General features: G+C 42.8%; 6 protein-coding genes and 1 non-coding gene across 8 annotated transcripts; 6 read left to right on the top strand and 1 right to left on the bottom strand.

Moving 5' to 3' along the window:
• The first annotated feature begins 2,420 nt into the window (after positions 1-2,420).
• On the top strand, positions 2,421-5,656 carry LOC102715388 (cytochrome P450 87A3-like). 2 transcript variants are annotated; one of them, XM_006653628.2, is made up of 9 exons: positions 2,421-2,719; positions 2,812-3,136; positions 3,233-3,379; positions 3,477-3,749; positions 3,912-4,007; positions 4,141-4,219; positions 4,623-4,729; positions 5,023-5,153; positions 5,284-5,656. In XM_006653628.2, the coding sequence occupies exons 1-9, from the start codon at positions 2,511-2,513 to the stop codon at positions 5,372-5,374; spliced, it is 1,458 nt and encodes a 485-aa protein (XP_006653691.1). In that variant the 5' UTR covers positions 2,421-2,510; the 3' UTR covers positions 5,375-5,656. The 2 variants fall into 2 exon arrangements, with proteins under 2 accessions (XP_006653691.1, XP_015691671.1); XM_015836185.1 differs by lacking the exon at positions 5,284-5,656 and having other exon boundaries at positions 5,006-5,124.
• Positions 5,657-12,116: 6,460 nt separating this feature from the next.
• On the top strand, positions 12,117-15,963 carry LOC102715109 (cytochrome P450 87A3-like). The gene is made up of 9 exons (XM_006653627.2): positions 12,117-12,396; positions 13,305-13,629; positions 13,841-13,987; positions 14,196-14,447; positions 14,554-14,643; positions 14,739-14,817; positions 15,165-15,271; positions 15,405-15,532; positions 15,652-15,963. Exons 1-9 carry the CDS (start codon positions 12,167-12,169, stop codon positions 15,740-15,742), a joined length of 1,449 nt encoding a protein of 482 aa, XP_006653690.1. The 5' UTR covers positions 12,117-12,166; the 3' UTR covers positions 15,743-15,963.
• Positions 15,964-16,350: 387 nt separating this feature from the next.
• Positions 16,351-16,423, top strand: TRNAV-UAC. Its single transcript has one exon. It is a non-coding gene; the product is annotated as a tRNA-Val (tRNA).
• An 18,725-nt stretch (positions 16,424-35,148) lies between these two features.
• LOC102704329 (cytochrome P450 87A3) lies at positions 35,149-39,749 on the top strand. Its single transcript, XM_006652598.2, has 9 exons — positions 35,149-35,462; positions 35,593-35,917; positions 36,013-36,165; positions 36,670-36,921; positions 37,058-37,147; positions 37,559-37,637; positions 37,739-37,845; positions 38,809-38,939; positions 39,033-39,749. The coding sequence occupies exons 1-9, from the start codon at positions 35,149-35,151 to the stop codon at positions 39,121-39,123; spliced, it is 1,542 nt and encodes a 513-aa protein (XP_006652661.1). The 3' UTR covers positions 39,124-39,749.
• A 4,160-nt stretch (positions 39,750-43,909) lies between these two features.
• On the top strand, positions 43,910-46,387 carry LOC102714828 (protein IQ-DOMAIN 1). Its single transcript, XM_040523160.1, has 4 exons — positions 43,910-44,471; positions 44,978-45,154; positions 45,257-45,334; positions 45,420-46,387. Exons 1-4 carry the CDS (start codon positions 44,070-44,072, stop codon positions 46,143-46,145), a joined length of 1,383 nt encoding a protein of 460 aa, XP_040379094.1. The 5' UTR covers positions 43,910-44,069; the 3' UTR covers positions 46,146-46,387.
• Positions 46,388-56,985: 10,598 nt separating this feature from the next.
• LOC102704050 (probable pectin methyltransferase QUA3) lies at positions 56,986-61,373 on the top strand. Its single transcript, XM_006652597.3, has 7 exons — positions 56,986-57,541; positions 58,187-58,390; positions 58,471-58,681; positions 58,753-59,014; positions 59,148-59,519; positions 60,021-60,116; positions 60,762-61,373. Exons 1-7 carry the CDS (start codon positions 57,161-57,163, stop codon positions 60,982-60,984), a joined length of 1,749 nt encoding a protein of 582 aa, XP_006652660.3. The 5' UTR covers positions 56,986-57,160; the 3' UTR covers positions 60,985-61,373.
• A 98-nt stretch (positions 61,374-61,471) lies between these two features.
• Positions 61,472-63,342, bottom strand: LOC102703770 (RHOMBOID-like protein 2). The gene is made up of 5 exons (XM_006652596.3): positions 62,822-63,342; positions 62,573-62,736; positions 62,286-62,452; positions 61,966-62,201; positions 61,472-61,851 (listed from the first exon to the last, which is right to left on the bottom strand). Exons 1-5 carry the CDS (start codon positions 63,337-63,339, stop codon positions 61,740-61,742), a joined length of 1,197 nt encoding a protein of 398 aa, XP_006652659.2. The 5' UTR covers positions 63,340-63,342; the 3' UTR covers positions 61,472-61,739.
• Between the last annotated feature and the right edge of the window lie 6,904 nt (positions 63,343-70,246).

The following is a 70,246-nucleotide window of genomic DNA, read 5'->3' as shown; positions in this document are numbered from 1 at the left end:
CCTAATAGCTTGGGGAGTCTCATCACCATCGATATCAATTGGTTCTTTTTCCACTAAACCGACAACATTAGCATCCATTGAAATATTTTCAGTTGGTGAGACTGCATGTTCAGTACTTGTAGCACCAACAAAATGAGAGTTTTCTGGCAATTGGCTAGCACCCTGATTATTCAAAAATGAATTGTGCTGCAGAAAGTTCGTGAACCCACCAGGAGGATACATACTGTTGATTCAAAAAAGGGCAACACAGAATAAGATATGGTACAAAAAATTGGATGCTTTTGTACTATCTACTAAAATTTTCAGAGGAACCTTATCTACTAGTGTACTTCAGTATGGCACAAAAATTTCCCCAGGAACCATATCTACTTGTGTACTATAGTTTGGTACAAAAATTTTCCAAGAAACCATATCTAAAGATTCAAAGAAAAATCTACTGAGATGATTTTAAAGAAGGACCGTACCTATCTCTTGAGCCAGGAGGCAAACCATGAAAGAGTGGAGCACTGACACCTGCAGCAACTAGCTGAGAATCTCTGGTGGCTTCAAAAATAAGGTTACGAGCAAAAAGAGATTGACGAGCAGGGGCATTAGCACTGGTAGCTTGAGCAGCAGATCCACGAGTTGCCTTTGGCCTCCGCAATCCACTCATACTGTGACAGACTGGGTTAGGGTCAGATTCATGGGGAAATCAGATTGGGGCTAGGGCTCAGGAGGCAAACCTGATCTTCAACGTTGAGGTGGAAGGGGATTGAAATATTTGCTCGTTGCCACAGAAGGATTGCCAGCAGCAAGAGCCTTCAATCCTGCTGGTTTTTGTAAAGCAGTAGGAGCAGCTAGCAGCAGCGCGCGCGGTGTGGGGCAAGGAGCTTGGCGCGCGCGGGAAGAAAATTGGCGCGCGTGGGGAGACGAGCGGACGAGCGTGGCGGCGGCGTCGATGGAGTGGTGTATATACGCATGGGATCCAGACGTCGTTGGGGGAAGAGCCGAGAAAACGATTGAGGAAGGCCCAACGCAAAATATATCGTTTCTATCAGCCTTGGTCGACGAGAGCATATCGTTTCTGAGATGGGAAACGATTTCTACTATTTCTCTTCTCTCTCTTTCTTAACTCATGTGCCACATCAGTATTTTCTGTGAGCTGGCATGGTATTTAATGCTATAGAAACTACATATAGTTTCAGGTTAGGACTGCCCTAAGACTCCTTGTAGTCTTTTTATAACCCACTCATATAATGGTTAGCTATTCATCTTTAATACAGACCCACATGTCTCTCTCACATGGTGTCTTGGTTCTTGTGCCTGAGCTAGCTATAAGTTTATAGTCAGCTTCTCCTCTCTCTCCTCCCTTCTCTCTTTCACATCAGCACTTAGCTGGCTTATAAGCTGCTATTATACTTGCTCTTAGTCTGTACCAGTATTTGCAACTCTAAACCAAGGTGTATTGGCAACTCTGGGACTTGGCAACTTTTGGTCCTATCAAATTTAGTATTAGTGTAGAACTTATACTAGTATAGGCAAAAGTTGGTAACAACCTAAACACACACACACACACACACACACACACATATATATATATATATATATATATATATATATATATATATATATATATATATATATATATATATATATATATACACATACATACATACATATATGTGGTGCTACTAAAGTTTCCAAAATTTTGGTAGGACAAAACATTAGCTCCAATCTAAACAAGTTCTCTCGACCAAGGTGGTCTTGATGTAAGTACCTGAGTCCTGACTACGCGACGCGGGTGATCCTTTCGGCTTCCACAATCGGCAGGCGAGCGAGGCAGCGCGGTCCATGCTGGGCATGGCGCTGCGTCCACCACCCGGAGCCTGCGCAGAGTACACAGACGCCGGGAGCGGGTTTGCCATCCCAGTTGCCACGCGCGGCGCGGCGGAACACATGGGCTGACCACGGAAAACCAGGAGCGCGCAAGGATTTCGTCGGCGCTGCCGCGTGAGGGAAGACATCCTCTATCTTACGATCATCTGATTTTGAGCGACTAACATATAAACTCCACATCTCATAAATCCATATATCACAATGAGCCGGAGAAAACTCATCCGCCGTGTGATGGTGCGCATGAATTGCACCAGTGCACCACGCACGGGTTTGGTATGTCTCTAATCGTTTTAGCCTGATTTGGGAAGCCCAACTGTCGGGCCCACTCTGTAGATGGCCTATCTCGAAGAACAAATAGGTATCAGGGCGGCCCATCCGTCAAGTAGGAGCAGTCATGGAACATTCGAACCTACCAACTGCACCAGGCTGAGCAACCACAGTTTTTCACAACCTTTACGTTGATGGCTTCACCAAACAACGGTCAAAGCCGCCGGCCGCTTCTCCTTACATACAGGCACGGTAGTCCTAAATCGGCGTTCGCTTTCGATCACGTCACGTGTAGATTAGCAAGATCCGAGAGACAGAAGCAGCGCTCACGTGTGCAGGTCCGGCCGCCGCTTGCACGTCGCGTGCCGATGTACGCCTACGTCGGCGCTGCAGCTGCGCTCGTGCTGCTGCTGCTGCTGCAACACCAGGTGCGCAGGTGGAGGAACCCTCGCCCACGCGACGGCGGCCGCCTCCCGCCGGGCTCCATGGGTCTCCCGCTCGTCGGCGAGACGCTCCAGTTCTTCTCCCCCGACGCCTCCTTCGACATCCCACCCTTCATCCGGCACAGATTGGCCAGGTACGCGTTGGGCCTGGGCTGGTCTACATTCAACTTGAGCACGATTTTGTTGCTGTGTGTTCACTGATTTGATTTTGGGCTGCAAATTCCAGGTACGGGCCGATATTCAAGACCAGCCTGGTGGGGCACCCGGTGGTGGTGTCCGCGGACGAGGAGCTCAACCACATGGTGTTCCAGCAGGAGGGGCAGCTGTTCCAGAGCTGGTACCCGGACTCGTTCGTGGAGATCCTGGGGAGGGACAACGTCGGGGAGCAGCAGGGCGCCATGTTCAGGTACCTCAAGAACATGGTGCTCAGGTACTTCGGCCCCGAAAGCCTCAAGGAGGGCATCATCCGCGACGTCGAGCGCGCCGTGTGCAGCTCCCTCTGCACCTGGTCCACCTTGCCGGCTGTCGAGCTGAAAGAAGCCGTCTCGACCGTATGTTGCGTCGTGTGTGTGGTCTCGATCTAGACGCGCAATATGTAGACGTTTTGTTGTCTCAGTGTTCCTCTGTCTGTTCGAGTGCGCATGCAGATGGTGTTTGATCTTGCTGCAAACAAGCTGCTTGGCCTGGAGCCATCGAGGTCAAAGATTTTGCGGCGGAGCTTCTTCGACTTCGTTCGAGGGCTCATCTCCTTCCCGTTGTATCTTCCAGGAACAGCGTACTACTCATGCATGCAGGTAAAGCTTATCTCTTCAAGGATGCCGTGAGAGTATCAGCAAGAGTTCTTCGAAAAAGTATCAGGCATGGTTCTTGGCTTTGAGTCTGATCTGTCAGGGGCGGAGGCGCGCGATGGTGGTGCTAGAGCAAGTTCTGGAGGAGCGGAAGCGGTCAACAGAACTGCAACATGGAGGACAAGCGAAGCACCATGGCGACTTCCTGGACTATGTAATCCAGGAGATCACGAAGGAAAAGCCGGTCATGACGGAGAAAATGGCGCTCGACCTGATGTTCGTGCTCCTCTTCGCGAGCTTCCACACGACGTCGCTGGCGCTCACCCTGGCCGTCAAGCTGCTCGCCGACTACCCTCTCGTGCTGGAGGAGCTCACGGTGAGTACGTACGCCCGCCTACCATCTCGCATGCACGTACGCGGTCAAAACTGCACAAAAACTGCTGTACGTGATATATTCTCGTAATCGGGCATGAACGTACTGATGACATACACGTTTGTGCGTGCTACTCGGTTTGGATGTCTGTCTATACGTACGTAGGAGGAGCATGACACGATTCTGATGGGCCGTGAGGGAGGCAGCGAGCCAGATGGGATCACATGGAAGGAGTACAAATCCATGGCATTCACATCTCAGGTTGCTGACTAGATAAAATATCGATTATATAGTGTTCAGAATTAATTTGCGGTGTGCATGCTTTTTTTCTTTTTGGGTATGAAAACGTGCATCACTGCACCAATCATACACGCACATGCCTCCTATTTTGTAGGTCATAAATGAGACGGTCCGTTTGGCCAACATCGCGCCTGTTATATTCAGAAAGGCACTAAAAGACATACAGTTCAAAGGTGAGCCACACGCCACTCTCAATCTGTTGGTCATGGTTCCAAAGCCGCAATATATCTCTATATATGTTGCTATCTGAAGATTTGCTATGATTAATGAGCAAGATTTCCACATATAGCCGGTTGCCAAATACAGCTCCAAGCTGTTTCGCCAATAACCACGATTATCAGTGAAAAACCGGAGACATTCAAAAAATGTTTGCCAAAAATTTGTTACTAGGTTGGTTTATTGAGCGAATCCTGAATACATGTAAGTTTGATAAGGCAACCATGATAGCCAAGCGGTTATTGTCGTATTTTAATATCCTGCTAATGAATCAGTATGCCATGCATGCTGTCAAAAATAAGCGCAATAAATGAGTACCATTCTCCTTTTTTCCCCCCAAATGACCAACATTGGTGGCAGGATACACAATTCCAGCAGGATGGGGGGTGATGGTCTGTCCACCAGCAGTACATTTAAATCCAGATATTTATCCAGATCCTCTCACATTCAGCCCAGCAAGGTTCAAGGTTGGTAGATCCTAATTTTCCACCCCTCCCCCCCCGCCCCCCCCCCCCCCCCCTTTTTTTTGTGAAACATAGATCGACTATACATGTTAGAAAAGCAAAAACTAAGAAAAATTTTATGGTCCTTCAGATACACCAACAGTTCACCTCTCGATATCTACTAGCCCAAAAATTATTAAATTTTACACCTTAAAAATATAGTTTACTTGATAACTTTTCTCTTCCTATAAACTATAAAATCACAGATAAATTTTAGGCATATTTAGTTACCTTGAGTAGTTGAGTGTGACATGCAGGATAAACAGGATGTAAGCCGTGGATCAAAACACTTCATGGCATTCGGTGGAGGCCTACGGTTCTGTGTGGGAGCAGATTTCAGCAAGCTACAACTTGCAGTTTTCCTCCATTTCCTTGTCACCAAATACAGGTACTGTTTTTCTCTTTGGCGGTCCAACAATTTGAAGCAAAAAAGAAGAAGAAAAGAAACTGTTCACACAGTGACGGCCAAAAGAGACGGGTCTTTCAAAGATAAAAGAACCATACCTTTTATTTTTCAGGTGGATACCGCTGGGGACAAGCAAGGTAGTCCGGAGTCCAGGACTAGAATTTCCTGATGGTTACCGGATCCAAATCATCCAGAGAGATTAAACAAGGCCTACCTCTACTGATAGTAGAAAAATACGTGTATCAACAATATAAAGAAACATTCTCAAATTATTCTAAACATCGGTCTAGAGTTTAGACTAACTCACAAGATTTAAGTAACTCAAACAACTATCGTCGTCTTCATTTGCACTACTCCCAAAAGACTAATCTTTTTGTTTGTGATAGGGGCATCAATTATTTGGAAATAACAAAACTGGAGAAAACATGAAAATAACACATAGAAGCTAGGCCCTATTCGTTTGGGAGGAGATAAGATAACTTACTCTGGCACAAAAAAAATGTAGTAATAGATTAGTACATGATTAATTAATTATTAATTATTAAAAAATATAAAATAGATTAATATGATTTTTTAAAATAACTTTTCTATAGAAAATTTTTGCAAAAAATACACTGTTTAGTAGTTCGGAAAACATGCGCGTGTAAAACGAGAGGAGTTAGATATCTTATGTAGGGTGATGAACGCAGCCCTAGTCTAAGGGCCTGTTTGTTCTCAGGAATTTTTTTTTAAGTCTCTGTCACATCGAATGTTTGGACACTAATTAGAAGTATTAAATATAGATTATTAATAAAATCCACCCATACTCTGGACTATTTCGCGAGACAAATCTATTGAGCCTAATTAGTCCATGATTAGTGAATGTGGTGCTACAGTAAACATTTACTAATCGTGGCTTAATTAGGCTTAAAAATTTTGCCTAATGAAATAACCTTTATTTATGCAATTAGTTTTGTTATCAATCTATATTTAATACTCTTAATTAACATCCAAACATCCGATACGACAAGGGACAAAAAAGTCCCTAGATCCAAACAACCACTAAATCAACTTTCATTTAGCAGTATATTCTATTAGTGTAAATTTGCATGTCTTTCTTTACCATAGTTGAGAAGTATACCTCAGGTACCAAAAATTGTAATACAAAATTTTAGTATCTTAAGATACTAAATTTTTACACTAAAAAGTGTGATACCTTAAGGTATTTTTTTAAAAATGATAAAAAAACTCAAATCTGCAAGATATTATAATTCGGAAACCTGTTTTATTAAAAATGCAATAGCTAAAGTAATACTACTCTAGCTACATGTATTCATAAACTATAAAAGTACATGCTATTAACTGTAAACGACCCCCCAAAAAAGTACTTTAGAAATGTTTCCTTTTTACTAAATCCACCTTTATTTATTTTTTAAATATAAATCATTAAAAAATTACTTATAAAATATACACCATTTAACCACGTCATCCCACATGGCATGGCAATATAACACTTTCACACCATAATCTGTTAGCGTGGCAAAACCCTTACACATCAGTGGTCCTAGCATGGCAATGCTATTTTGCCATGCCAACGATAGTGATGTCGTAAAACAATGTGTAATTGGAAAATAAGTTTTAGATGAGTTTGTTTACAAAAACAAATATTAATAAGGTGGCAACGCTATGTTGTTAAGATATACTATCGCATGCCAATATTGATTTGCCTTTGCATTACCAATGGATTAGAAGAAAAAACCTTACAATTGACTTATACTTTTTCCACATTTTTGTTAAATTTTCCCTATTTTTTCACTGCCACATGAGAAAAGGCATGTCTCTGCGATAGTCGCATATGTCGCGGGGATATTACTGCCCCACCGCGCTATTGTCGTGAGCCAAACCGTGATTATTCCAAACTTCAAAGTCACTATAATAATCACACCAAACCTTCAATTATCGTGAACCAAACCGAAACTATGGTGAAACTCAATATCGTTATGATCAAACTAGATGATTATTGCGCCCTACTGCATGGTTTCACCTTTAGAACCATAGTGATATCATTTAAAAATTTCAAACTCTAATTCATACGGTTTTTATGTGATTATCGTTAATAACCGTGCTACCATGGGGGCACGGTTTTGGTGTCCTCCAAAATAAATGAAACCCTCTATTTGATTGGTGCCCGCGGTTTCACCTAGGGGCATAGCCTCGAGCTAGATGACTATGGAATGTTATGCTCAAGGTGGTTTACAACTTGAGGAGTCTGAGGCAACACTTATCGTGGGCTTGAAAACCTTTTTAGGGAGAGATCAGTGGTGAATTAGGTTCCAACTGCCCCATCTGGTGTATTTAATGCATTTGGCAAGGCACAACCAGAGAGAAACACCGTAGTCCTACTTTGTCAGAAGCATAGGGTGGAGGGACACCGTTTTAACTAAGAAGACCTTGATAAGACAAGTAACTCTTTCCATGGGCGCTTGGCAGGTTAAGCCATGAGTGGCTAATCCAGCAGGTCACTCCCATTTTTTCCTTCGTTTCCGATAGGGTGACTGATGGTCCTAAATCAGGAAGCACCTTGTCGCAACAGACAAGACTTGGCACACCAAACCCTCTTCAGAGGGGCACGTATGATCTCTCCCAACGTTACGTAATCATCTACTTATAAAGTGTACCTTTGGTTAGAACATGGATACCCATAAACATATATAAGGAAAGTCTGAACCAAGTAAGAAATTGACCATCTTGAAAAGTTGAGAACAAAACGCACAGGAGTACGCTCGGTTACGGTCCAAACCTATCTAAATTCAAATTTTGCAATCATAGTCTTGATATTGACATAGGAAACTTCTGGCGTGTGATTTGTAAGTACAAGCTTATCCCCTAGGCTGAACATAAAAGGAGACCAGTTTGGACTCCCATTCTCAGCGCCCATCTGTCTACAAACCGTTTGTGTCAAAATATAATAGCAAAAAACTCCTATAGCATGTACTATAATATTACTGTGCATATGTATACTATAGCAAATTTAAACCGTGAAAGCCTTTTATCATTACTGTGCATGTGAAGACATATGCCCCTTGTTTTCTTTACTGTAAGATACCATTATGATGATAGTTCTAACAATACTTTTTAATTTTAGTGATATTTTAATAACGATTTATACCTATGATAAATTGTAATCACCCCTTTATTCAATGACAGCAGAGGGTGATGACCGCCAAGCAAAGAATCCTTATCCCGTTATCCGATTCAAAGGGTTGTCAAGTGCATGCATCGTGCCAAACAGTATGCTACTGTTTCATATCTATATATTTTCTAAACACTGCCCCATTATCCAAACAAAGTTATGGCAGAACGTTGAAAAGTTAAATCAAATTTAATGATTGTCCCATAACTCAATTAGAATGCACAAACTGAAAAAAAAAAATGATAACTGGTCACTTCAAATACCGGCTTGAATATACCAGATTGGGGGATAACGAGTTGCCGATGTTTGATTGAAGTATCGGTTGCTATCATTCCCAATTGGGACAATTTCGTTCTTGCTCCTGTTTTGAATTCAAATACTAATTTTACCTTTTCTTTTTAGGGTTTCGTATTTGTCCCTGCTTTTTTTAATTGAACGAACTGATAGCCCTTCCTTTGGATGAAAGGACTAACGATGTTAAATCACATGTTAAATGATTATTTTACCCTTTCTTGAGAATTTTATTTTTATCCCTGTTTTTTAGTCATTTGTATGGTTTACCCTCCATTCTAAATCATAGCAATATTATTGTTAATTCATATTCAGTTTAAAAACTTTTAATTTTTTCCTAAAAAATTGACAGAGCTCTTGTATTCTTTATTTACCAGCAGTATTTGCTTCTGTTGTAATTGTAGCATAAGCTAAAATCAACCTTAGCAGAAAATTGAGAAATGGCATCATAACCACAGCTAAAATCAACCTTAGCAGAAAATGTCTCTATCCAACAGTCACTACTAAATTACCGTGCATTGCGCATATAAATCACAGTATTTCAAAGGCTGAATCATGCGGTAAATCTTTAGAGGTAATAGTAATGCCTTCAAGAATTATTGCCCGACCCCGATCAGTCAAGTCAGCTAATCAGATACTATGCATAAAAATTACCTAGAACAGCGCTTATTAGCCTATTGGGTGATTCAAGATGATAACCAGTGCTTAAGCTTGAGACTCGTGAAAAAAAAACAACAATGTGATCAAGAAATGCATCTTTTTATACACCTGCTCAATTGCCCCAATCGCATCGAATTGCAATTCAATCAACGAACGCACAAACGCTGCATCCTCGATCTAAGGGCATAATAATAATAGAAAAAAAACAAACCCTTTCCACCGCTCGGGATCGCTCGAGCGCGACGGCCGCGCCGGCGGCCCTGAGCTTGGCCACGAGCGCCTCGGCCTCCTCCTTGGGAAGCCCGGTGCACACCACGACCGTCGCCTGAATCAACCGCCGCCGCCGAGACCCCTCCCAGCCGCTGCCACCGCGCGCCCCTCCCTGCTGCCACCGGCGCCGCCGAGCCCCACGAGCCTCTCCTTGCCGCCGGCGCCGTAAGGCCCGCCGCTGACGCCGCGCTCGCCTCCCAGCCGCCGCCGACCCGACGCAGCGCCCTTCCAAGTGCTCACATTCAGAAATTGCCACTCCAGACTATTCCCACCCCCCCCCCCTCTCTGGGGTAGTAACAGGGGCAAAATTGTCCTTTACAATTTTGGACATTATGTTTTTTATTGTTTGAACAGAATATATTTGACGACTAACGGTCTTTATAACTTTCATCTAAAAAAAGGCACTTAAGTTCAAAAGAAGTATAGGCAAATACGAAAACCCTAAAAAACAGGAGTAAAATTAGTATTAGACTCTGAAACAAGGGCAATAACGAAATTGTCCCATCCCAATTAATACTCACAACAATAAAATGTATTGGGAATTTTTTTAAATTTTAAAAGTATTGGGAAATAAAATATACAAATGGAAACATCAAGAAACGTTGCAATTATTGCCAGTGAGTTCTTCCAAATGCATGATAGCTCATACAAGTTGTTGCACACCTGCACCCATGCGGCCATGCCATGCGTGTGGAATTTGGAAATTGAACGTTGAAAGATGAAACACAACTCTATCTATCTTTTTTTTTTTCATTGGTACCTATCCATAATATATGGAGTGCTACGTAGGAACTTTGAGAAAATTCACAAGTTTAGCGAAGGAATAGCACAACAATAGCGGCTTTAACTAATAAAAGAGACTATAATCCGTTGTTTCATAAACACGTACACAAAGTTGTTGCTACCCTAATGATAATCCATATAGCACAAATAAACATTAACCTCCCATAGTTTTTAAACCTGTTCGCCAATTCGCTTGCCCTGCGGGGTTGCTGCCCTTTTGTTTTTTATCCAATTTGTCCCCTTTGCTTCGAAACCTCCTCCACCTTCCCTTTTCTAAGATTTCTTGATTTTTTATGTGAAAATTGTTTTTTTTTCTTTTATCCACAATCTACGCAGAAGGAAGTGGGCTAGGATGGGCTTACTTAGACTGAAAACATATTTCTTGTCTTTGATACACTACTTTCCTCATTCTTCTTATTATGTGTTCAGGTTTGTAAGTTAATCTACATAGTTATATGAGTGAAACAATATTACTTAATAATTTATTGTAAAAAGAAAACAAAAACTTACATATAAGAAAAAATGGCAGTAAATGCCTATCCAGAAACAAATCATTTCATGATTCATAAGACTGTAAAAATGAGACTTCTAGTTTTTTTCTATGGAAGAGAAAAACAATTGATCTATACCATCTAACACCCTGAAATGGGCACCTCCGTGGTGTGCAGGGGCGGAATCAGTCAGGGGCACCCTAGGCTTAAGCCCTATGCCTGGTTGGAGGAGTGCATTAGAAAAATTCTAAATTTTAGTTAAACTTTGTTCAAAAATATATATTCAATTGTTGAGAGCCCTACGCTTAGGAATTTTGTGGTTTTTCACTCTTGGTTGTGTGCACTCATACTTCTTTAAAAATTGTTGGCTGCAACCAAAAAATCACTCCATGACCCATATTCTTGAAAGTCAACCCATATTTGCTAAAGGCCGCCCCTTTGCCAAAGCACTTTGTGCTTAACAAAATTACACATATACCTATAACTTCCACCCTTAGATCATGGGTAGGGCTGTGTTCTGCGTAGGGGTTCCCAGTCATCCAGTCTAGAATTTTATTTACGTAGAGTCATCTATTTTCATCATATATATGTCTCTCTGATACGAGCTCAGCCACCCATAACGTTCTAAAGGCATTAAAAAGCAAGTGAGTAACACCCCTCTGTTTTGTTCTAACTCCACCCCCGCCTCCAATATATGTTCTTCCGGTGTTCCCAAACATTGTTACACACACCCAAACACATATTTTCGTAAAAGACAAGGTTAGAATAAATGAGCCAACAACTCACAGTCTTACACACGGTATAAAACACGAGAAATTCTCATGGCTTTTACACCATAGGTTATCCTTAGCAAGCATGTCAAGCATGCTTTTCCTAAGCACGAGCCATATTGATATCGTGACTTTTCACATTACAACTAAAATCGACACCCTAGACTTCTATGTTGTAAGAGACTACAGAAAGATTTCATAATTTTTAGAAGGATCTGTAGTTGTGCCAACTACTTGCCAACCATTTAATGTCTATAAGGATATTTTTCGCCTTTTGGAAAAAAATTCGGTCTAATGAAATGGAGTAGTAGAAGCCACAAAAAAAACTGCAATATATTATGGATAGAGAAAACTTAATGACAAAACGTTATAAATGAGAGCGCTCACGGCAAGGAATACATTTTCTCCACGCAATCCTGCATGAAATAAAATTAAGGCCAACTGATACCACACATGGCATTTGCCCTGCTATATAAGCATCTAGATACCTCCCCTGAGTGGGCAGCAATGCAAGCTAGAAGGCTTACTCTCTCCATACTAGCTCACTAGTTAGCTTGCATGGATAAGTCTGAGATGTTGCTAGGATCGTATTCATACGCAGCTCTATGCGGTGTCACACTGATCATAGGATGGTTAGCTCACTGGGCATACAAATGGATGAATCCTTCATGCAATGGGAGGCTTCCTCCTGGCTCCATGGGCTTCCCTATTGTTGGTGAGACCTTCGATTTCTTCAGAGCAAGCCCATCAATAGACATGCCAGGCTACTACAAGAAAAGAATGAAGAGGTTAGGGATCAAATAGTTTGTACTTAACTTCTTATAGTATTCATATTCGATCTACTCAAATTGTGCAAGAAAGATTTGCGTACTGTTGCTACGAATAATAGAATTTCTATATATATATATGAACAACACAATAAATCTAGGACAATATTACGGTACCTTTTAGCAACAGTGGTAGTAGAGTAGTAAAATTTATATCTAACTATATATTTTTTATAAGTATATTAAATATTTTATTCAAAATTTTAGTGAGATATATTTATCAATTCATCTATTTTAACATGATATATGACACATAAATTTATTGTAAAGTTATACGTTTTAGTTCTAATGACTCTTTTAGAAATTTCCACTATACATACTACCGGTATAGTATAATAAAATCATATTCGTTGAATTCAAAGTAATAAACGGCTCACAATCATTCGAGTGTACCTTTAAAAAATCCTAATCTAAGGTCTAGGCTATGCTAGGGATGCTCTTGAGTTTGATGTAATGACCCATCAGGTATGTAATTTTTATTATTTTTTGAAACCTTTTATTTTAGAACTAAACTCCAATATAAATTTTATTTTCATCTATGAATATTTTGGCCTTACCTGCCACCATGGGTGACATGGCTAAAAAACACTGCACTCATGGGTGTAGCGGTGTTCTTCTAACACACCAATCTAACTAGCATGATAGAACCATTGTCATGATAGTCTTAACAAACAACGCTGACACCTGAACCCCTCATGACACAAACAACGCTGACACCTGAACCCCTCATGACGTAGCACCATTATTTTGGCACACTAGACATGATGACGTGGTCAAATGATTTAGACATGGAAATAAAATTTGTCGGAGTGTAATTTTAAAATTAATAAATTATAAAAGGTTCACAAAATAAATAAAAAAAATCTCAGGTACGAAACTCTGTTCAAGACTAGCCTGGTAGGCCGACCCGTGGTCGTTTCCCTTGATCCCGAGGTGAACCGGTTCATATTTCAACAAGAGGGCAAGTTGTTCCAGAGTTGGTATCCAGATACTACAATGAACATCTTTGGCAAGAAGAGCATCACCACATATGATAGAACCGTTCACAAGTTTATTCGAAGCCTCACGGCCAAGCTCTTAGGCCCTGAAAACCTGAAGGAATCACTCCTTCCAGAGCTAGAACTGTCCATGAGGGAGAGCTTTGTGTCATGGATTGGAAAACCTAGCATCGAGGTGAAGGATGGCGTTTCTAACGTAAGTTAATAATTGCTTCTCTTCTTTTTTTTTTTGCATAACTATGTGATACTAGTTTGATATATCTTCCAACAAAGGCATCACCACTATTGCTAGATTTCAATTGTCTAATAAGTGTGATTTATAAGAATGGATTATGGCGAACTATGAGTAGGCCATCTGGCTCACAAAATGGCCGTGATGTTTTACTACGAGTTGTACTTATTTGCAGATGGTCTTTGACCTACTTTCCAAGAAGTTGATCAGCCTTGACACCACCAATTCAAGAGAACTGAGAAACAACTTTCAGGAATTCTTCATGGGGATGGTTTCCTTCCCAATATATTTTCCTGGGACATTGTTCTACCGATGCATGAAGGTATTCATTTTTGTAGATTAAGGAAGCTTTTATTGACCTTAAATGATTACATCAAGGTGATATATACATGCATGTATTTATATTGTCCAAATAGTTTGATCAGGGTATATTCATTTACTTTATGAGTGATACATGTTTTTTTAATATTAACCTTGCTTCCAGAATTTGTGATTTAGTTATCCTGATTTTTTTAAATTCACAAATGAAGGGCAGGAGAAATGTACACAGTGCACTAACCAATGTAATGAAAGTGAGGCTAAGTGCACCTGAAAAAAAATTTGGCGACCTCCTTGACCTGATTATTGACGAGCTGCGAAGTGAAAAGCCGATGATTGATGAAAACTTTGCTATAGATGTACTTGTTATACTCTTGTTTACGAGCATTGCAACACTATCGCCAACCTTGACGGTAGCCATTAAGTTCCTCACCGACAATCCTAAGATTGTTGAAGAGCTCAAGGTGTGTGTTTTTAATGTGTGAATAGTTTTTTTATTTGGGAACCATAGGATCAAATATTGAAAATTTGGACTAATCCTAAATAAAAAATAAAATTACATTATTCCAGGAGGAGCATGAAACGATAATGAAGAAACGAGAGGGTGTGAACTCCGGGTTCACATGGGAGGAGTACAAGTCCTTGAAATTCACTATTCAGGTGATTTTGCATTAATTAATGTATATATTTGAAGCATCATTGGCGCCACAACGATGCTCTTGTAATTGCTTTTGTTTACTCAATTGAGCTCGTAGGTTATGAATGAAATTGGTCGAATCAGTAACGTTGCACCAGGAATTTTTAGGAAGACATTAACAGATGTGCAAGTGAATGGTAAGTTTCTTGCACAAACAAGAAGAAAAAAAAATAATGTAGTTTATTACTACCTCCGATTCATAACGTAAGATGTTTAACTTTTTTGGTTATAACGTTTGACCATTCGTCTTATTCAAAAATTTAGTACAAATATAAAAAATAACAAGTCGTGCTTAAAATTCTTTTGATAATAAAGTAAGTCACAACCAAAATAAATGATATTTCTATATTTTTAATAAGACAAATGATCAAACATCACAAGCAAAAAAGTCAAACATCTTACATTATAAATCGGAGAGTACTATTTATTATTCATGGGATCATGCCACTCAATTTGTTACTATGGTATTTGATTTTTTACGCAGGATATACAATTCCGTCTGGGTGGTTAGTCATGATTAGCCCCGCGGCAGTTCATCTAAACCCAGAACTATTCGAGGATCCGCTCAAATTTGATCCGTGGAGGTGGAAGGTATAGTGGAAAACATTAAAAATAATTCCATTCTTTAGTACTAAATCATGAATAACCATTAATTGAACTCACTTTCACTTGGAATTTACGATAATGTTTCTATCCAACTAACTAAAGCCAATGGCACCTGCAGGAGGAGAAGAGAAGCTCTCTGCTGAGGAACTACATACCATTCGGAGGGGGCATCCGGCAATGTCTCGCGGCGGACTTCAGCAAGCTTTTTATTGCACTCTTCCTCCACATCTTGGTGACCGAGTATAGGTACATACATACATACACGTCCTAGCATTCTTTGTTTGCTCGTTATGCTCACAGAAATACTATACATTGCTGACTTAATTTGTTGTTTTTTCTTTGTACCGGCTAAACTCTTTGTTTAGATGGAAGGAGATTGGAGGAGGGAAAATAATGCGTGTCTCAGAGATTTTATCCCCTGAAGACTACCACATTCAACTAGTTCCTCGGGCTTAATATGCCTATTGGATATTCTATTAATGCAACAAAGAATGTCTGAACCCAACACTTTGTTGCTCATATTGCTGTAATTGTGTAATCACACGACATGGATGATGTCAGTTTCCATATACCAAAAAATATTATTGGAATAAATAGTCAGGGACAAACTAGGGCATGTGGAGCTGGAGCACTACTTACTTCATCCAGCCTTAGCACTAAATGTATTTTTATATGTTCATCATGCTCATCTTCTATTTATATATGTGAATTTATATGTCAAGATATTGTTCCATTCAAACTTTGGATGCCTTTCTTCGTATTAGAGAAGGCATTCTAAGACACTATGTCTTCTTCAAAGAGCTCTTTTACCGTTCTTAAAAAAAATATCTCAAAATACCACAATGTTTCAGCGTAAAAACTTAGTATCTTGTGATACAATAAAAAATGGAGGAGGTGTACTTTCTTAATCCTATGTTCGGTTCTATAAATGATTAATTTTAGGATAGAGGAATTACATATTTAGCTCGTAGCTAAAAGTTTTAATATTTATATTAAACCAGGTATATAAAGTCATTGAACGGGTTCATGAGCAATATATCTATGAATTTGAAATTAACAAATTGGTTGCTGTGGTGTAGTTGTTATCACGTCAGTCTTACACACTGAAGGTCTCCAGTTCGATCCTGGGCAGCAACAATTTTTTTTCTTTTTTTTCTTTTATATTTCACCACGCCCATTGAACCCCTTTTTGTGGCCATTTATCTCCAGGCCTATTGAACCTTCTTTTTCTCCCCAGGCCTATTGGGCCCTATTCTCTTCTATCCATCCCTTGCAACTCGTGAGTCTCGGCCCAGGTCTTTTTCTTCTTTTGTTTATCTCCAGCCCTATTTTTTTCTATTCAGGCCCTATTCTCTTCTATCCATCCCTTGCAACTCGTGAGTCTCGACCCATGTCTTTTTCTTCATTTGTTTATCTTCAGCCCTATTTTCTTCTATTCATCCCTTGCGACTTGCAAGCTTTGGGCTAGGTCGGACACACTACACTGTACCCACAGTGGGAGGGTCGTGGAAGCACGGGGGTATTACTCTTGAACAGAAAAGATCCGCTCTACATCCATCGACAATGGATTGATCTTTCACCTTTTTTTCACTGTAAAACCGTGTATATAACATCCTAGCTATCAAAACTAAATAAATCAAGTTTCTCTTTAGTTTAGGCTATAGGCTCATCTAATCCAGTGCCTATATGGCCGCAAAGGACGGGGAAATGTAACTTGCACCCAACATTGCAGTACCATGGCTGACCAAACAACAAAAATAAATTTAAACGAGTGAGATCTATCTATCTGTTTGGAGAGAAAAAAATAAAACTGCGATCCACATGTCCCCTACCCCTCAATTCCTTGATCCCTCCTCACTCTCTCGCTCTCAACGGACATAGACAAGAGGAGCAGCGTTGGTAGCGGCCAGCTAGCGATGAGTGGCTCAGTATGATATATCAGGTATGGTTCAAGGAGGTGGCGACAAACCTTAGCTCACCGTTATTGCAATCGAGCCAACTTTGTCGCCATCTCAGCTTCCTCAACAATCTAGGTGGCTAAGGCTTAATGAAGATGACAAGTGGTAAGATCTCGATGTAGAGGAAGCCATAGATCCGACAATATTAGCATGGAGGCCAGCGGGACTGAGGTGGACTCGGCAGTGGTGATGATGAAGGGGCCTAGGGACAACGACGAGGGCTCAAGGTACAAAGTAACTGAAGTTACTAAATTTAACACTATAAAATGTGGTATTTATTTTCTGAAGGGTAATAAAAATTGCACAAAGAGGTGGTGTCATCTAGCGCTTAAGCTCCTCGTCGCAATCGAGGTGTTGACGGATCAGCCCACGGGTGCAACGATGACCTCCATCTGCTTAGGCCTCTGTCGCTGCCAGCCTGGTAACGCTGCCTTCCCTATCAATATCGATGGCTACTCGTCGTGCCGGCTCAAGCTCATCTGCCATGAAGAAGAGAAGGGAAGGTTAGGAAAAAGGAAGAGAAGAGAATAGCTGCAGCTAGTTCCTTCCTTTCGCAATGCTCAAGTGACTGTTGTTCATACCACTATCTTCCTTCGCATGTGCAAGTAGCCAAGCTAGAGCTCGCATAAGGCTCGCCAGACGCACAAACACGCTGGCGAGCTCGAACTCTTGGGGATCACCGTTCGCAACTGTTGTCGCCTTCCTTCCTGCAAGTGTGAGGGCGAGATCGACCTTGTGCCACCGTACCATCCGCTGCTTCCCTTCTCGTGTCACTGGTTCCTCTACTGTTGCAATGAGAGAAGGGCATAGATGGAGAAAGGAGTCGGATAATAGGATAGAATCACAGGTGGATCCAGGGTGGGCTCGGGACTACCAAAAAAATTATCATCTAAGGTGTATATATATGTGGGTGAAAAAATGAAAAATAACTCGTATAAAAAGAGAAGATGGGAATAGTCCCTTAATAATATATGATAGTGATTTTTTACTAATTTTAAACTTGCATTGTATATTTGGTATGATATATTTATGGTATTTAAACAAATTTATATAAGTTATACCAGACTTAGAATCCTATATATGTCACCGGATAGAGGAGTGTTGGCCTTAACATGCATATTGGTCCCACATGAAGTTTTTTTATAACACCACATAAGCTCCATGCGATCCAAATCATGGGGTAATTGTTTGACCAAACAACATATTTGTAAGCAAAAATTAATTTATAAATAATTTTATATATGTATTCAATGAAAAATAATATTTGTGAATAATTTTTTATATATGTATTCCTAGCGATCTAAAAGATAGGCTGAAAATAAACTTTTGTGAAAGAACTACAAAATCAACTTTAATTTAAGACCAAAAATTTAAACTTTAGCATATAAGTATAAACAGAAGTGAAAAGATGTAGCCACGTGGGTGTATTTGTGTGAACACGAAAGGAACAAGCGGTCGAGCATGCCGCCTTTTTTTTCCCTACTGCTTAAAAACCAGCGGTTTGCATATATATACCCCCACGAGGCTCGCAACAAGGTGCCCACAGATTGCATTTGTTTTCCGCGTTAGTTAGTACATCAGCTCTATGTATATATGCATCCGAGGTTTACTTTAACGAATCTCGCAGCAAATCAAAGCAAGCATCCAGGCCGTTCGGGATCCCGGGGGGGGGGGGGGGGGGGGGGGGGGATATGCATGTGTACGTACGTACTGTGTGGCATGGGAGCTTGATCGCGCGCTGATCATCTCATCCCTCCTCCTTAAACGAGCTAGCGTACAAAGTCTTGAGTATAGCCGGGGGTAAAGGTACAGTGAAATAGAGAATGTGCCGGATATCTGAATTTGGATCGAATAAATAAATATAGGTGAAAATTTATAAATTTTAGTTAAAATACTTTTTGAAGGGGTTCCGAGCTTCAAGCGGCTTGGTCACTGAGTATAGCAACTGACGCTACTATGAGAGTAGTACGCACTAACTCAAGCTAGATAGGTGAATGTCAAACAGAGAATAGTAGTAGTATATATATATATGCCACGACTAGTGCAACTTGTCGCGTGTTCTGATAGAGCGATAGGTGGACACGACCTGGCTGGAATAACGCCTTTCGAATGCCAGACATAAGGATCTTGTTGTATATAGACAGTCTCTGCTGGCATATGTCCCGTTTCCCCGAGAAAAAGGATAAATCTTGTCTGCCCAACACACAGTTATGCCTGCATATTGACACTAGCTGCTGCAAGCCCCTGCAACTTCACAGTGATATGATGCAACGCCTAGGCTGGCAGCTTCGTCGCATTCGGCAGCAAATTAACATACAACCTCGTTCCAAAATAAACGAATTTCTGTGTTTTTATAGAATTTTTGACTCTTCATCTTATTTAAATTTTTTTTATGATTAATACTTTTATTGTTACTACATGATAAGACATAAATAATACTTTACATGTGACTAATTTTTTTAATTTTTTAATAATTCTTTTAAATAAAACGGATGATCAAACATTCGACCTAGAAAACGAGTAGTACTCCTATGCATAAAGATCGATGCCCATGCACCGTGTGTCGCGTCTGGGGTGGTACGTAGGGATTATTGGTAATCCCTCAGGAGAGCAGTTGCATGCTGCCTACAGTCTACTTGTCCATGTCGTGAGTTGCAACGCCTGCAGCCTGCAGGTCTGCAGATATGCTGTTCTATGTCTTACCTGTCGCCGTAAGTTCCAAAACTTGACAACTCAGTATGTCAGGTGCTGCGCTTGTTGAATTAGCCCAATAGCCCAGCCTGGCTTAACGACAATCGTGTTGCTTTTAGGTGGTCGATGCCGTTGAGCAGCACGTACTACTGGACATAGGGATCTTGCTTGAGTTCAGGGAACTAAGGCTGCGTTTTGATTCATCATGTTGAGATAGATTACTTCTCGATTTCCATTAGCACGTTTTTTAAACTGCTAAAAGGTGTATTTCGTGTAAAAATAGAAATTGTTATAAAAGATCAAATAACTTCACTTTTCAAATTTTTAATAAGTAATACTTAATTAATCATGTGTTAATTACGTTTATTGTTTTCCATGCTGCAAATCAGCTTTTGCAGCATCCTACTTCGAACGCGGCCTAAAAGGGACCTCTAAAAGGGACCTTATTGCTTGTCCACGAGGAAGATAAGGGTGAAAAGTCTACCCTCTTTTCATGGCGTGTTTTTCAAATTGTTAAATAATGTATATTCTTTAAAAAGATATATATCTAAAAGATACTTCTAAAAGTATATCAAGTATACAATAACTAATTTAATATTAAATAATAAGATATCTTCTTTACTTATCTTTTTTTCCTTCTTCCCTCGCCTTTGAACTCAACAAAAGAAAAAGGATATAGGCAGTTCTAGTCCTACTGGTCAAAGAAGTATCCATATCATATCACTATTGCCTCCTCCTACCATGTGATTACAAACACCCACAGTAGCTAGCTAGGTCAATCTGAACTTTACAGTCAAAACTTATCATCCACTCGAAGAATTCGATCGGAAAAAAAAAACTCCGTTGACGTCGAAAATACGATCCGACGTGTCACACACAAAAGCCTGGGAGTCAATCTTAGACAGCTCCAGTGCAGGACCTAAATTCCTAGAATGATGCGGGGGCGTGCCAGTCAGTTTGATCCTGCAACTGACAAGATAAATAATGAAACAATCCGATCGGCTATCGAGCCGATAGATAAATAAAGATCCAACTGATCAGATGTTGATGTTGTAACGGTTAGCCGATAGGATAAACAATCGGCTGTAAAAAGCTTGGATCGACTGGAAACTCAATAGGAGTATAGTTAAACAAAATATTAAACCAACGTAATCCGCCAAGTTACTTATTAATCTCAGACGATCGGACGAGCCCCTATAACTAGATCGAACCAGACGTACAGAGATTGGACTTAACCAAGACAGTATGCAGTCGAGTACGATATGATTATAGGAAACATAAAGATCGATAAGGCTAATAAACAAACCAACAAATTACTTGGAATAAACAATGAATCGTGTGTTACGATCGGTTAAATCCAATTTGCATGTAATTCTCATAAGCCGATGCAACGTAAATAGCTGCCGATCTAACTAAATCAAGCCGATTGGTATAAAAATAAAGCAGTAAGGCAATCGGCTACTCTATTCATGTAAATATGATAAGCATGTAGATCGGCAAAAATCATCGGCTATAGACGGCGGACAATCAACCAAGAGCTATAAAATACCTAGCCCAGATTGCTAAGAATAATCATAGAAGATCGGACACAACCGAGACAGTTCAAGATTAAACTTAGCAATATCAGGATAGACACTAAACAGATCTAGATTGCTATCAAGCCAATGAGCTGATGACTGGTAATTTATCGGCCGGTACTCCGATAAAACAATGAGCAAAATACATCGATCTGATATAAACCATCTAACAAACGCAATCTATTAGATCGGACCGAATCGAGACAGTACTAGATTGAATATGTCAAGCGACAAATATCAAACTTATGTAGATCGCTCAAAGTGGTCGACCAGATCAACTCAAAACACGAAAGTGATCTAAGTTGAAACTGATACGATAACTAGCAATCGCACAGCTAGATTAGAAGATCAAACCAAACCGAGATAGTTCTAATCTAGCCGAACGATTACCGTGGCCTGGCGGAACGTAGGACTTGCCCCTCCGTCGGAGATCGAGACGATGCAGTCTCACGTCAGGTGCCAAGTTCCGCTGGAGTTGAAACCTCGGTTAGGAGGGTGGCGATGCGCTGAGAGTAATTGATCTAATTGATTGGTAGATGATTTACGATGATCCTGGGCATGCATATTTATACCCTCGGGTGGACGCTATTTCGTGTTGGACACGACACGCGACTCCTAATAGATAAAAAGAAATAACAAACTCCTATGTAGATTCTCTCTAACACACAAGTCTCGATCGGACTCTAACAACCTTAGAGATAAAATAAAAATCCTAACTAACTCTAATTAATAGATAAATTTACGCCGTCAGGTCTTGGTCTTCACGATTCCTTCTTAAATTCGGTCTCTTTCAGATAAAATATCTATCGATAATTGTACATTTCTTTATCTGAATCCAATACAGAAATTTATCAAATTTTGGTATTAACCAACTCCCATGCTTGTTGAGTCTTCCTGTGTATTTACGCAGTTCATGGGATGCACCTTGCTCTTGGAGTTGAAGACGCCAACTTCAGTAAGCGAACAAAATTAAGGTGCTTCGTATAGAGTTAGCAATTTAGCATCTCCGTTTCACTTCCATTTCCAGCAAAATGACGGTTTTATTTTTAATGAAATTTGACGATGATATTAGCTGGTGCTGTTAATTGACGTAGGCCGTCTTAGCTGCTCCATCTAAGTTAACTTATCCCCTCGTTTTTCGCGCGCACGATTCCCGAACTACTAAATAACTTATCTCCTCGTTTTTCGCGCGCATGATTCCTGAACTGCTAAATAGTATGTTTTTTTAAAAAAATTATATAGAAAAGTTATTTTAAAAAATCATATTAATCTGTTTTACATTTTTTTAATAATTAATAATTAATTAATCATGTACTAATTTATTACTATGATTTTTCTGCGTTAGGTAAGTTAACCCTCCTCAAACGAACACGACCGTACTTGTAGAATGTGCCAGGAATGGCAAGTGGAAACGTTGCTGATCGATTCGATTCCGTTTCGTGTATCCTAATTGAACTGTCGAAAGTTTATTTCTGCATTAATCGTCGATATATACATGCATTGTACAACTCTTCGGCCCAAGGGCACATGGCACTGTTGGTTGTGTCGTGTAGGTGGCGTACAGAGAGTATATGTACGTTGAGTGCTAGTGCAATCTCTTTGACCAGTTGCATGCATGAGCGATACCGCTCATGCTTAGAGCAGGGATTCGACACCGTTTGACTGGAGACTACGGAGAAAATAGAACTTGGTTGCCTAGCAAATCATATCATGTTTGTTCGCCGTGTTTTACTGAATCTGCACATGCTTCTCAAGAAATACCAAGATGTTGGAGTAATATTTTACAGACCATGTTTGAGTTCTCTGGCACGTTGCTTGCGTTCGTATCTCCAGTAAGTTTGGGATGACTTGGGAGCTTTGCTGGCAAACTTAGAATCATCAGTAATTTAATCATCTGCTGTGTTTCAACCATTATTATTCATGCAAGTTGGGGAAGTGCTTTAATTAGAATATGAGCTTCATTTTTGCATGCTATTAAGATAGTATAAGAGAATTTGAAAAAAAACAACTTTTTGCCTAAAAAATGACAAATATTTTGTCTAATGCAACTTCACAAGCATGCATACAAGGGAGTTTGATCTGCAGATGAAAGTAAAAGGATTCAGTTGCATGGGAGGCCTATTTTGGAAGAATGGAGATATGTTTTGAAAAATTTTATGGCAACTGAATAAATTCTTGTAAAACCTTATAAAAATTCTACGCTCCAATGGAACATGAGATATGCAGACATATTCACAACCAGTTATTTTTAAAAAAAAAATTGGCATTACATGCTTTTGGAGTTATTCATTGATAATTTAATTTCTAATTACTATTGTCAATTTGAAGATATATTTTACTACTTGAGGCTACGCACAAAATATAATTCATCCCCACTCAACATTCTAAACCGCAGTGGTTTCACCAAACATATATACTTTTATTGACCCCAATATCCAACTCCAACATACGGTGCTCCCTGCCTCCGTGCGCCCCACAATCATGTAATTAAGATTATACCCTTTGAAATCTAGCAGTTAAACTGGAGATAATTTGGGATGCTGCCAATGTTCGAAGCAATTAATTGCAAAACAATACTTTAATATTTTTTCATAAAAGCGGCAAATGGTGGGTATTTACTTGGTAAAGTTTAGTGAAGTATATGGGCATATCCCCATACAACTGCATAGGCAATGCACCACCAGCATGCTCACTCTGGGATGTTGACATCCTTCTTAACTTGAAGGAGGGCTTATACTTCTATGAACTTGTCTTTCGTTCCCTCTCTGATGACCTCAGGGTAGATCCAGAAAAAAATCATAGTAGGGGTTGAACAAACCGGCTGCCCTGTGTGGGTGTGCCACTGTCGCTCTCCGCCATGTCGCGTGTGCCGGGCTCCTTACCATGCCACGCGTCGTTGCCGACCCTACCGCGTGCGTAGGCCACTCGCCGCTTGGCCCGCTCCTACGCGCTCGTCGTCGGCTGCCAGCTGACGACCACCTCCGCCGCTCTGTGCATCCATCGTCCACCACCAGCCGCCTGGGATTGGGTGGGTGTAAGTGAGGATTACGATATTGTGGTTGGGAGGTGTCACGCCCAGAAATTTACACCAAATTTCTGAACAATAGCATGTATTAAATCTCGGTCCAGGCATCAACCCGAGTACACACTATGATAAATCAATACACAGTTCCACGACTTAAAAACAAATAAAAACAATTATCTATCGAAATGCAGCGGAAAAGGAAAACAAACTAAACCATCTAATCTTCAGCTTCAGCTGGCGATGACAGCTACACACCACAGGCATTCTCGACGGCGGACTGAACCTCACTTCAACCTCTGGAACAACCTTCTGACTCAGGCTCTGGCACTTGCTCTGGTAGGAAAAAATTAAACAAGACTGAGTACAAACCACCGTACTCAACAAGTAACACCCAAGAGAGGAAGAATAATGAATGCAATAGGGTATCAAGGAACAGGCTAAGGTTAAATTGCACAAAGCTGCAGCAATTTAGCAAAACAGTAGATAAAATAGACTAAAATAAAAGTAAAGTAAACATTTAAAATAATCATCCACTGTTCAACGTTACACCACGTTGCAACAGGCCCATACCGTTGTCGAACATTACACCACGTAGCGACAGGGTCAACCCTCTGTCCAACGTTAAACCACGTTGCGACAGACCCAAACCACTGCCAACATTACACCACGTTGCGCAGGGTCAAACTGATTCCAAAATTAATCCAATTATAAAATTTTCAACTAATCCCAGTGAATCTGTCGGTTCACCCAATAACCGCGGGCACGGCTATTCGAATAGTTTTACTCTGCAGAGGTGTACAACTTTACCCACAAGACATGACTCCCAAGCATGTTACCATGCCCCAACGTATCACCACGATACCTCAGTACGGAAACCATGATAAGACCTTTCACCTAACCCTCCCTAGACAATCGCACCACACTTCAGGTTTCACCCCCTCCTTTACACCAAGTCGGACAGTCCCCTCATGTGCCTTGGTGAATCCGGAAGTAGCAGAGACTTTCATTACACCACAATTGCCCGTCCATACTCCATCACGCTCACCCTTGCCTTGGTACGTCAAATAGGGACAAGCTAGATTACGAGTCTCACCGTTGCCCATTCTGGCTTGTGGTTAGTATGTGTAAGACTTTCAAGGTTTCCCGAGAATAGGTCCTTAATTGCCATGGGTGCGACTCTTAAAACCATGCACCCACAGCCCACCATAAGCAATATTTTAGTTGTATTAATCAACATCGGGAAATTAATGATGATCACAACCATTAAAGATCTATCAAAGTCTAATCAACAATTAAATAAGTGATAACATGTGAGCTAGTTGGGCTAAGCATAGCGAAGCATTACCTAAGCCTATTTCTAGTCAGATTAACCCTGGGATAACAATAATAATAAGTGGGAATCAATGGATATAAAGATAATTGTCCAATAGATAAATACAATAAAAAGATTTGCATAAAACAATGCATGTTTGAATGTAAAGCGAGGAATTTTATAAACATAGGTTCAATATGATCAAAGAAGGGTGCCACTTGCCTTGCTTAGGCCCACGAGGAACTTCAGCGACGACTTCGAGAACGAACGGTGCTGCGACGGGGGAAAAACCTACGACAAACAAGGCAAAACAAGCAAAAACAGACTATAAAACTACTGAAACAGAGAAAGAAACTATTTTTAATGGATTCTTGGCATTTTTTTGGATTTAATGAAATTTGAATGGGCCTAAACGGAGACTAGATGAATTACTTATGAATTTTAGAAGTTTTCTGGGTTTTTAACTAAACAGAAAAGTCCTAAATCAATTATTGCGGAATTAATGGGGCTGCTGACGTCAGCAAGGAGAGATGGAGGGCGGCGCCGATAGGTGGGCCCCGCAGGTAGTGAGAGGGAGGGGTGAGGGGAGGATGACGTGCGGGCCCGGGGAAGAGAGAGAAGGAAGGGGGTGGTGGCCGGCGACTGACGGGTGGGACCCGCCGGTCAGCGTGAGAGGGAGCGAGAGGGGAGAGGCGGCCGGCGACTGGCGGGTGGGCCCCGTTCGTCAGCGACCCCGAACAGAGGAGGAGGGGAGAGCGTAGCCGAGAGAGGAAGACGGCGTCGACGGCGAGCGGGCGGTGACGGCGAGGACCGACGCCGCGAGGGCGACGACGGCGACGGCATCGGCCGCCGACTGGGGAGCAACGACGGCGAGCGACGCAAGGCGACGGGCGGCATCGCACGGTGCCGGGCCGATGGCGACGGCGCACGGGAGGTGGAGGTGGGCGCCGGCAGCGGCGGCACGGTGATCGTGCGGCGACGGCGAGGCGAAGGCGATGGCGATGGCGCCGGGGCGGTGCGTCGGTGGCAGCGAACGGCGCGCGCGTGCGACGGCGACACGCGTGCCGGCGGTAGCGACCAAAGAGGAAAAGGGGAAGGAGAAAGGAAGGGGGATACTCACCGACGACGATGGAGGTGGCGGCGAGTCGGCGAGGGGGAGGGACGGGTGACAGTGAACGGAGCGGAGGCGACGACGACCGAAGCGCGAATGGCGGCGCGCGGACGACAAGGTCGGGCGCGACGGCGGAGAGGGCGAGAAGGCGACGAGGGCACTCGAGTGCCCCACCGGCGACGGTGAAGATGGCGGAAAGTCGGCGAAGCCGAGGCGGAGGTGGTGACGCGGGTAGGCGGCGACGTCCGACGGTCGACGGCGAGATCGGTCGACGGCGGCGAGGAAGCGGCGGTGCACCGGTGAGGCAAAAAGTGGCGGCGGGGCGGAGAGCTAGGGGTTTTATAGGGTGGCGGCGCCGGCTAGGGCGGGGCGGCGGTTGCGGAGGATACCGAGTCGGCGACGAGCCGGATTCGGCGGCGGCGGTTGCGGCGGAGGAGTTGGAGTCGGTGGCGGCGCGGGCTCGGTCCGGCCGAGCGAGGGAGGCGAGGCGGACTTCGGCGGCGCGCGGGCGCTGGGTCGAGGCCGGGGGGGGAGCGAGCTGGGCCGGCGGCTGGCGGCCCAGGCGGAGGGAGGAGGGTGCGCGTGGGGGGGGAGGCCGGCTCGGCTGGGCCGGCCTGGAGGGAGAGGTGGGCCGGCTCGGCTGGGCTGGCCCAGGAAGGAGGAGAGGAAAAAGAAAAGGAAGGGGAGGCAAATTGGACTTCGGCCCAATTTGGGAAGGAATGAAAAAAAGAAAAATGAGGTAAAAAGGAAAACTCCACTTTTGTCGAATTTTAAATTAATTTGTTTGGCTAAATTTTATACTTCTTCAATTTGAGTTTAAATCCAATTAATCAATTTGGAATCTCGATTTAATTAAATTAAGTTCTTTTAGAGGGATTTTTCCTGAGTTAATTAAGCCAATTATTATTTACGGATTTCTTTTACAAATTTAGGCTTGGGATAAAACTCCGGGCGTGACAGTAGTGGTGTGGATTGGGATGAGAATGGACGGTTTGGATGGAAACAGATGAAAATGGATGGCTGAATGTTGATGGTTGTATTCTAAGTGGGCTGGGCCAAGGAAACAAATTTGCTAGGCTTCTTTTCATAACGGTCCAACTAACTTTATCTTCTATCTCCAACCACGAACTGATAAACTCCATCCCCCATCCCATGAAACCATAGAGAAAATTTGTAGGGGAGCTTAGGAGGGGGCTTAGGGGGGTCTCCATAGGATCAGCGTCGGTAGTAGGGGCTCAAGACCCCTAGCTCCCATGCCACCTCCGCTGCTGGATGACCCCATCTTCTCTAAAGCAAACTTGATGGCCCTCCTTATAAGAAATACGATGTGGTGCATGCATGCACGTGTAGGGAATTCATGAATGGGAATAAATGTAATGGTGTATGGGATCCATATTCCATAAATGCACGTAGAGGAGAGGAAAAAGAGAAAAATTGCACTATAGATATCATGTTTAGTACGTATAATAGGTACTAGATATGCTATCCAGTTTGGTACCCGTATATATTAGATCTAACTTAGTTACCTATAAGAGTATTTTTCCCATCCTTAAGAAGGTACCACGAGGTACCACTGTTTTTTACGTAAAATTTGGTACCTTCTAGTATCTAAGTTATCAAGAGATACCAAATTTTACATAGAAAACGGTGGTACCTCGTGATAGCTTCTCAAGGATGATAAATTGCTCTACCTATAAATATTAGACTTATGTCTATAAACACCATGAAGAGGTACTTTATCCATATGAATAGGTAGTCCATATTTATCCAGGTGGGGTTTCTCGCCCCACCCTCCTCCCCCCAAGTGACTATTAAAGAAAAAGACAGCTCATATGATCTATAGCTAGCGTACGACGCATGTGGACATGAGCCCGCACAGCAGGACACATGGTGACATGGCGTGTGACTGTACTAGTGACGTGTATGAGGACATACCGTTTTTGCTCTCGGGCCGGTATGTAGCTACCAGTAATTTCTAAAATGGTTGGAACATGACGGCCTACAATATACTAATAAGAACTTTCCATGATTTTAGACAATCCAAGAACAGCACAGGTGTGTATCTACTCCCTCTAGACATAATTAATTGATACTTAGAATAAGCAAATTACGAAGAAAACAAGCTAAAATATTTGTCCGAAACAACAAATAAACCTAACTGGAGGGAGTATTTGTTATGGCCATAATCCAGCAGTAGAGGGAAATGCTGCAGGTCTGCAACGCGACTGGACGCAGGATTCATCACGCGCGCGTCACCTTGACGCGGGAACCGTGCGTGTCCTACGAAATGAAACGCTAGGAAACGTGGTCGTTTCTGTTGAGCCATCGTAATCGCGAAGTGTGGTTACAGGTTGGAGCCTGGATGTGCAGAGCATCAGCAGGATTTGGGTATACGTCTATGTACCCCGGGATGATCGTTTGGATTTTTACAGAAAAAAAATCAAAACGATATATTTATAAATGAAAGATAATTTATTAATAATGGTTTATATTTATGTTTTTAGCGATCTAAAAAGCTAGTTTAAAAAATTAAAATTTAAATTAATTCTAAATTTAATGTTAATAATTTAAATTTTAACATATAACCATAAATAGAAACGAAAATATTATGTCAGACCAAATGATTCACGGTATAGTAAACACCGCACATGTGACCCCAAACCCCAACCATATCCAAAGGTGAGATCCCTTCTGCCTCTGACCAGAGGAACCGCGGGCGAGAGATGAAACAATGTCAAACGGCGAGTGATGGCGAATTGTTATAATTTTCTGCTTATCGTCAGATTATGCCATGCAATCTCAGGAAGATCAGGGAGGTACGTGCTGGCCATTTTTGTTTATCAGCTCTAGGCCTTTAGAGCATCCCAACAGCTCGTCTAAATTTAGTCATTTATATCTTTATTTGGATGATCATCTAAAACTTTTTCATCCTTTATATCCCTTTGTACTTCAGCAGATCATCTATTTGGAGGATTAGAGAGAACATCTAAATATAGAGTTTCTCTTCTAATATGGATGACATCCAAAAATAGATAATGAGATAGATGTTCTGCTGGAGCTTAACTTTTACTCTTTATCCTCAGTTTAAAGGATAGAGGATGAGATGTATGAGCTGTCGAGGATGCTCTTAATCTCCTTTGTCAAGTGCCACTAGTTTAACAACCTGCTTGTACTATATTTATCCACTTGCATGGGAGTAATTATGTACGAAGGGAATATTTGCAGGCTTTGGAGTTGTTCCACTCTGTTGGTAAAGACAAGAAATTTTTCTTTCACAATGGAAATTCATGGGTGTAATACTTTATTTAAGAGCAAGTATAATAGCAGGCTATAAACCGACTAAATACTGATGTGAATGAGAGAGGGAAGGAGAAAGAGGAGAGGTGGCTATAAGCTTATAGCTAGCTCAGACATAAGAACCAATAAAATTTGTGAGAGAAACTAGGTGGGTCTTGCTCGTATTTATGATAAAGAGCTAATAGACTAAGAGAACACTGCAAAGAGCTCTGACTATACTATTAGCCTTCCTCTAATTAGTTCGTGGTTTTGTTAGTGTAATTAGTAGGAGCAGCATTACGCTTTGGTGGAGTCACTGTCACTATTATGCATGCCTAGATCTGTCATCCAGTGGTTCACTACACCTACTCACCGTCACCGAGGATATGTTGATCTGAAAATGCTCATGGTTGGCATGCTCAGTTCCCAATAAAGATCTGTGTGAATTACTCGCGAGATCAAGAAAATGTACTTATTAATGTACTAGCCAAAACTTCTGGCTTCAAATTTCGCTGCTGATGAAATGCATTTTAATCCATTTTTTGGGGGAAAAAATATCAATATACTCATAGTCTAGTTCAGCAGGAACTAGCAGCTGCTGTTGAACCTCGGCTCTGGCGCAGCGGGTGCAGACGTGTTTCTCAGCGTTGCTGACAAGGACTGTATTCTTCTGTCGGTGGGGCTCCAACACTAACAGCTTACTCTCTGATCCATACGTATGGGAGAAAATGAATAATTCCACGTTCTCGTGGCTGGCTGGCAGTTGAAATCATCTCTTTCATCATTTGTTCAGAAGTTTTTTTCTCTCTCATCTGGGTTGTCCAAATGCATGCATACAGTTTACTCGCTTGAAATTCCTTAGCAGCTACACAGCTCAAGACTCAAGAGTACGAGTTGTTTGCATACCCGTACGCCCAGTTGCCAAGATGCAAAACCAGCCAATGGATTTGTGAACAAGACGTGCATGTGAATGAATCCAATAATAACATCTCCCATCGTCGAAAAATGAATCCAACAGTAGCTTGACAAAATCCAGTGATGAGGAAACGCCTACTGGGTTCCACTCGTGGTGCTGCTGCAGCCTACAACTCCCATCACACAAAGGCATATATGCTGCCCATGCATGCATTTTAAAACATGGAGGTCCTGGCATTGATTTGCTCCAAATATTCTGTCTCTGCATCTTTTCCTTGGTTCAGAAGGAGAGCTTCTCTTCTCTGCATCAGTCATGTCGTCAAGGCCTTTTTTCAGCTCGCGCGTTTTTTTTTTTTTTGTTTACAATCATTCGGTGGTTGAGATCGAGGTAGCAGATCAGGTCGTCGCCTCGCACGGATCTAAGCTCGGTTTATCTCTTTTTTTTTTTCAATCCTTTTGCGACTGAAGTTAGTTTACGCGCCACGCGAAGAGCGATCCGCTTAAACAAATTCAGACAGTGGAATTCACGAGGGCTCTGAAAGTCTACTGGCAGATTGCATCATGAAAAGGGGGAAGGTGTTTCAAGGCTTCGGTGCTGTATCAATGCTGTCCTCCACGGCTCATCGCTGAGCGAAGTGAACTGGAAATATTCGCCCAAAGACTGAATTTCATTATTGGCAACAGAAGCACAAGTAGCGGCATGGACGATGCGACACGCATCTCGGACGATCTGGCTCCCATTTCCTCGGTACGAAGTGGCTGCATGTTAGTAGGTGAGGTGACGCCGAGAAAAGCAAGGAGAAATGCAGTTTTGTTTGTTTATATATTCCACCTCGTTGTGAGCCACACAGTCTCGCTCGCCGTTGAACTTTTGGCTTTGAGTATGCGTTCATCATCTTCATTGTATAAATAAAAAAGTATGCGAAGCACACACTTTGTATCGATTTGGAAATTGGCTAAGTGGGATGCATAGGAATCTATCAGTCTAGTGATTAAATGTTTAAAAATTTTAGTTCCATCGATCAAATCTATTCTATCGTTGGAGGGTAATCTGAATGTATACACGCAAGCTAAAAAAATCCCATAGACGCCTCCCCCAGTTCCCCATGCATTACGTGCGTGTTTGACAGAAAAATAAAAAAATCAAACGTTTGATCAATAGCAAAAATAGAATCCGTTAGAATTGGTAGTTCACTTTAATTATTTTGGTTTTGTTTGTAACGGTAATGTGTTAAGAATTAATCCACAATTCGTCGTGTATCAGCTGACGAGGTCTTTAATGCTCCAACTTACCTCTCCAGAGGCAAGAGCTCAAATAAATCTTGGTCACTGATCATTTATTCATTTCTTTAAATTAAAGTATTTTATTTATCTCAATTAAATGATCGCGGTGCCAGAAGGAAAATAAACCATTCTAATGGTTCTTTCCACTTAGCAAGGGCCAAACTGGTAATTCATCCCCTATATCAGACTGTTAATTACACTTCACCGAACAGGTCTCCATGGCTCATGCCCTTACACTACTCCATGACGTTTCCAAGTATAAACAAATAAATAAGCACAATTGTAGATTTGCCATTTTTTTCAAATCATTGTTGCAAAAGTACTATTAGTGAGTTGCAAAAAAATGCGAAAAACTGTCATTCAAATACCTTCTTTGCAAAATAGAAAGAAAAAATCAGTAACAAATTGATAAATGCCTCAAAAAATGGTGGGATATTATTCTTGAGGATTTTTTTTGTTTATTGCCAGTGGGGAAACGCCGTTTCTTACGTTTCGCTGTTGATCATGTTACTCGCGCGGCATGGGCCACTTTGTGTGGTACGTGCGCGCCCCCGCTGTTCGTACTGCTTCCCATACGGAGCCAAATGAGATCTGCACCCATATGCATCCAGGAACACGTACGCATGTTGCGAGGTGCGTGCATTATGTTGGGATATGGGAGCAGCCAGTGGACCATCCGTTGCATAAAGAATTCGATTTGTGAGAGGCAGTAAAGGAAACACAGAGCCACGGCGAGCATTTTTCTCTGGCTGTTCCAGCTTGAGCTCCAGCAACTACCATGAAAAAGCTGTCTGAATTTCTGGCTGTCCTCGTTCATGAATCTTGACTAGCTGATCCAAAAAGTACAGACAGTGCTGTTGGGAAATGGCATGTTCTTTGTTTCTTGTTGTTGTTGTAGGTGTGCATAAAGTTGCTGAACTCCTGTATAAAATTCCTGAAATGGACAACTAGCCATGTCGAATCTATTTGACACGGAAATGCACCGTTCAGGACCGCTTCTTCTGATGTTTCCAGGAAGATTCGGAAATCGGATCGATCTGACGTATTTTGCTCCGGTGCCAATTTCTGGGCTGGATTCAGGCTAGCGATCTTGATATAATTGTTTAGGGGAAACAACTTAATCTATATACTGTCTAGCTAGCTGGTGGAATAGTATACTGTCACTGATTACCGAAAGGTAGAGCTTAGATTGTGACACATATTTGTACAGCTAAGAAGAAGAGAGAAAATTTTGTTTGGATCCTGAAAGCTATGCTTTTGACTCACATCCATGCAAGCACACTTCACAGTTTGGCGTGCCAGGCTAGTTTCAATCAGTTCATTTCTGTGATGAGCACGCAGGCCACGAATCACATAACAAAATGCTCAGCACGCCAAGTTCAGATACTTGACTATAAGCCCTGAAATGAGTGCAAGATGGTTGATTAGAGTACAATGTACTTTGCATGTACAATACATTCAAGATAGCCTGCATTTGTTAGGCATCTGAATCTTCTGAAGTTTTTTAATAGTGGATCTGAATATTCTGAAATTGGGGCACTATTTCGCCGGCTCCAGTAACTGGCATGTAATATTCTGCTCCAAACTGAGTTTTTTTTGTACACTGTACAATACATAGACTCACCTGAAGTTGAGGCTGAAATCTCACACTCCGATGAAATTCAGCATGGTGCACTTCGTGCCCATGCTTTTGCATAAACAAAGGCATCGTCTGGGGTTGGTAGGGACAGCAGAATAATCCATGGTCTGGAGACACACCGGGCAATAGTTTCGCTATTCTTTTTCCTTTCTATATATCCTAAACCAATCAGAGCCAGCTCTCAACAGCCAATAGGGTTGCCAGAGAAGTTGATCACTGGACTGGCGCAGCATTCTCAGTTCCCACTCTGTCTCGTAGTATTTCAAGCCCATCCTTCGAGATGTTCATATCATAGCTAAGTCCTTACGTTGCTTCTAATAGAACCAAGTTCCCATGGTTGTGCAAAGTAAACAAGGGACTAATCTGATTATTTTTAAATATTCATATGTCAATCATATATTTATTTTTGAAGAACGGAAAAACAATTTAAACCTCTTTAGAAATTGAAAACTAGTTGCAGAAAAACTAGAAAGGGAAAATTGTCAAATGATCAGGGATAGAATAGATGTGTGTAATATCCAACTCAAGTAAAAAATTTACAAAGTTAAGTATGAATGTTTTTGGTTTGCTACTATGATAAACCCTACAACAGGCGATATGCATGGGACAGACCACGCCTCCTCAAATCATATATGTAGTTAAATTGAGCTGCACAATATTACTTGTTGATATAACATTTTCAGATCCAACCCTTTCAAGCAAAGTGAGAATTACGCTAGTACCCATATAAGTGGCCCATAATACCATTTGAATGTCGAATTATTTATACTCATTGATGCATCAACACATATGTTACACTTATACGGCGCCTACCGGTAGTAAAAAGAAGTTTACGAAGTCTATTAGCAAAACAAGAAACAATATATACTAACTAAAATTAGAGTTAAGTCTTGGGCATGAATGCAACTTTCCCTCATTTTTTTAAGGCCATGCCATTCAGCTTGGTGGTTATATAAGGTGAGCTCCCTCCTTGCTCATACACACCCACAAACCCACACATAACCCCTCCACCTTGCTAGCACAACTAGCTAGCAAACCACCCTCTCCCTCCTCCCGCATCTCTCCCACACGCACATGCAGCCATATCTTCAGCTAGCTTCTCTCCGCCTCGCCACCATCATCCCGCTCGCCCCAAGAATATACGACGCGAAGCTTCTCGCCGCCTCCGGTCCGGCCATGGCTTCCATGGCCTATATAGCTCTCCTGGGTGCAGCATTGGCAGCCGTTGTCACACTTCTCCACTGGACGTACAGGTGGAGGCACCCGAGGTCGAACGGCAGGCTGCCCCCGGGCTCGCTCGGCCTCCCCCTCGTCGGCGAGACGCTGCAGTTCTTCGCACCCAACCCGACCTGCGACCTCTCCCCCTTCGTCAAGAAGAGGATCAAGAGGTACGCCGGCACAGGCAGGCCAGCTAGCAACCTCCGCCTCTGAACCAAGAATTAATGCAGCAATGGCGCGTGCAGAATTGGTGGCTCTTGATCGATCGAGTTGGTGACATTGGCGTTGTCGTTGACGCAGGTACGGGAGCATCTTCAAGACGAGCGTGGTGGGGCGGCCCGTGGTCGTGTCGGCCGACCCGGAGATGAACTACTACGTGTTCCAGCAGGAGGGGAAGCTGTTCGAGAGCTGGTACCCCGACACCTTCACCGAGATCTTCGGCCGCGACAACGTCGGCTCCCTGCACGGCTTCATGTACAAGTACCTCAAGACGCTCGTGCTCCGGCTCTACGGCCAGGAGAACCTCAAGTCGGTGCTCCTCGCCGAGACGGACGCCGCGTGCCGAGGCAGCCTCGCCTCCTGGGCCGCGCAGCCCAGCATCGAGCTCAAGGAAGGCATCTCCATGGTAAGGCACAGACCGGACGCCGCCATTAATCAACACTAGCTGCATTGCGCGAATGTGCAGGCCTAATTAACGCGGATTTTGTATATGTTTTTCAGATGATATTCGATCTCACCGCCAAGAAGCTGATCGGCTACGACCCGTCGAGGCCGTCCCAGAAGAATCTAAGGAAGAACTTCGCGTCTTTCATTCGCGGCTTGATATCCTTCCCCGTCAACATCCCTGGCACGGCCTATCACGAGTGCATGGAGGTACGGCGCCCACGCTCGCCGCCGCAACTGCCCATACGCTTGAGCACGATACAACTCGTACAGCTTCGAATTGCACCAGGTCTAGGAAGGCAGCTTGCACATGCGAAAGCCACTAAACTAATCAAGGACCACACGCACGCACAGATCCATCGACGTACTATCTCCGTCCCGAAATAAGTTTATTTTTCAGTTTTTAATATAATGTTTTCACTCTTTGTCTTATTTTTTTTTACGATTACTATTTTTATTGTTACTAGACGATAAAACATAAATAGTACTGTATGCGTGACTAATTTTTATAATTTTTTGTATAAATTTTCAAATAAGATAAATGGTTAAACTTTACAAAGAAATCAAAAAATAAGGTTATTATGGATTAGTACTTAGCCGCACACATGTATTCCATAAACCTCATCAACTCTCTGCTTAATTGCACAGCTAGCTGAATGCTGATGTACTTAAATTTGAAATTTAAAAGCCTGGTGTTCAAATTCTGAACTGCAGGGGAGGAAGAACGCGATGAGGGTGCTGAGGAGCATGATGAAGGAGAGGATGGCCGATCCGGAGCGGCCATGCGAGGACTTCTTCGACCACGTGATCCAGGAGCTCCGGAGGGAGAAGCCGCTCCTGACGGAGACCATCGCGCTGGACCTCATGTTCGTCCTCCTCTTCGCCAGCTTCGAGACCACGGCGCTGGCACTCACCATCGGCGTCAAGCTCCTCACCGAGAACCCCAAAGTCGTCGACGCACTAAGGGTTAGTGTGCTCTCAGTACTGTTGATCATACCTCACTCAACCGGACACTAATTCAGCTAGCTCGTCATTGATCAGATCAATCTCGACAAGTTATTGCTAAGAAAAGTTGATTTAACCTTGTGGCGTGGGCATGCAGGAGGAGCACGAGGCAATCATCAGGAACAGGAAGGACCCCGATTCCGGCGTCACGTGGGCCGAGTACAAATCGATGACGTTCACGTCTCAGGTGAGCCTAACCCGGACTAGTGCTCCCCTAGCTTAGCTAGAGCAATATGCTCTGCTACTTAATACCGCCGCTCTTAATCGCAAGCTAGTGCAAGAATCTTGGGAGCCCAAAGCTGCTGCCTGCAAGTGCAGAGTTTGTGTTCCCCTGTTGTTTAACCAAGGCCCAATCTTCGAGGATGATAGATAATCTTAGTTAACTATAACTGTAAGAACTTTCTTGAACAGGCTTGATTGATTCTTCCTTTAAAAAGAATTTTGTTTGCAATTGTAAAAAAAGCAAAGAGGGAAACAAATCAGAACTCGGCAACCTGAATTTTGCCAGTGTTTGTGTATAGTAGATGCTGTTTTCGTATGGTTTCTGAATCCATAAGTGATAAAACTGACGCTTGTACCCAATGTTCTTTTTATGAAGGTCATAATGGAGATTGTAAGACTCGCAAACATCGTGCCGGGAATTTTTCGCAAGGCGTTGCAGGATGTTGAGATCAAAGGTACACATCTTGAATAACATCTAGCACATGACATCAGCTGTTCGTTAGAAAGGTTCTCTTCAGCAAGTTGCAAAACAAACTGAACTCTGAATTTGGTACAGGCTACACAATTCCAGCAGGATGGGGTATCATGGTGTGCCCACCGGCAGTGCACTTGAACCCTGAGATATATGAAGATCCGTTGGCCTTCAATCCATGGAGGTGGCAGGTTAGTCTTCTTAATCTGATCTTTCAGTAACTAGCAATCTGCTACCCTGCATGTAGAAATCATTCGAGTACTAAGTTTACACGTAGGTTAGGGTTTCATCTTGCCAAGATAAACGGCAGTTGCAGTCCTGAGCTTTGGTCATTCAATTTATTTTAGGTTTCTCACTAAAAAAAATTTTTGAAAAAAAAAACTCTCTCCTCTAGGAAGTAGGAACTATGCTGATCTGATCTGCTCACTGAACTTGCATATATTCTCCTCTCAAGCCTCAACATTAAAACGGCAATCACGAAAGAAGAATGCTTTAATTAACTGCAACTTCCCAATTATTAGCAGTGTGATTAGTATAAGGTTGCAAAGGTTCTGATCTCAAGTACCAACTTGATCATCCAGAGGTTTTAATACCAGAACCAACACAGAAACTTCCTGCTTAGTAGTTTAACAAGAAGGTCAAATGCCCAGAGATGTACCATGAAGCCATTTCATCTGTCAAGTACTTAAGTGTACACAAAACTTGTAGGCTATCATTAGGGCTTGTGGTAATAAATTTATAATCGACAGTATCTCAATCCGGTAGGTGAACCATGTGATATTTCACCAGCCCTTGTAGACCAAAAGAATGATAAATGGCATAAAGAACAACACATTCTGCAAAAGGACAAGCTGTCTTGCATGTCTATGACATGGATCTGTGGATGCAGGAACAAGCTAATTTCAAGTTCAGTGAATTCTCCTAGATAATTGGGTGTAAAGGAATAAACAAAGTGAGAACCATGAGTTTTATAATAAACACAAGTGTGTAAATTACTAACAAGAGTTTGTTTGCATTGAAGTTGTGCAAAATGAGAAATGGATAGCATAACGGGGAACGAGAGTGAAAGGGGGCATCACATGCATTTTCCACATTAGTAAAGAATATCTGCATTGAAATAATATATTGTTCTAAACTGGCCCTTGTCTGAACAGGGAAAGCCTGAGATCACTGGAGGAACGAAGCATTTCATGGCCTTCGGTGGTGGTCTTCGGTTCTGTGTTGGAACTGATTTCAGCAAGGTTCTGATGGCAACATTCATCCATTGTTTGGTTACAAAATACAGGTACTATTGCTCGTTATAAATATTACCGTCTCACAGTAGCTCATCCTGTGGAGTGTGGATAGCATCTAAACAACTTTTTATTTCTGATGCCAGTTGGAGGACAGTAAAAGGAGGAAACATAGTCCGAACACCTGGTCTCAGCTTCCCAGATGGTTTTCATATCGAGCTCTTCCTTAGGAACTGATCAGTTTTTATCTCTCGGCAGTTCGGTTTTTGTCCACTAAACACAAAATTGTGTGTGCAAAGATGGTGGATTTTAGGCCGGGTTAGTGATCGATGATGGCGCACACAATTCAGAAGGTGGGACGGTCATCATCCATCAGAGTAGTTTTTTTTGGGTTGTGCAGACCCATAAAAGTGGTGGCTTTGATTGGACCTGAAAGCCTAGATCGAGATGTACCCATCAAAGATTTGATTGGGTAAAGAATGTTGGGCTATAACAAGTGATATCAGATCTAGGTATTGGAAACCTATGAAAATCTCTGATGAACCCTTCAGAAAAGTCGGGGCGGGTTTGGATTAGCCATCCGATATGTGATGGAAGAGATTGCTTTGGAGGTGCATAACTTAGGCTAGTTGTAGGATATTTAGGGATAAAAGCAAAGGATGGGAAACATATACTTAGTCTAGTAATAGGATAGACACATCTCAAAGATAGAAGTAATGCCATGTTACCGAGTGCTACCTCTGGTCCGTGCAAAAAGGGTTTTTTGTACCTTGGTTGTTCGTTTTTCATGTGGTTAGTCAACTATCCATGTGTTGTGATCCGTATGTAAATCAACCTATACATGTCTAATGAAGCAAGAATGTAGTCGCTATATACATAAAAGTGTTTGTGGAGCCATGCTTAGGGCTCCAATTAATCTCAAGCTTGTTCAGACAGACTTTCATGGCAGCAACAGGAGTAACTGTCACAATGCCGATATGTCTCATGGCAAGTTAACAGACGCGCTTAATAATGCAAACCCAGCATTTGTCTGAAGATTTAAAATTGATGTGTTTCGGACACCAGGAATCTCATGGAACTGCATAAGTTGGCAGTCCTTAGCTGTTCCCCTGGCAGCACAGTCTCGAATTGCGCCATCTTTGTGTGTCCCAAACCCCACAGGACAAGTTGCTCTCTGAACGAAATATTTTGCGACTCAAAATCTCTGAAACATTTGGGTGCCGAATGCACACTTTCTGGCCCTGTTTTTACTTTTTAACCTTGGCTTCCTGTGTTTGCAGCATAACGAAAGGTGTCGATAGCCCAAGTAGATTTAATACTGCTAATATGCAGACTTGATAAAGAACGATACACAAGTGGGGGTGTTTTCTTATACGATCAAGATGAACTTTCTGTAGACATCCCAACGACAAGATCTCCCTCGCAGGAACAAAATCAAGTGATAGAGATTTTGGTATCCAGCAGGTCAGCTCAAGGGGTTTGAATGGCATGACTGATTAAGCCGAGACGTGGATCTCGAGGTTTGTCTGAGGTCTGAACTTTCTGTTGGTAGATGACACCTTTGTGTGCAGAATATATAGTTTGCTTTGATGTAGAAGTTGTTCTTAAGTTTATGAAGAGTGAGTTGGTTCTTATTTCTTAAGCTTAGCAAATGCAGGGCGTCAAACGCCGTGAGATCTGCGGTTACTATATTTTATACGCTCAGATGACCAGTAGATGAGGATAGGTGATGACTTGATGATTGATGAAGGAATGATGGTCTCCATTTGCCCATTCCAGTGGCGACCAATACAGGCAGCAGGCTGCTAGTACTTGGGCCGTGAAATTCATTTCGTATTCATATCAGAAAACCCAATTCGATGTATGGTCGTACGATTATCGTGATATTCAAAAAATTTTTATTCACCAACTAAACACCCCTAAACAGTGCCTTAATCGTAGCCCCAATCGATCGTCTGCCACCATGATTGCGTCGTGTGACCTGTAGTCAACCCGATTCTCCTTTTTGCAGAATGATGATGGCTTGGGCTTTGAAAGTTCGTCCCCGCAAAAAAAAAAAAAGTTCGAACAAAAACAGGTTTCGCCTTTTCAGCGATGGCAAGTTGGCAACCGGGTGTACTGATGTGCTGTGACCAAAAGGAAGCGTCACCCAGCGTCCTTGAGTGGCCGTGTGGTTGTCTGAATAACTTAGGGCCAGTTTGGTATGCCAGTTCTGTTCTTTTGAACGTATTATTCTCAAGTTTTTAATCGGTTTAAAAGCACCTCTTTTTTAACGGTTAAACAATAGGTTTTTTATTGGTTTAAAAGCGTACACTTTTTAAACGGTTAAACAATATATTTTTTAAAAAGTTTTTATATGAAATTCTAATTTTATACCCCATCCGTTTCACAATGTAATACTTTTTAGTATGCTTAGATTTATATGGATATTAATGAATCTAGGAATATATATATATAATATAATATATATATATATATATTATATACATTCATCAATTGACAAATTTAGACGAAGCTAGAAAGTCTTATAATATAAAACATATGTAGTAGTAGTTAATTTTATTGTTTGTACTATTAAATAGTTATAAAAAAATAAAAAAAAACTTTCGTCTTTCGATTTTCATCTAAAAAGAGCGCAGCCATATGGGCTTTTTGCTATCCGTGTTGAAAGGAGTCAATGGTTGGACCACTATTTTTTTTTCAGCGTGATCCCTATAGAGCGCATCTTTATGCCATTTTGCGGTTTGTAGAAGAGATTAGCAAATCAGACGGCTGTTTCTTCATACGACGGATTTGGGGCTGCATATCAGCAGATCAGAAGCCCATCTAACAGGAGTACGCACGCAGCTCTGTTTCCCTGAATCTGGGCTGTCGCTTATGGCCGCCAACATAGAAGGCCCAGATGTTCGACGTCGAGGTAAGCAATGCAGCATCCTGGCAACCACCACAAGTCCAACTGGCGAATCCCCGTCCGGTCCCACCTCCTACAGTCCCACAGTCTAGGCTACCTAGCGCGCATGCCGCACTGCCGCAGCGCAAGCACCAATCCGTCGTCCCGGCGGAACGGTCCGGCCACGTGACCGTCCTGCGAATCTGGCGAGGCATTAGCCTTTCTTGTGCTCACGCCACCCCCTCCCTCCTCCTCCGTTGCCAGGCAAGCTACAGACTCCAGAACACAAAACAACAGGTCCTACGCTGCGAGGTGCGCTTTTGGCCCCGTCACGTCCCGCCCGGTAGTAGTACGAGCCAGCGAGTCCCACCCTTTCGTCAGCTTTGCAAAACAGAAAAACAGTGGGGCGGTAGGCAACCAGGCGCACACATGAGACAACTGCACAGCGCCGCGGCCAACGTACGTACAGGGGGGGCAGGGACGAGTTCTCCTGCGAGAGCGAGACGCGCGTCGCGCGGACCGTGGGGGAGGGTCGCGTCCGATCCAACGGCGCCGGGGGAGGATGATGCGCGTGGCTGTATCTGCGTATGCGCTGGGACGAACAAGGGGCGTCGTCGTGGAGGTGTCCGTGGCGGGTTGCTGCTGCTGCGGTGGTCCCCGCTGTCAGCGGGGCGCCGAAGAAATGTCTGACCCGGCGATCTGACTTCTCCCAGGAAAGAACAGTACTGCTCCGGTGCTCGGGAGGAGTAGTAACGTTGCAGGGATCTTATGAGAAGAGAATGGGCTCGTTCTACGGACACTACTGAGTTCAACTTTACTCTCTTTTTATACGCGCACGCTTTCTAAAATATTATTTTAATATTTTTACTAATCTAAAAGTAAATGGTTAAAACTAAACAATGATGAATAATCAAAATTAACTATAAATTTAAGTTTTAAAAATTAAATTTTGGTTTATAAGCATAAATATAAACGAAAATACAAGCGTGGATTTTTCACATGTTGATTCTCTACTTCCTTTATCACACGATGTAAGCACCTTTTGAGTAGGACATGAGTATTAAGGTAGTATGTAGAAATGATAGGAGAAATATTGTGATTAATTAAGAATACATAAGTAAAGAAATTAAATGAAAATAGTTGTGCTTGATTGAAATGAGCGGGACATTGGACACATATAGAGTGGTAGATATAGCTTCATCTTGGAACACAAAGAGAGTATGCTTTACCGGTACGGTTGTTGCATGTATGCCACTCCGAGCGTGTACAATAAGGTGACGTAGGCTGCGTTCTTTTCGCATATCAGATATAAAAGATTATCTAATTTTTAATATATATTTAACGGTATAAACGATAAAATTACTGTTACAGAGTAAAAGTATACTTTAGATGATGAACTTGTTATATATAAACCTTTTAAAATAATGTAATGTTTTATTAATATTTTAATATATAGTTCTTACCACGATCTCTAACTTATTTGTTTAACTTATTTGTTTTTCTTATATAGTTCTTACCCACTACCTATAAAACACGTATCCATAACATGTCATCAATCACTGGTAATCATATAAACATATTATATAAGCTCCACAGGCAAATAAGACATGTCATAACTAATTAGTAACTATTAATTTAAAATTCATATAATCCTGCTACATTATATATTATATATAATTTATTAGATTCTAAATATTAATATGCAGCAATATCAAATCATCATCCTCTTGACTATTTTCATAACATATCAAAGTATATTTATCCATCATTTCAACTTATTTAACATGCATCAATGTATACTAAATGAAGTTTATTCATGTATTATTTTAATATATTTAGTACATATTTCGCAAGGTATCATCTATATACCTTACACAATTTTCCTGTTTAATTTGCCGTAAGGCCGTGGAATATAAATAGTCAAACGGCAAGCGGCCGGCGGAGCAGAAGATCAACAACACCCACCACTTTCCCCGTACCTCCCTTAAAACAAGAACATTTTACAGTTTTACGATAGGTTCCGTGAAAAACTTTAGCATAAGAGACCCGAAAACGGATAAACTATTTGCACAAAGGGCCCCACCTCTCGTGCAGCTGTGATCCCTCTATAAGACAAGCTCCCTCTAATCTTCCGCTAGACTCTTCCGCTCCAAGCTGCCCTGCTTTTTCTTCTTTTCTCGGCGTTTCACTGTTTCGGTTTCATCTCCCGCTCTTCCATTTTGCCGCCCCGGCGAAGTGCTGGAAGCGGAACCGAGGTTAAGCCATGGGAGCGACCGAGCTGTAGGCCTAGGAGATGGGGTGGGCGTCCAGGTGGCTGCGCGGCCTGCTCGGCGGCGGCAAGAAGTCCAGCTCCGGCGAGCCGAAGCCGGCGAAGGAGAAGAAGCGCTGGGGGTTCGGGAAGTCCTTCCGGGAGAAGTCCCCGGCCCATCCACAGCCGCCGCCGCCGCCTCCGGTGCACAGGGCGGTGACTCCACTGCGGGCGTACCCGGCGTCGGATGAGGGGGACGACGAGCAGAGCAAGCGGGCCATTGCGGTGGCGGCGGCGACGGCGGCGGTGGCTGAGGCTGCCGTCGCCGCCGCCCAGGCAGCCGCGGCGGTGGTGCGGCTGACGAGCAGCGGACGGTGCGCGCCGGCCGTTGCCAAGCGGGAGGAGCTTGCGGCTGTTCGGATTCAGGCCGCTTTCCGCGGCTACCTGGTGAGCTTCTCGTCTCGATTCTTCAGTTCCTAATCTTTTCCGATAACTTCACTTTTTAGATTTATATAAGCTGGTGTAACTCCTTTTAAATTTTAAAGCCAACAAAGAGAACGCTTTGTTCCAAAAATCTCATCCTTTTTTGCTTCGTCGAAAGAAAATTTCGGGTCCCTGTACTCATGTGACGAAACAACCCGCCGGCCTCCAGCGAAGAGAAGCCTCCTTGTGCTTCTGCTCTGCCATTTCTACGTCTTTAGTGCACCTTAGTCCCTAGGCTTCTTTTATCCAAGCAGGGCATGGGTTCCGGCGCTTTAACTCCATTCTGCATAGCAAGAACTCTGAAGCCTTTTTATCCGTTTGCGTTTTGTTACGACTGAGTTACTGTTCTTGGAAGCAGCTCTAGTAATGGCGGTGGTGGTTGGCATGTCAACTTCCAGCCTACGGTGCATGCTCCCGTGGTTACTGGGGCCACTGCTGATTAACCTCTCTGATTGTCGTTGCGCGCGTAGGCGAGACGGGCCCTGAAGGCGCTGCGCGGGTTGGTGAAGCTGCAGGCACTAGTCCGCGGCAACATCGTGCGACGGCAGGCGGCGGAGACGCTCCGGTGCATGCACGCTCTCGTCCGCGTCCAGCGGCGCGCCCGCGCGTGCCGCGCTATCCGCTCCCAGCATGTCGCGGCGCATCCTGTAAGTAAAAAATCTTAACCGGCCGGCTTGCACGATGCTGCATTTTTCAAGTTTTGTGGCGTTTGACGTGTTTCTCATGATGGTTCTTGGTTGATATTGCAGGGGCCACCAACGCCGGAGAAGTACGACCAGGCGGCTCATGACAGCGTGCCCAGGCACGGCCGTTCTGGTTCTCTGAAGGTATTGCTCCGTTTCCCTGTCCAGATTTTTTATCTGTACATTGCGATAGCCACCTAGGAGATTAATGGCATGGCGATGTGTGCAGGGGAGCTCGTCGAAGACACCGGGGAGCGAGAGACTGAGCCGGGAGAGGTCGGAATCTTGCGGTAGGAACTGGCTTGACAAGTGGGTGGAGGAGCGGTATTTGGACGACGAGAAGAACGCCAAGATTCTCGAGGTGGACACCGGCAAGCCCGGGCGGCATGCCTCCAGGAGGCGCAGCGGCAGCCAGCACCACCACTCGTCTTGCTCGTCCATGACATCCGAACAGAAAAGCCGGAGCTACGCGACCATGCCGGAGTCGCCGTCCAAGGACTCCACGACCGCGCAGCAGTCCGTGCCCAGCCCGCCGTCCGTGGGCATGGCCGAGGCGCTCAGCCCGCTGCGCATGCCCATCGACATCGCCGAGCTCTGTGACAGCCCGCAATTCTTCTCGGCGACCTCGCGGCCGGGGAGCTCGCGGAGCCGCGCGTTCACGCCGACCAAGAGCGAGTGCTCCCGCAGTCTGTTCGGCGGCTACTCCGACTACCCGAACTACATGGCGAACACGGAGTCGTTCCGCGCCAAGGCACGTTCCCAGAGCGCGCCGAAGCAGAGGCCGCAGTACGAGAAGTCCAGCTCGCTCCGGAAGGCGTCGGCGCACGCGTTCGGGCCTGGGTCGTGCGCGCCGGCGGCGCAGAGGACGACGGCGTCCTTGCATACCAAGTTCACCAACAAGGCCTACCCTGGATCAGGCAGATTAGATCGGCTGGGCATGCCGGTCAAATACTGATCCTACACCGGATCCTCCAGATCAACCGGGACAAGTGGAAATGTTGGATGGGTGATAAAGTGTGTCAACTGTGTTTAGCAAGGATCCAGTAAATTTAGCAGTGGGTGGCTCTTAAGCGCTTTGAGGTTTTATTATGGGTGCTGTTACCGTCACAGAATTTTCTCTTGTTTTTAACTAGTTAAGTGTAAGTTGCTGGTAGCTGTTTAGTGAAAGTATCTATGCGTGCTTAACCTTCCTGACAATTCCAGTTTTATGCTTCTCCTAGTATGGTGTCAATCTTCCCTGCATGTTTCTCTGCTACGGAGTAATATGGTCACGACTTACGTCATAGAAAAATCAAATCAACAGCAAATTATCCACATCTTCCTCTAAACAGGACCTATGAAATGGTTTACTATTACTTCTCCCCACTATATGACTGTCGGTGCGCAAGTGCACACTGTTCTGCAGGCTGTAGCTACCGTCGTCTCTGGCTGTGGGTGCAATGTGATTGGCCAATTTGGTGCGTGGTAAGGAAAAAAAAAAGATGGTTAGTACTACGATCTGATCATCCTATTCACCATTTCGTCAGCTTATCAATATAGTCAATTACTAGCTCCAATTCATCTATAGTCAATCTAATAGCTAACTTATATAATAGTTATTAACAAAATATCAATATATGGTCTCACATATCATACATATATTTTGTCTTGGAGCTCATGTGCAACTGACTATAAATTAATAGATCATCTCTCTTCTCTCTTTAAAATATACTTATAACTGGCTTATAGCCTGCACCTGCTCTTAGCAAATGGTAGTCCGTTGGTGGTCCATTACTCCATTTCGCATGTTTGTCCCAGCCACGGGTCCTATCTGATGAGCTGTGAGACTTGTTTTAATGGCCTTAGCTGTCCTCTAGCCATTGGATCTGTTCACCCCTGTGATAGGCTGGGCAATCAGTTGCCTCCTTCGGCCCGTACTAACCACCGGGGTAATAGTAAACGAGAACCATAAACCATTGGTCCATTGCACCATTAGGAGATAAAGTTGGAGAATGGAGACACCGGCTGGGGGTTAAACTAGCAGCAGCCAACTCGAGTCATCGTTAACCGCGGCCAGGTAAGGGTGTATCAACTGCGTGTCGATGACGAAATGACACCGCCAAAATTCCAAACTGTCACCACCTGGAATTTAGCCGAGTAGAGTATGGTTTCGAAGCACCTTTGCAAGCGTTTTGGGATGAGAGCAGGGAGTGGTTTTTTTGTGCTTGGCGTTCAGAGAAGGGTGGTGGTGCACTGGTGTCGGTGGGCGTGTATGCCGCGCCGGTGAGGCGACGTTTCGTCGCTGTGCTGCTCCTTTCAAGGCCAATATCGCTTATTTTAGCGATCGATCGCCGTGTCGCCGTTCCGTCTGGAACGGCTGGACGCATGGGCATGGCCCCCGGGGGACGGCAAGGCACCAGCCACCAGCACGCAATTAATTTGCATTCCTCCTTCCTTGCGCCCGCAGTATACTCTTGGACCCTCTTGTTCCGGCTTTCGGCTCGGCTGATCATAGAAGCACAAATGGAGGCCAAACTGGCAGAAACAATCTAGCTTAATCAGGGCCTACTGCTGATGCCGATCCCGTGTCAAAGGATTGGTCCCTGACCAGGGTCGTCTATCCTTAACTTTACATGGCATGGCGATTAGTAGGAGTACGATCTGTAATAAAGATTAGCGGTTGATGTCTGGGTCAGCCACATGTTCTCGTGGAAACGGGAGATCGCGATTGGTAGGAAGAAAATGTCCGTGGTGTCTCCAAATGGGGTCAATGTGCACTCCGTACTGGTAGGATAATGATCCGTCCAGCCGGCGATTAATGTTACCGTAGCTTAAGAGAGAGAAAAAAATATTATGAAGCGCTGAAGCATCCAGTGGTTCAGGAGCTTGGTCTTATCCAAGGCGAAAGGAAGAGGTACAGCTCGAGCTCCTGGGTCATGTGAAACAAATGTACTGCGATAGCAAACAAAAATTTAAGGATTAGAGATGTTCTTGGTGCAAGTCGATCTGTCTACTACGGTCTAGCTCGTCCTGCGAAGTTGTTGGGGGTGGTCACAACTCCAGCATATGTGTTGCCATCTTCTACAGTAATATTAGCCATGCTCGTACTGTGTACACTAGCATAGTTGATGGTACATGGTACCATCCTCGAAGCTGTCTCTGGCGTTGGATGTGCTCGCCCTGTGTCCAGAAATAAATTTATGTACCTCCTAATTAAGCTGGATTTGGTGCTTTGTACTAATAATTCCAAGCCCCCATGCACGGTGGATAGAGATGAGACACAACGCACGAAGTGGTTTAGTACTACTCCAAGGCTTGTGCTTTTGTGCAACGCCAGACTGGGACCATAGATGCTCTGCCATGCATGGAAATGCTGTATGTTAACTTGACTCGATGTAGTGCCATGATGGAGGAGAAGAATAATGAAAGCTCCATGGCTCCAACCATCGCTCTCCCTTGACGTTCGAGGCCTTGGCGCCTTGCAATGAAGGCAAAGCCTGTTCAGTGATTCGTGACGCCCCTTTTCGTATATCGTCACCGTCTCTGGACCTGTTGTTTATTTGACACTGGAATCTTGATATATGATACCCTACTGGCTCGTAATGATGGTGTGATCAGCGATCACCTTTGTTGATTATTGCGTTGGTGTCATCCACTAGCCCATTCCTAATCTGGCTGTTGGCAATTCTTTTTTGAAGTAGCAGCAGTACCCGACAATTCCTAATTATGAATTCGGTCAAAGTTTATTACAGTTCGTTCACTCGCGGCCACGGGGTAACACTAGCGACACGAGCGAATTCCCGTCGCGATGTCAGAACGCACGAGGAGGGGAAACAGTGTCGTCTATTGTTACGCCGCCACGTTTTTGTATGGGTATCGCCGATTCGCTGTGTTGCGGCGGGCACTGTGGAGCAGAGCAGGCAAAGAACAGCAGCAAAACCGTCGGTGAGCGGCATGGGTGTCCCAGCGACGACACGGGCGTGCCGTTTGCGCCCTGAACGTGCGACCGAGATCGCGACCCCGTGGGCACATGGGCCGCTGCAGGCAGCGCCATGCCCTACACACGCGCGCGCGCGCTCGCTTGCTTGCCCGGATTAGCGGAGCGCATGGAGAAATTCGGTGCGGGTGCGGGTGCGGCTGCATGCATGCGATGCGATGCAGCCGCAGCGAGATGGGGGCCATCTGGGAGAGATCGAATCGAATCTATCTGCCCCGACCGATCGATGGATCGCGCGTACATACGTCCATGCCCTGGCTACGCGACACTGCCCACGGCGCCACGCCGGTCCTTTTGCATTTGCCTCGCCGTTGTTCTCGCAAATCTCGTCCGTGTCGTCCTCGTTCCTACCTACTTCTGCGCGCGCGGGCGCGGGGAGCCAAACGGTCCGGTTGCTTCGATGCGCATTGCACTGCGTCCGGAGAGCGCGCGCCAGGGCCGCATGTGCGCGGGGAGGCGTGGGAGAAAAAACCCACAGGATGCCGCGGCTGCGACGTGGTGCTTGCTTGTCGCAGGCCAGAGGCCAAGGAACGGGGGCCATTGCACTCTGCCGTCATGCGTCTCGTTCCATGTGTCTGCCACGCAGTGCGTTGTGCATGCGCGGCGCAGCGCAGCGCAGGAGAGCTTTCTTTTTTTTTTTTCTTCTGGTTTGGTTTTGAGTGCCTTGTCTTGATAAGAGGCTTCCTTGTGGTGTTCTGTGCTCTCTATATGAATGGGATTGATCCGCCTCGCTAAGAGCAAGTTGAATAGTATAGCTAATTAATAGTTCTAATTTATCTATAGTCAATCTAATAGCCAACTTATACAATAGTTATCTACAAAACATTAATACATGGTCTCACATGTCATACGCATATTTTGTCTTGGAGTTCGTGTACAGCTGGCTATAAATTAGTAGCTCACCTCTTTTCTCTTTTCTCTCTTATCTCTTAAAAATATGCTTATAGCTAGCTTATAGCCTGCTATTGTACCTGCTGGAGCAAGTTCAATAGTATAGCTAACTATTAGCTCCAATTCATCTATAGTCAGTCTAATAGCTAATCCATACAATAGTTAACTATAAAACATTAATACATGGTCCCACATATTATACATACATTTTGTCTTAAAACATGTGTGCAACTGGCTACAAATTAATATCTCATATCTCTTCTCTTTTCCTTTTATCTCTTTAAAATATGTTTGTAGTTGGTTTATAACATGCTACTTTACATGCTCTAATTTTACGCATGGGCATGGCGCTGGCATATATCATAGGCCAAACGGCATCAGCGCGTGGCTCTGTTCTTTCTCCTTTTTACCTTGTCGCTTTGCGTACGTCCTCAACCGCGCCACCCTGTGACCTGTGCGTCGAACAGTCGATTCAATAGAGCCGTGAGCCGGCAAGTACAATTATTGACTCACACGAGTCCGGCCGGCCGGCCGGGTCGGCCCGATGGAGCCAGTGATGAGCTCGCCACCTCGCAACTCAAGTACTCCCGGGGCAAAATCAAAGGGCGATACGTCCAGTCCAGGGCGAAGCGAGCGGCGAGCCTCTCAAGCACACACGGCTGACGACGATCCGTGGAGGGGAAAGCGACGCGGAACAGAACAGGGTAGAGGACGAGAGCCGTTCGGCACTTCGGCGCCGCCCGGGTCGGCACGGCACGGAGGCCTGAGGGGGCCGGGACGGGAGCCCGGGCGAATTAGCACGTACGCACCGCACATGATCCCTATGGATATGGCTGGCGCTAGCCAGTTGTAGTACGTGAGGATGGGTTTTGACTAGAGTAGGACGAGACGGCACCCGTAAAGCCTATCCATATATCACCTCGGCAGGTGAAGGGCAGATGCAGATATGTATAACTACGTCAGGATTTTTAGGTCGTTTGGTAGTAGTACCTGAGAATAAACTGCTATAATGTTTCTTATATAAAAAGTAAAAAAAGCCTAAGCAAAAGGACAGTTAAAGATAAAATAAAATAATTTTAAATAAAAGATAACCTATGAAACAAGTACTACCCCTCCCATATTAAATTTGTTTTTCAGTTGTTAGATACAATCTTCGTCTTATTTAAATTTTTTTTACGATTAATGTTTTTATTGTTATTAGATGGTAAAACATATATGATATTTTACGTGTGACTAATTTTTTAGGTTTTTATACAAATTCTTTAAATATGACGAATAATCAAACGTTGGAGCACATAAATCGAAAAATAAAGTTATTATAAGACGAAGACAGTAATAATATTAATAGTAATAGAAATAGTTAGATTCAAATATCGCATGTGCTTCTATTTTAGAATCAGTTGGAGCAGTTGTGTTAGTTAGTTTTGATATCTTCATCATATTTTATTTCATTAAAGTTTTGGTTTAAAATTGCTAAATCATATGTATAGGAGTAGAGGGTTTACCTAAAAATATTTCTTTACTATGTGTTTACTCCTTTTCTTTGTACGAGCAACCACGAGAGGCTACGCTAGATTGCTTTCTTCCAACTTTCTCTTCTGCTTATGGCTATAAGTTAAATTTTAAATTTTTAAACTTAAATTAGAATTGATTTAAGGTCTGTTATCAAAATTTATTTTTCAGTCTTAAATTTTAGAATATTAAGATACATATTAAAAATTATTTACAAATTATTTTTATTTGCAAAGATGTCGCGAAACAATCACCCCTTATCCTTGTGAGCTGGAGTACTTTGTTCCTTCCAAAATAAATTGGTTATTAATTAAGGGTCATTCCATATGAATTCTAGAGGGTTCATTCCTTTGATCCAAATGAGTATATAGAAATTTTTTCTAGAGGATTCATACCCTGCAGAATTTTTGTAAAATTTCTTTCTTCCAAAGAAACCCTAATTGAGATATTGCAGATTACAGTAGTGTGAAATAGATTATTTCTCGATTTTTATATACATACATTTTAAAGTAGATTTTTAATTTTATAGTAGTTAATTTTATTGTTTATCCACAAAATAACTAAAAGAACAGATAATCTGTCATGCTGATCTAACAAAAGAATGTAGAAGTATTCATCTGATTTTAGATTTATTTATTTTAATATCGAGTATGCTTTGTACGGAACACATGTATCTATTACCTATAATGGAGTCGTTCAGCCTCTTTTCTCTTTTCTCATCCCATGTTACAAAGAAACATATTGTTGTATACGCATAGTTGATTATCAGTTGTATATGCACATTGTATGCTGGGATATATTTCTTGTGTACAATAAATTCCAGGTGGTACGGTGAGCGAATCTTGACACGATGGAACTGACTTGTCGACAAGCGACAGTAACCGGGAGTGCCAAGTGCCAACATACTTCCCACAATACTCCTATGGCGATGGGTGTGATTTGGCGTGTGGAGGGCCGTCGGAAGCTAGCAACTCCGTCTTGGGGTGATTAAATATCATATTTCCAAATTAAAATAATTTTATAATGAAATTTTTATATATATATTTTTAGCTATCCGAAAGACAAAGCTAAAACTATGGTAAAAAATTCAAAATCAAACATTAAATTTAAGATTCAAAATAAGAAGCGAAACGATGAGCGTAGTCTAGCTAAATTTATTTATGCCATGGAATATATTCTAAATAATTATTATATTAGATTTTGCTGTTTCGGATGCGGACTTCAAAAGCAACGGTTTTTATCCCCGGATGGGATCTATAAATTTTATGTTATAAAATAGGTTTGTTATACAACATAGCATAACATTATTTGAAAAGATGAGATAATAAACTTATATATTAAATTATTTTATAAAATATATAGTTTATCGGTTAAAAATAATACAAACATGCAGAAAGAAATTAGGAGATAGGGCAAAGTAACGCACCCGAATCCCACTATTAGCGATTCAACTCTGGCTGGAGCAGTTTTAGGAACTTTTTTTTAAGGAAGAACGAGCACTTTTAAGAATTTTGCCAAGTATATTAGGACAATCCCAATGGTATATTAATGATGGTTTATCTCCTTATTAAATAGCTTATCACATAAGAAAAATGATGACATGTCAACATAATTAATAAAGAAAGATAGAGAAAACTTAGAAGTGATTTCAAAACAAGTTTTCTCCTCACCCAATTTACCAAGAAATCATGAATTCACTGTTTGAAAGAAACCACTAGTTTCTTAGTTTCTAAGAAATATATATCATGCTTACTATTGGTAGTTAATATAGAGTTAGGAGAGAAAGAGAATAATTATTACTCGAAGACACCTCTATTATTAAAAATGGTTTATATAAATAATTTTTTATAGTATAATAATCATGTTAGTTTTTTTCCATTGATACTGTCCTTGCGGTAGCCGATTCAAAGCGTTCACAATATCACGTGATGGCCGTCATAGTAATACTCGCTGAAGCTTGAAGGTCTAGCCATCCACACTTTGCCTGGGGCTTGGTAGGACAACGTCGTGCAGCTTTTTGTCTATGTAAAACGAGTAGTACTGTCAAGCCAAATGACAGTACTTTTATCTCAGGGTGTTTGTCATAAACAACTATTCAGGCTGACACAACTGATGCAGCGCCCCCAACAGAATGTACTTCATGCCTCCATTATTTACCCTAATGGCATCCATTATGCCCATGGAAACTTTGCATCGCGGCTTTAAATGTAGTCACGGAACACGGCAAGGCAGTGACTGGCAGTCAGTCAACGCTTGTGTGGACAGAGTCATGAGAGTATGAGACGAGCCAGTAGTCAAACACAAGATTCGTTCTACATAGGGTACCTGTGGCAATAAAAATCCTCTGCTATAGTACTATGGTTGACCCCTGGTTTACTCGGTCAACATAACACAGAGTATTGCATGGCTGAAGTGAAGTCGCCGTGTATACACTCGTGTTCCTTAGCAGTAATCTCACCGTCCAAAATGAGCACCATTTGTTTTAAAATAATGATATTTCTATATGTTTCTTCTCATCTCTACAGATCACATATATTTTCTATTCGATTCTTTCACATGTATTTTTTTTCTCGGTCAATTACCAACAACACTCCAATCGTTCTTAGCTACTCCCTACGGTCTAAAATAACTATTTTTTCTTTATGTATTAACTAGCACATATGTCACATCTAAATTTAATTTATTTTAAAATTTTCACCGTTGCTCAATCACGTTATATATATATGCATATATACTTACACCCCGAGGAAATCTAAACGCGAGGAAGTGTTCTTCGATGTTCTTGGTCCTTAACACTTGTGTTAATGATTGTTGCACTTTATATATTGAAACGGATAGAATAATCTCGATACTTAGCTTTAGAAATAGTTATATTTTAATAGGGGGTAAGTTCTGTACTGGTAGTCATTCACTCCCAAGTCCCAACTCTCCAATGAAGAGAACAGCGAGAGAGTTAGGCGGGTTAAGACGGGCCTTTATCCTGTGATGAATTCAACGAGACGAGGGCCCATGAAGGAGTTGTTATGTCTCGCTGTTAGTACTCCCAACTCTTTAGAAAGCCTCAATAACTCAATCAGCCCACTCATTTAGCCAGGACGGGCTAGAAATAGGGTGTATGGGCTTCGATGAGCACGTATGGACTAGATACAGGTCAATATTGTTTATACTCTGCCCCACACAAACCTATTTCAAGCGTAAAATCTAATGTAAGTTAGGCCGTGTTCGGCCAAGTAGCTAAGTTAACTTAGCTCTCTCGTTTGCCGTACGAACTCTTTCCAAACTGCTAAACGGTGTATTTTTTGGAAAAATTTTCTATAGGAAAGTTGTTTTAAAAAAATCATATTAATCTATTCATATTTTTAATAATTAATAATTAATTCATTATGTACTAATCTATTACTCCGTTTTCCGTGCCGGGCAAGGTAATTAATCTCCTCCACCACCCAACGCGGCCTTAGTTTATCTTCAAATTTCCCCAAACTATGTGTTTTTTAAGAAAGATATCAAAGCTTCTTTAAAGAATCAATCTATTTTTCAAGTTCATAATAGCTAATACTTAATTAATTACTATGTGCTAATGGCTTTTCATGTTTTGTATATATTCCCTCCGTTTCATAACGTAAGATGTTTGACTTTTTTGCTTGTGATGTTTGATCATTTGTCTTATTAAAAAAATATGAAAATATCATTTATTATGTTTGTGACTTACTTTTTTATCAAAAGAACTTTAAGCACGACTTATCATTTTTTATATTTGTACTAAATTTTTAAATAAGATAAATGGTCAAACGTTAGAAAAAAAAAGTCAAACATCTTACATTATGAAACGGAGGTAGAACTAAATAGTCAAACAACATTGACCATTGCGAACATGCCCATAGTTATGACATGTGTCGACTTTAGCATTTTTCTAATCTATCTCGGAGTTTTTTTTCTTACATACAAGGAAACTTAACATTTATATATCAGCAAGAACTTTCAAACAAATACTCTTGCCTTCTAATCAATATATAAACCCGACGGTTGTATGGTCAGTCACACCCCGTCTCTCTAGGATTTCTAGAGCTAAAGAAGCAAGCCAAACACTTCTATGCCACCTCTACGCAGGGGCGGATTTAGCATGGCGGGGGCTCAACCCCCGCTACCTCCCTTAAAGCCATTAGAACCCCATGAAGATCCATCTAAAATTTATGTTAAAGATCAATAGAAATGATGGTTAAAATTATATCTAACTAGTACAGACCTCCTAATATCGTTTGCGAGAGCATGACTGCCTCTACGTCCTACCGGAGCTAACTCTCACTATCACTGCGGTTAGATCCAGGTGTTAGGATTTAGGAGCTGAAGCCCTGCTAAACAAGTCTTTACAATAGCCTTGTAGCTAATGTTGTTAAGTCCAACGCATACACTCGATCTTCTACACATGATTTTCTTAAAATAGTACTTCATTCATTTTTCTATTATAAGTCAGTTTTGTTTTGTTTTAAGTCAAATATTTTTTAAGTTTGATCAACTTTATCGAAAAATGTAGTAACAATTCTAACGTAAAATAAAGGTAGTACAGATATATTTAATGATGTATTTAATAAAACTAATGTGGTGCTTGTAGATATTTGTAGTGGCAGAGACCACGATATCTTGTAGCCCAGGCAACTAGTTGCTTGCGGTAGGGATATATATTTTTCTTACCTGTGGGGTGACATAAATACAGTAAATACACCAGTGACAGAGCTGGACAATCGCCCGACCTGCCCGTGAAGTGCCTCCATCACTAGATATTTACACATTTTTCTATAAAATTGATCAAATTTAAGCATAACTTAGGATAGGTTTAAAATGACTTACCATATGAAACTGAGAAGTAAAATCTCTGTGCCACAATTGCAGTTAACCATCCAAAGGTACTTATTGAAATCATGCAATATTGCATAGCTCCTAAAACTTTTCTCGACAAGTTCCTTTTCTTGTTTTCGCTTTTTGTGAATCCTATGTTCCGCTTTCCAAATAAGCATTAAGATTTGTTGGAGTCCTACCATGACCAAACTGTTGCATACACACCAATTTTCTAAAAAAAAAATTGTACTACAAGATTTGATAATAAAGTGAAATAGGCTTAGCTCAGCTGATTAGGTTAATTATGGTGGAGCACATGCACACGGGTTTAAATCATATATTTGATTTGGTATTGTTTTAGTGCTAGACAACAATGTGCAAATGATAATTTCATCAATATCAAGATATAGTCGCTTCAGTCTTCGGAGTTACTAGTATGGGTAGGACGTGCTTCTATGTTCATATATGAGCGAGTATGCGGCATGTTATAGCGTCATGTGTTTAAAGAAAAATCAATAACGAAAGAAAAAGAACCGGGTAAAGTTTTGCACGAATGCCCTATCATGTAATCCTGTTGCACACATCTCACGGCCCAACCTCCCGCGAAAGCAAGCACCGAATGGAGGTTGGAGGAATACGCAAAGCACAAAAACCACTCGAAATCGGAACCAAGCCCACCTCAATGGCCTTGATCCGATCGCACTAGCAGTCTAGCACTCTCGGCGCCGCCGCCGCCGACGCCGCTTCCTCGCCTCGCCATGGGCCTCCTCAGCTCCTTGCGCCCGCATCGCCGGGGCGCCATCTCCGGCGTCGGCGGCGGACAGTGGCAGTGGTCGTTCCTCGACGCCGTCTGGGCGGTGTTCCTGCTCGCCGTGGTCGTCTTCCTCGCGCTCGTCTTCACGCCGCGCCGCGGGGGGCCGCTCCCCGCCGCTCTCGCCGGCTCCGCGGTGCCGCCGTGCGCCGCCTCAGAGGTGGACCTCCTTCCCTGCGAGGATCCCCGCCGCAGCTCCCGCCTCAGCCGTGAGATGAACTACTACCGCGAGCGCCACTGCCCCGCGCGCGGCGAGGCGCCTGTGTGCCTCGTCCTCCCGCCGCGGGGCTACCGCGTCCCAGTGCCCTGGCCCGAGAGCCTCCACAAGGTGCGTGCTGTCGGCATTGCTGCTTCCACTCGAGGTTAAGCCCTAGTAGGAAATTAGCACCTGAAATTGACTGCCTAGTGTGTTCGAAGATTGATACCGGTGACTCGGTTTTTATGTATTTAGGAGGTGAAACGTGAGGGGAGTCATTTTATCTGATATGTGTGCTGTTAGCTGTGCTTATTTGTTGCTGCTGTTACCTGTGCTTATTTGTTGCTTCGGTTGGTTATGGAATTGTAGCTTGGTGCTAGTGCATACAGGCTTGTGCATCTCATTCTGCCAGTGGCTAGATGCACATAGTTTTCTGATTCTATGCTTGTTCCAAACGGGTTTGCATATGCTCTCTTGAGTAGTTTTGACTGGTGGTATGTTGTTTATTTGGAAGTACGAGCTTATGAAGCAAGACATTGGGCAGAAAATGTTGGCATTTGGACTATCACTTGTTCACGACCAATTGCCGCAAAATTTCACATCTATCTCCTGGAAAATTTAGCTTGATTTTACCTAGTTATGCGTAACTGGACTGTGGAATGTACAAATTAAAAGCGTGCTGTTGCTTTTTTTTCTTGTATGTCTTAACAGGATGCAGACTAGTCGCACTGTATTTTTCTGGAGAGTTATGTATTTTAGTTATTGTTCTCTATGCAGATATGGCACGATAACATGCCTTATGGTAAGATTGCTGAAAGAAAAGGTCATCAGGGGTGGATGAAGCAGGAAGGCTCATACTTTATTTTTCCTGGAGGTGGTACTATGTTTCCTGATGGAGCTGAACAATATATTGAAAAGCTTACCCAATATGTTCCACTAAAAAGTGGTCTCCTGAGGACGGGTCTTGATATGGGATGTGGGGTAATAAGCTAAATCTTCACATGAATTATTTTATGTTGTACTTTCAAAGAAATGATAGTCCGATCCTTTCCTTTCTGAAGGTTGCTAGTTTTGGTGGGTTTTTACTTAAAGAGAATATCATGACGCTTTCCTTTGCCCCAAGAGATTCACATAAGTCTCAAATACAATTTGCTCTGGAGAGAGGAATTCCTGCATTTCTTTTGATGTTGGGCACGCGGCGTCTTCCATTTCCTGCACAGTCTTTTGATTTTGTTCATTGCTCCCGGTGTTTGATACCTTTTACTGCCTACAGTAAGTAAGCCATTTCTTCTTATTTGACATGATTCGTGCAAATGCCACCTCTTACATTTATACACTTGCAGATGGGAGCTACTTGATTGAAGTTGACCGTCTACTTAGGCCAGGAGGATACCTGATTATATCGGGACCCCCAGTCCAGTGGAAGAAGCAAGAGAAGGAATGGACTGAACTTCAAGCAATGGCGCTGGCTTTGTGTTACAAGCTGATAACTGTAGATGGTAATACTGCGATTTGGAAGAAACCTACTGAGGCTTCATGTCTTCCTAACCAAAATGAATTTAACATTGATTTGTGTAGCACTGACGATGATCCAGATCAAGCATGGTAATACTTGTCTGTAACAATTATATTTGTTGTGCCTGCAGATATCTGTATTGTTTTCTTGTTGAAAATATGAGCATGCGAGAAAGCCTTTTGTATATTTTTCATATGTTTGCTTATATGGTTTACCATGCAGGTACTTCAAGTTGAAGAAATGTGTCAGTAAGGTCTCTTTGGCGGAGGAAATAGCTGTTGGTTCCATTCGCAAGTGGCCAGATAGGTTGTCTAAACCTTCTGCTAGGGCCTCTCTTATGGAAAATGGAGCAAATTTGTTTGAACTAGATACTCAGAAGTGGGCCAAAAGGGTGTCATATTATAAGAAATCACTGGGTGTGAAGCTTGGGACTGCTGAAATTCGTAATGTCATGGACATGAATGCGTACCTTGGAGGATTAGCAGCTGCTGTTGTCCCTGACCCTGTATGGGTTATGAATGTTGTTCCTGCTCAGAAACCATTGACACTGGGAGTAATATATGACAGGGGCCTTATTGGAGTTTATCATGAATGGTAAGAACTCAATATTTACAGAGAATTGCAATGTCTTCAGTTAATGTAATGTGTTTGACTGTAATCCCAATTTTTTTCAGCAAGGTAGTTTAAGACTTAAACTACCATGCTCATCCCTTTTTGAAGCGCATGTTCATGTTACTCTGCAGTTATTTTGGAACTTCTTTGAAATTCATTTTTTTGTATGAGTTAAACAGCAAGTATTTAGCCAGGCCTGTTCAGACCTGTTCTATCACTCACAATGAATTTTGGCTTGAGTTTTGAATAGTGTTAATCATTGGATTCTTATATATCTTAATAGATCTTAGAAAATCTGTGACTTTTATGGTACTTTCTGCAAAATTTATTGTTTCACTATCCATAAAGTTTTAAGACTTAAGTTTTACAAGATACAAGAATTTGAATGTCAAATCCATATAAAGAGGAGTTGTTCATGGTATAGATTAATACTTGAATGTTTGCGTACTGATTAATATAATAATGATATGCCTTTGGTTCCAGGTGTGAGCCTTTCTCAACCTATCCTCGTACCTATGATCTCATTCATGCTGATGGAATCAGCTCTTTGATAAGAGACCCAATTTCTGGCAAAAACAGGTACACCAACCATAAACTTAGCTATCACTGTCTTATCTCTTGCATTCTTAACTTGTTCTGTTGTACATCTTTTAGAGTGGTCGAATTCATTGCTAAAAAAATTTCAGAATAGTTTCAGTAATAGCCAAGAAGCGTCATATTAAAATTACCATCACCAATTTAAGATGTTCAGCACAAGTATATATCTCCATCAACCCTTATTGCCTGTTCTTATCACATTGTAAATAAACTAGTACTTGAAATCTGCAGGGGTTTGTAAAAATAAACATCATCTAGAGCATAATTTGTCACTCCTCAGTCCCACACAATTACATTATGCAACATGTTTACTAATGTTATCCTTATTGATGGACATGTGTGGCATATAATGTACTCCCTCCGTTTCTGAATACTTGTCACTGTTTGACTGGTACTGTTGTAACTTTGACTACTAATTATTTTTAAATGATTAGATTATGATAAATAAAAGTTGAATATTTATGTTTATTATGCGATACGCTTTGAGAACATGGCATCTATTTAGGTATGTAGAAAAGTTTTGTAAAAAGGATGAATGTTGAAGTTTTAATAAATACTTGGCGACAAATATTTAGAAATGGAGGGAGTACTGTAAAAGAGCCTTACCTGATTCAATTTCTTTCGTAGATGTGACCTGTTTGATGTGATGTTGGAGATGGATCGCATACTGCGCCCAGAAGGAACTGCTATTATACGGGACTCCCCAGATGTGATCGACAAGGCAGCACAGGTTGCTCAGTCCATTCGGTGGATTGCTCAGGTGCATGACGCTGAGCCTGAATCAGGTCGCATGGAGAAAATACTTGTGGCTACTAAAACACATTGGAAGCTACCATTAACATCGCTATAGTTTAATGTCTGCTTATGTTTATAACACTTCTTTTTTTAATTGACGATCCCCTGATTTTGACCTTTTGGGGATGGGGTGAAAGTTAGTACCTATCAGGTTAATGAGGAAATAGATTAATCAAGGTGGTCATTCGTTTCGTCAATCTATTCTTTTTTCTTCAGTGATGAGTTAGGTGCATAGCGTTGTGGTGCAAGTCTTGATATTTTGTGGCTTCCCTCAATTTGACAAGATACTTCTGGTTGATATTTATAGGCTTGTGTTGTGAAAAATGTTGTGTTTGTTGTGCATCCATGTTCCTTCCCATAACACGAACTATTATTGCAGGTCGCACAAGTTATTTTGTTAAATCCTTGTACAAATTAAATGTCAAGTATATATGTTTCATCTTTCATGCATATTGATCATAGGAATTTGTTCAGCTAGTGAAATAATTCAACCTTCGAGTGATGTTTTTGAGTAACTTGCAAATGAGACAGGCCACATTTTCTTTAGACAGGAACTGACCGATTGACCAGTAAAAAAGGCAGGGGAACTTTACATAGTTCAACATATACAAGCAGAATTAGTACTACTGTCAACACCGCACAGACGAATACAGGTAAGAATGGATGGCACTGGTTCTATACAGCGTAAAATTTATAAGGCAGCCTCAATTATCAGTACATTATATCATCTACTATTTATCTCGATGGTGTCCTCTTGAGCTGGGCTGGGCGGCATTCTCCCCTGCAGTGAGAGGTCGCTGGATTTCCTGTTCATTTGTCGCATTTCCAGCTGGAGGTTGGCACGCAGGTAAGATAATGGCACCAGCTGCAGTGAGCGTTGCCGTCGACTCCCTTGAATACACTGATCAACCCAGCTGCAAACCTGTTTATGCATACATGGCCTCAGATTAGGCACTCCTGACCCCATTTCGATCATACAATATTGTGCTCCTCAAGAATTCCATGTTTTTTGACAGAAAGAAACAAGCTTACTTACCCAGCTATCAACAAGGCCACGGAGAGAACCAGGAGCACGATCTGGAACGCGTTGTACCTGGACTTGGTACCAGAGGGGTGCGCCGACCATCCGAACTGGGGCTGGATCAACAGCACGAAGCCGAGGAGGAACCCGGTGGCGAACCCTCCAATGTGCGCGAAGTTGTCTACGCGGGGGAGTATACCCAGCGCCAGGTTGATGGCGGCGATGATGATCAGGTTCGCCATGGCTGCACACTGCAGATGGTTCACTCTGCGTCAGGTGACTGGTCTGGAGCAAAATGCCTGATGAATCAAGCAGAGGAGGAGGAGAAAGCCTACTCTGTTGCTGTAGATGGTCCAGTTGGTGATGAGCTCCGAGAGCATCGCGCCGAGGAGGCCGAAGAGGGCTCCGGAGGCGCCGACGGTGATGCCATTCCTGCTGATGAAGAGCACGGAGAGGACGCTCCCGCCGAAGCCGGAGACGAGGTACACCAGCCCGACCTTCCCTGCAGGACGGCAGAGACGAACGCCGGTCAGAAAAAAAGAAAACGCCGGGACATTTTACATACACCATTGCTGCTCTTGACGGAGTCGTCTTCACTGAAAGGCTCGGAATGGGGGCTCACAGAATCCAAACTGCTGCTCGAGGCGGATGCCGATGATGAGGAGGCTGATCATGTTGGCGAAGAGGTGGATGAGGCCGGCGTGCAGCCAGGTGCTCGTCTCCAGCCGCCACGCCTGGTTGCCGTGCACCACCCTGTTCCAGTCCAGCGCCCCGTACTTCCGCAGCCTGCCACGATTCACCGAGATCACAAACCGGAGAGAGACGAAGCCAGAGAATGGAGAGAGAGAGATGCTCGTGCGGGATGACTTACGTGGCGGCCGTGGGGCCGAGGACGGGGTTCTCCCTGAACGGCTGGAAGGAGAGTCGCCGGAGGAAGCTGCGGCCGACGCAGTCTCGGCCGTTGGCTGGGCAGTTGTTGTAGTACATCACCACCACGAACATGGCCACGTTGGCGATCACCACCAGCGGCACCACCCACGTCCGGTGGTGCCGATCCTGCGCCGCCGCCCCTTGGTCGTAGTAGTAGAACGGCGGCGGCGCCGGCGCCACCGCGTTCGGCCCGTTACCGCTCGAGTTGTACCTCCCCGGCGGTGGCTTGATCCCCGTCGTCGCCTCTCTCCCAGGCCCTCCCGCCTCGACGTCGGCGTTCGACATGGCCCGACGACCAGCTGCTGGCTTCGCGCTGCCTGCTCGAGTGATCGGTGCAACTGCTCGTCGGTGCAACTGCTCGAGTTGGAGATGAGGAAGGGCACGGACACGGAGATGGCGAGACGACCAAAGACTCGTTGTTTGAGGTTTAAATCTGCGGGCTTTTGCGCGTTTGATCATTTCTTTTTTTTAAAAAAAAAAATCACATTTTAGCACTTGCATTATTTCTGGCTGTTGAGAAACTCTAGGCGGGCCCGAGTTGGCGGGAAGTTTTCTATGGAAGCTTTGTAGGTTCAGAGGAGTTGATCTGATGGTGCGATTAGAGAAGTTGACCTGTCGGTTTACACTGATGGTAAGGCATAGCTGTACTGGACAACTGGATTGCCATAGTTTTGAGCTTAAACAAAAGGTTAAGTACTTTTTACCTATGGATCAACTGGAATTCCCTATAAGAAAGTGCTAATTGGCGTCTTGCACTAGGGTGTTTCAGTACTAAAATGCTTTCTTTAGAGTTTTGCAGGCAATAGGATGGCCGATTTTTTTTTTCTTTTTGGAGATTCTAGGATGTATATTGACTTTAATCTATTATCTCTTTGGTTAAAAGATGCCTCCTAGAATCACTGCTCCTTTGACATTAGTACCATACCACCATCCAAATAGATGTTCGATAGGTGCTTGATGATTTACAGGAACTCCTAATGGCAAGCTAGCGTCTCTGTAGATGTCAAGCTTATTGCAGAAATCATTTCAGCAGTTTCTGGGTGTACTTATTAGTTTCAGTCTTTCGTACAGGCGAACTCAAGGTTAAAAATAGCCGGTTTAGCTAATCCATTGGACCTGTTAAGTTCTACTATATGTGTCCTATGGACATTCTCTTTGTTCCTTGACTATCGTTACTATTTACCTCTGTGCTTAAAAATTGGTATAGCTATATTGATGGCGAGTGTATGATAACGAGAGCCGCGTTAGTTCAATATTGCTATTCCAAGGAACCATTCCACGCGTTCCACTGTTTCGCTTTCCTTTTTTTTTTCTGAACCTTTGTTTCTCTATCATTGAGGTGAGGCTAAGCTTTCGTAAATCGTCCATTTGCACCGATGATTACTAGAAAAACCGAACTCGATGTGGATGCACGGCCATAGGACTGGGCCACAGTTACCTCTTGTTCCTCGACACAGCGAAACGGCTTGTATCTCCTCATTTTGCAACTGAAGTACTGATCAGTATTCGCTTCCTTCTCTTCCCTTCCCTGCCGTCCTGGCATTTCTTTTTCCAATTTTGCCAGATGTTGATCTACTTGCATCTCGCCCTTGCTGGCTAGTACTACTACAGTTGGCTCGATCTTTATAAATCGCTGCATGGGAGCCCACTCATCTAAACTACTAGTAAATCAGTTCATTTTGTCAAATCGATCCTAAGATACATAAAGGGGACAATAAATGGTACTACTCTGATCCTCCTAATGCTGAACGGTCTGCATTTTCTTCTCAGTTCCATGCGAACGTGAACTGGTCCACGGAAAGATCTATTAATTGCGTATTCCTTTATGTGTAAATCTAACCAAAATATTACCTCAGTTGCAGTCATCTTTAAAATAAAACTGCAGTGTGCATGGTTCAGCAACGCCAGAGCACGTAGTTTGCAGCTCGCGGCGACGTTTACGGTTTCCTTCCTTGGAACCGAGTGAGACACACGGTAACGGCGTAGAACGGTAGTAGAACAGCGTCGCGTTCGCACAAAGCCAGACCCAGGCTCGTTCAACACGGTCGAGGAAGAAAGCAACACGCATCCAAAGCCAGGTTAGCTAGGAATTTTAGGGCGAAGAAAAGAAGTCGCTTTTTCACGAGATGGACACGGTCTGGTATCGCAGTTCCGTTGCTTTGCTGCTACGTCTGTTTGCAAACGGGCTATCACCGTCAGTCTCTTCGTGCGTCCCCGGCCGATTTCTCTAACATCTACTACCTTCCGTATAACCCAGGCTCCAACTGTAAATCGTTGGTGATGCCGTAACCAATAAATCATGCACGAGTCAGGACGGCGTACTCACGCTTGCAGTCTTATACAGATATGTACACACACTCTCAAACCAATCAATCATGCGTTCGTGCTAACAAATATTAGTAGTATACACATCAATATACCATTCACTGTCAACCGAGTCAGTTATGTCAATTTCGTTTCCATCTTTTCGCTTTTGCTTCTGTTTTTATTTATGACCTAAAATTTAAATTTTTAACCCTAAATTTGCACATCATCTTTTCGCGTCTTCTTATACTTGTAACCCAAAATTTAAATCCTTGGCCTTAAATTTAGAGTTAGAGTTGATTTTAAAATTTTTTCATTGTGTTTTATTTCAACTTTATTATTTGTCAATCGTTTCAAAACTTTTAATTTATCAATTGATTTTTTATTCATTAGATTTGCTTGATCCGTGCTTGTTGCCTACATGTTAATTTGTTTGATTTCATTTATCACAGTCAATTTCAATCTACGACTCACGAAATTGATTGATGAATTTAGTTTTTTTTAAGCGGTTGACTAATAGGTGGCCTCATTTTATTTTCTAGTCTTTGCTTTTCGATCACCAAGAACACATATATAAAAGTTTTATTCATGAACAATTTTTTTTGAAAAAACCGGACAATACCCTTTTTGAGTTGATTTTGGTTTTTATCATAGTTTATTTTCAATCTTAGCTTTTAGATCGGTAAAAACAGTTTCATTTACAAATATATTGTTTAGTTTTTCCTCTTAAAAGCCAAATATTACCCCCATTATATAAGCTGGGGATTATGGCCAAGTTGCCCCCCTCGACCAACGAACGAACCTTGCTGCAGCTGCAGGCATGATTTATCGTGTACACGTTTTTTTTTAATGAAAAGAAAGGAAATCCCGTAGGGATACGGACGTATGCAGGGGATTGGATGCAGCTGGACTTGCAGCGTTTAAACAGCCAGTCCCACGAAATAAAAGACTGGAGCGGAGTAATGCTCCGCATTTCGTCGGTCGAACCCCGCATTGACATTGTTCAGCTGAGCTGCACACGCGCGCATGGCTCGCCAACGAACCAGGCGGGCGCAGCTGCAGGTGTAGGTGGAGATGGGTCACCGGGGGCGTGGGGGTGGCTCGCGACCTCGACAAGGCTCCCAACAAGAGCACGAGCGGCTGGATGGCCCCGCCGGCTGGCCGTTGACGGCGTCGGTCGGATGCTCGATGGCGAGCACGTCGGGGCTACAGGAGCCTCGGAGCTGAGACTTGGGTGCTGATCGTTCGGTTTTTTAAGGAAAACAACGAAATATATCTATTATATATCTAAAGTATTAGGAAAAGAAGGCTCCACGTTCGCTCTCATGGCTAGAAATTACCACGTTAATCGGAGAAAAAGAAAAAAATATGAACCATTAGATCACGGTGGGTCCAGATTCTAACGGTGTAGATAAATCGGAGAAAAAGAAAAAAATATAAACCGTTAGATCATGGTGGATCCCGATTATAACGGTGTAGATAAATCATAGAAAAAAAGAAGGAGTTTTTTTAGAGAAAAAAAACTTGATTTTTTTGGATAAAATTGAACGTGGAATTTTTTTTGGGAAAGATTGGATCTTTTTAATATGGATCAGACAAGAAGGAAACATACGTGATTTTTTATAGAAAAAAGAACATTATTTTTTTGGATAAAAATAGAATGTGGATTTTTTTGGAAGGATTGGATTTTTTTTAATATGGATCGGACAAGGAGATAAAAATGTTTTTTAGGAGAAAAAAGTGATTTTTTGGATAAAAAAAGAGCGTGGATTTTTTTGACCTGGATCGGATAAGGGGAAAACATGATTTTTTTAATTAAAAAGAACATGATTTTTAGAATAAAAAGAACTTGATTTTGCATAAAAAATAACGTGATTTTTGGATATAAAAAAGAAAGTGGATTTTTTTTAGAATCTGGATTGGACAAGGAGTTTTTTTAGGAGAAAAAACATGATTTTTTGGATAAAAAAGAATGTGGATTTTTTTGGAAGGATTGCATTTTTTATAATCTGGATCAAAAAAGGAGAAAAAACATGATTTTTGGATAAAAAAGAACGTCGATTTTATTGGAAGGATTAGATTTTTTAATCTGAATTGGACAAGGAAAAAAAACGTGAATGTAAAAGTTTGATCTAAGTTAAGTCCGAGTTTAAAACTATATTGCCACTTTAATATTTATATTTTATAATATAATATGAATCTATATTTGATATTATAAGAAATTTCATAACGAAGCTAGCCGCGCAATCTGCGCGCGCCACGATGCTAGTTATATATATGCAACGAAAAATAATTTTTAATAGAACTTTTATATATGGTTTAAAGCGATCTAAAAGCAAATATTAAAAAATAAACTATAATAAAAAAAACATCCAATGTTATCGGTAATTTTTAGCTTCTAAGTTTAAACAAATGTGAAAAGAATAGAACGTTGGGCTTGTTCTCAAACGATCGTTTCAAGTAAAACCTGTAAAACTCATCCGAGTGATTCGAAACTTGTATACACAATTTGGTTATTACTCGGTACTTCCGAAAGTTCGAGCCAGTGTATTACAAGTAGAAAGCCTCTAGCACAACTAGTTTAGGGCTCCTATTAGGCCAGAAGTCCGTACCAAGGGCTGGTTTGTTTGGCGTCTAAATTGGCCTAGCCAATATTTGGTGTTTTAAATAGTACTAAGACTACATTATTTCTAGGCTTTAGGCTCTGTGCATATTTCCTGAACGGTTAAATGATGTATTTTTGGCAAAAGTTTATATATAGAAGTTCATAATATCATATTTCTAAAGTAGATTTTCAACTTTATAATATTTAATTTCATAATTTATATAATTAAATATATATCAAAATCAAATAATCTTTTATCTTTAATCGGCGGGATGGACACAACCTAAGTATATATTTGGAATTTTGGATTGGAGCCAAATTTCAGCATGCCTAGAAAAAAATTGGCCACTTCAATAGTATCTTATGCTATTTTGGCTTCAATCTAAACAGAAATTTACCATTGCCAAAAACTGACCACGCCGAAATTTCTCAAAAAATTGATAAAGCCAAATTCGACATCAAACCGAACCAACCCCAAATTTAGCCAAGAAGGCAGTTTGGGCGTACGGTCATTATCGGCCTACTTACCCTACTTAGCCCAGAAGGCACTACATTGATTGGTCCAGCTGCAGGCCCAACCTGCCAAAAGCCCAGCCTTCACCCAGAAGTCGCTACCTCGATTGCACGGCTAGGCCTGGACAAAAAAAGACCGAGACCGAGACCGAGAGACTGAACCGAATAGACTAAGACCGAGACCGAAAATACCAAGACCGAGAAATTTGGTCCCGGTCTCGGGTGGAGGAGGTGAAAGACCGAAAAATTCGGACCGGTCTTCGGGCAGAGGGCTCGAGTAACCGAAATACCCTAAACCGAACTAATAGTGCGTGCCCCCGTGAGACCGAGACCGAACTATAAATTGGGTTGTGGAATGTGGAACTATGCACTTATGTAGTCTATGCTTAGTTCCTCTTATTTGTAGTGCATGATATTTGTTTATCTTATGAAATGTGTCATTTTCACTGTGAAAATATGTCCCAAAAACTAGGGAGGTGATGCCCAAATTTCCTATGATTTTTGAACTTCACTGAAATTTCGGGCATTTCGGTCGGGACCGAGACCTAGACCGAACAAGACCAAGCCCGAATTTCTCGGTCTTGTATTTTTTTCAAGACCGATCGGGCCCAAGTTCTGAAAGACCGAATTTTCTCAGAGAGCGAAGACCGAGACTGAACTGAAGACTGAACGCCCAGGCCTATGCACGGCTGCCCCCACTCGGCCCGCTGGCCGTAGAGAATTGTAGTAGTATTAGGGGTTGTTTAGTTCCCAAATTTTTTTTCCTAAAAACATCACATCGAATCTTTGGACATGTAAATAAAGCATTAAATATATATAAACATTAAAACTAATTATATAGTTATGGAGGAAATAGTTAGACGAATCTTTTAAGTCTAATTAGGACGTGATTAGCCATAAGTGCTATAGTAACCAATATGTGCTAATGACGGATTAATTAGACTCAAAAGATTCGTCTCGTGGTTTTCAGGCGGAATCTGAAATTTGTTTTGTAATTAGACTAAATTAATACTTCAAATGTGTATTTAAAGTTTTGATGTGATGTTTTTAAAAAAATTTGCAAACTAAACAATCCCTTACTGTGACTTTTCTCTGAGCAATATGCATCTTGGTTTCTCTCGCCTTTTCATTCTCGTTCATCGAAGCCCAACGCTACAGGTTATAGCTTGCGACGTGTGAGGCACAAGCGCACAGGTGACACCCGGAGACTGTTGTTGTCCGGGGCTTTTGCGATCGCAGCTTCAGGGCATGCACAGTGTGCCGACGTGGCGAGGAGCCACAACTCACCACGTCGGCGCAACAGTGCCAGCAAGCCATGGACCGCATCCTCGCTGGGGTCCTCGTCTCCTGCAGAGAGAACGATGTCCTCGCCAAGTTTGTCAGTGAAAAGGCTGAGGTGAGGGAGAGAGAGGGATGCACTGGTAGAGGCTGAGGCGAGGGAGAGAGGAACACACTAGATCCACCGCCATCGCCAGGACTAGAGCGGTCGTCGCCGTGCGCCTTCGCCGCCACGTGCTGGATCTGCGCGCCGCCACCGTCGTGGGCTGGACGTGTGTGCCGCTGCCCCGCTCTGTGCGTCGTCGTCGCCGCGACGCGTGCGCCACCGCCCTGCTCCGTGCGTCGTCGCCGTCCTGCTCCGTGCGCCGACGCCGCCCCGCTCCTTGCGCTGCCGCCGATCTGGGCCCAGATCTGCCGGAGTGGGGGGAGGGGAAGAGGGGTGCGGGCGGAGGACGCCGGAGGCCCTGCTCCATGCGCCACCGCGACGTGTGCGCTGACGCCGCCCCGCTCCGTGCGCCGCCGCCGCTCCCCAGATCTGCCAGAGTAGGGGGGAGAGGGGCTCGGGTGGAGGACACCGAAGGGGGGTGAGGAGGATGGAGGTACGCCGTAATCACCAGAGTAGGAGGGGAGAGAGGCGTCGGAGGGGAGATGGGTGTGGGTGACGAG

Source organism: Oryza brachyantha, chromosome 4 (genome assembly GCF_000231095.2).
Source record: "Oryza brachyantha chromosome 4, ObraRS2, whole genome shotgun sequence".
Lineage (NCBI taxonomy): Eukaryota > Viridiplantae > Streptophyta > Magnoliopsida > Poales > Poaceae > Oryza > Oryza brachyantha.
The sequence above is the reverse complement of the archived record's forward strand: the minus strand, read 5'-3'. Positions and strand labels throughout refer to the sequence as shown.

Coding starts and splice junctions, on each gene's coding strand:
- LOC102704329 (XM_006652598.2), top strand. CDS start 35,149: ATGCAGCCATATCTTCAGCTAGCTTCTCTCCGCCTCGCCACCATCATC. Junction 36,166..36,669: donor CCTATCACGAGTGCATGGAG/GTACGGCGCCCA, acceptor TCTGAACTGCAG/GGGAGGAAGAACGCGATGAG. Junction 36,922..37,057: donor AAGTCGTCGACGCACTAAGG/GTTAGTGTGCTC, acceptor GTGGGCATGCAG/GAGGAGCACGAGGCAATCAT.
- LOC102715388 (XM_006653628.2), top strand. CDS start 2,511: ATGTACGCCTACGTCGGCGCTGCAGCTGCGCTCGTGCTGCTGCTGCTG. Junction 2,720..2,811: donor ATCCGGCACAGATTGGCCAG/GTACGCGTTGGG, acceptor TGCAAATTCCAG/GTACGGGCCGATATTCAAGA. Junction 4,730..5,022: donor TCAGCCCAGCAAGGTTCAAG/GTTGGTAGATCC, acceptor TGTGACATGCAG/GATAAACAGGATGTAAGCCG.
- LOC102715109 (XM_006653627.2), top strand. CDS start 12,167: ATGGATAAGTCTGAGATGTTGCTAGGATCGTATTCATACGCAGCTCTA. Junction 12,397..13,304: donor TACAAGAAAAGAATGAAGAG/GTTAGGGATCAA, acceptor AAAAAATCTCAG/GTACGAAACTCTGTTCAAGA. Junction 13,630..13,840: donor TGAAGGATGGCGTTTCTAAC/GTAAGTTAATAA, acceptor ACTTATTTGCAG/ATGGTCTTTGACCTACTTTC.
- LOC102703770 (XM_006652596.3), bottom strand. CDS start 63,339: ATGATCAAACGCGCAAAAGCCCGCAGATTTAAACCTCAAACAACGAGT. Junction 62,737..62,821: donor CTCGGCCCCACGGCCGCCAC/GTAAGTCATCCC, acceptor GAATCGTGGCAG/GCTGCGGAAGTACGGGGCGC. Junction 62,202..62,285: donor GGACCATCTACAGCAACAGA/GTAGGCTTTCTC, acceptor AACCATCTGCAG/TGTGCAGCCATGGCGAACCT.
- LOC102714828 (XM_040523160.1), top strand. CDS start 44,070: ATGGGGTGGGCGTCCAGGTGGCTGCGCGGCCTGCTCGGCGGCGGCAAG. Junction 45,155..45,256: donor AGCATGTCGCGGCGCATCCT/GTAAGTAAAAAA, acceptor TTGATATTGCAG/GGGCCACCAACGCCGGAGAA. Junction 45,335..45,419: donor GCCGTTCTGGTTCTCTGAAG/GTATTGCTCCGT, acceptor CGATGTGTGCAG/GGGAGCTCGTCGAAGACACC.
- LOC102704050 (XM_006652597.3), top strand. CDS start 57,161: ATGGGCCTCCTCAGCTCCTTGCGCCCGCATCGCCGGGGCGCCATCTCC. Junction 59,015..59,147: donor GATGATCCAGATCAAGCATG/GTAATACTTGTC, acceptor TTTACCATGCAG/GTACTTCAAGTTGAAGAAAT. Junction 60,117..60,761: donor CCAATTTCTGGCAAAAACAG/GTACACCAACCA, acceptor TTTCTTTCGTAG/ATGTGACCTGTTTGATGTGA.